This window comes from Ochotona curzoniae, unplaced genomic scaffold, assembly GCF_017591425.1.
Source record: "Ochotona curzoniae isolate NIBS_2020 unplaced genomic scaffold, NIBS_Ocur_1.0 scaffold_4506, whole genome shotgun sequence".
NCBI classification, from domain to species: Eukaryota; Metazoa; Chordata; class Mammalia; order Lagomorpha; family Ochotonidae; genus Ochotona; species Ochotona curzoniae.
Window position 1 is genome coordinate 67,262,758 of NW_024467119.1, and position 72,089 is coordinate 67,334,846.

Here is a 72,089-nt window from a genome sequence, read left to right on the forward strand (position 1 = left end):
AACAACTGCGATCAGGTGATCTTCAGGAAAGTATGAAACTATGGGAAACTTGGCCTGCTCATTGAACTTCAACCTTTAAAGTCAGTTAAATCTACTCATAGCCGTTTTTTAATTCATTTATTTAATTTCTTTTCTTTTTTTTTAAGGCCCTGTACATTGCTCCCATAGGCACATCTCGCATACAAGGCCAAGCAAGCCAGACAGTAATCACCCCTGGAGTTGCCAAATTTAGAAGCTTGGTTGCTGAAAAGGCAGCAGATCTGAGCAAGAGAGAAGGGGTGAGGAGGGGGCTGGGGAGAGAGGCCCCTCCTCTCACCTACCTCGGAGGCTTGCCACTCTGAACTAACCCTTGAGACTCTTTCAAGTGACAGCTTTTGTCTGATGTTTACTTTGCCTTGGTTTTCCATGTGTGACAGACCCTGCTAGAACAACAGCTTTCATGGAGGGAGAATCTGACATCACAATATTTTACAGGTTAATTAAACCGTAAAATCAAAGGAACGAGGCCCAGGGTTGTACCCAGCTCAGACTGGGGCAGTTCAGGGTCAGGTCCACCACCAACCCACATTGCAAAGGGGCCTGTGATGGTTTGCAGGTGTTCCTGGACTCTAAGCTGTGCCCTCTTCTCATCTATGCTGTGCTTTCCTGATTGGTGGCCTTGCCCTTTAGTCACCCTAAGCTCGGTACCCACCCCCATTAATGCCAACACATTCAGGGAGAATCCCTTGAAAGCTTGATACAAAATGTGTGAAGAGTATTTCATAAAACTCATGGAAAATGGAATCAAAAGATAAGCAGGTAGGAGGGCATGTGGTACTCCCATGAGGATGCTGCCAAGGACAACTGCAGCCCATATACAAGGACCTGGGCTCCAACCTCAGCTCTGCCTCCGATCCCAGCTGGGTCTTACATGTGCTGTTGAGAGCTGAAGCCCCGACTGGCATGGCTCACCTCACCTCAGCATTCACCAGTGGGTGCTGTATCCTAGCTTGTCCTGGTCTGCCCCCAGTTCAAGTTCATGCTGGCAGGTGTTACAGCCTAGCCCAGCCCATCCAGCCCACAGTGTCGGTCCTAATCTGAACTGGTTCATGCTATGCCCATTCTGCTTCTCACTGCTAGTAGGTGCTATGAACTTGCCCAGCCTGGCCCGTCCCTAGATCTGACCCACATATATACTGACATGTACTATAATCTGGTTTGTTCTGGACTGTTCCCAGTCTTTGTTACATCACAACAGGAACTGTGGGACTCTACCTGCCGCCCAAGAACAATCTCGAGCCTGCGAGAAATCCTGAGGTGCCCTGCAAGTCCAAAGCTATCACAGACTGCTGTCCCTGAGAGGTGTGAACTGCTCCAGAAAACAGGCATCTTTATCAATGAAAATGATGGCATTGACCCATTGGCTGTAAGGAGCGTACAAGGTTAGCTTTAGAATCAGATGTGGGCTGGACTTTGGGCTCTGCAACTCACCAGCACAGTGGCCTTGGTCAAAACCCCGGATGAGCCTCCATGTCCTCACCTGTAAAATAGGGAGATTTTCATCTGCTTTGCTGGGTTGTCCCGATCATTCATGAGACGTGATCAGCTGTTCGGTGCAGTGCCTGGCTTTGCACTCCATCAACAGTACTAATCAATGTTAAAGGTTATTGATGAAACCTTAGACTTGGAGCTATTTTTTACTTGAAGTACAACGCAGGCAATTAGCAGCTGCTTTCCAAGGTCAGCCTCCAGTGGTAACTCTTGGCACAAAGAAGAGACTTCCCTGACGTTCTTCCTTGCATTTTCTCCGAGAGTGCACCCCTGGCCTGGGCCCTGACTCTACCTGCTTGGCAGCTGGTCACACTGTCTGGGAATCCTGAAAATGGCCTCCTCCTTGGATGCCCCAGTTCCTCAAAGGAAGGCAGTAGGGAGCAAGTGACCTGGAGCCTGTCCCTCCACTGTACCCATTCTCCATTGTCTCTCTATTCTCTTTCCCTCTCAGGCCACCAATGGATATGAATCAGTGTGTCCTGAAAAGGCTGTGGTAACTAAAGGGAAAGAAAACAGTATAGCAGACAGGGTTACACGCTGATAGTGATGTTTCCCCTGGGCTGGGGACAGAGGACCAGAGAAGTCACTGCCTAATTCCGCAGTCCTGGCCATGTGTCTGCCCATTGTTCCTTGACTCTGTAGCAGAGACAATGCAGCAATCACTGAGGCTTGCTTCATTATTCAGAACTGAGCACATGGGAAGACTCCATTTGGAGCCAACCTTCCGGGCATCGTTAATGGCCATGTACTAGGGTCTGGACAATGGGATGTGACTAGAAGTGCTTTTGCTACTCCCAAGCCTGGGCATCCCCTCTCTTCTCAGCTTCAATGACCTTGACGGCAAGGGAGGGCTGGCCTGCCTTCACCAGAGAGAGACCACGTTGTGAGCTGAGAGTAAATCCATACCATGTTGAACCCTGGTGCTTCCTTCCAGGGCTGTGTACTCTCAGAATACCACATTAATCACCACACGCACAGGCTCCCTCTTCACCCACCCTGCAGGAGGGTGCCCTTCTACCCTCAGGTGCTAGGCTTCCTCCCAAACCCATCTCCTTCCTCCCAGCTGTACATTTTACCAAGACTGAATTATTCATTTGCAATAATGCCCCCACAGAAAGAGGAGAGACTGGAGCAGCATAGTAAGTGATGACTTTGGCACTTGAAGCTCCAGAGAGCAGGAGGCCATCGTTGGCATTCTGTGAGCAAACTCCTCCTCTCCCTCGCTGGTGGGGATTGTGGTCGCACTTTATTCTGCCTACAGTCTTGCTGGTAAATCTCACACACGCACGCACGCACACACACACAGGGTTGAGAGCTTCAGATCATCCTCACAGTCTCCCGGGGTCAACAATGGCCAGGCAGGCCATGCAGGGGAGGATGCAGATCTGGTAAGGTGTGTCTTATCTAAAGGAAACAGCTCTACCGTTCACTGCAAGTGTCCCAAAGCAAGTTATGTATGGGGTCAGTGTTAGCAAATTTTCCAATTGCCTAAAGGAAAATATAGAGCTAGGCTGCTATATATGAAGTTTCACAGATGAGCAACAGCCCTAAATTAAAAACAAACATGTTAAATGCAAAACGACACTGAGCTGCAGGGGGAACCGACCCAAGCTCTGACAGATTTCCTTCCACTAAATGTCAGCTCTTGCAGGCATGTGAGGTGGGTTTAACTCGTTCCCTCCAGCTTGCAAGATTTCTCAGTCTCAGGGAAATGAACATGTAATTACACAGAGCAATTCCTTTCTTCCATCACCAATTCTTCCCATGTGCAAACTCCCATGGTGCCCTTGTGGCCAGCTGGGTATCAGAAAGCCACCTGTTCCATGTGCCTTCACTGTGGCTCTAGTTCCCTGGACCAAGACCTGGCTGCAGCTTTTCCATTACCATATTCAAGGACTCCATTACATTCTAAGCCATGCCCTGCCCTTGATACCTTCTCTCCAAGGCAGGAGAGGGGACCATTAGTGAGGATAGCCCCTCGTGACCCCATGTCTCTCCATGAGCAACAATCTACCAGTGTGAAATAATGGTGAAGAATTATAACTTTTTTTTTTTGGAGTCTGTACTACAATTTTTCTGGGAACAAGGCTAGCTAGCTTTTAGAGGGATCAAACAGAATTTGAAAATCACCCTGCTTTATGTGGCAAGAACTCAAAGAATATCAAATATTTCTTACCATTTGCAAGCAAATGGGTCAGAGGTTCCCCTGACACACACATTATCTCCTCCAAAAAAGACCAATATGAAACCAGAGGAAATAGGTGTTCCCCCAAAAGTGAAAACTGTTTTAAGAGAACGAGACATCCTGACACTGAAACAGCCTGACTCTCAGCACAGCTACAGAGATGGAATAACTTTCTCCTGCCACACATATGTGCTCCACACACAAGAGAGCAGACATTTCAAGCAGAAAGCTCTTCTCAAAGCACAAATATTGGAGAAAGAGCCCAAGACATCAGCACATTATAAACACAGCTGTGTTTGTGCACACCTACTGCCTGCCAGCCTGTGGTTGGTTTAACCTGGCAACCCCCAGGGTGAAAGTCTTCCGCATCCAATTATCCAATCTCCCAGCTTCTCTGCTCCCAGCATTATCTTTGTTAATGTTGGGTATGTTAAACTGACCTCCTATTAAATGCTGCAACTGACAGAGAGGTTCTAGGACTTTTTTTTTTAAGTTTTATTTATTTTTATTACAAAGTCAGATGTACAGAGAGGAGGAGAGACAGAGAGGAAGATCTTCCATCCGATGATTCACTCCCCAAGTGACCACAACAGCCACAGCTGCTCCAGGAACCAGGAGCTTATTCTGATTCTTCCACACGGGTACAGGGTCTGAAAGCTTTTGTCCTCCACTGCTGTCCCAGGCCACAAGCAGGGAGCTGGATGGGAAGTGGAGCTGCTGGGATTAGAACCAGCACCCATATGGGATCCCAATGCATTCAAGGCAAGGACTTTAGCCACTAGGCCACGCCACTGGGCCCCAGGTTCTAAGACTCTTTTGGAGCTTTGCCTCAAATGGGTTTTCACAGGCCTGTGTGCAGTGTGAATGAAGGGACTTTGAAAAAGTTCATGGAAAGTACAATTGAAAGAGAAGCTAATTTTTAGTGCAAAAAAACCAAAATACTAAAATGCATACATGATATTCTTCATAACATGCATTATCCATGAGCTTTTGGGAAATATCTTCTTGTATATTTTCCAGGAAGGAAAATGCCCAATCAGTCCCTGTTCCGTTGTCACAAGCCACTCTAGCAAGAGGGCAGAGGGGAGGTGAGTGCTCTGCAAGTCCCACCCCAACAGAATATGCAGATGAGCCACGCCCATCTGCAGCAGTAAGTACTTATTGGTATGGGCAATGAAGGGAGGAAAACAAGATGTTAGATGTGCCAATCAGCCAGGCCCTGCAAACTACAGAGTTCAGCAGGCTATTTTGAGCTTTCCGGGTCACCTGAGAGTGAAGAGACCACAGAAGTTGTCAGGGAAGTAGAAAGCCCCGGGTTGTCATCAGGATAATGAGCCTGCGCTGGCTGGACCCGTTATCTGGGGCTGCATCAGGAGACTGGGGAGGTTTACAAGGGAGCACTGCTGGTGCACTGTCAGCGTGTCCCTAGTTAGGGCCTGAGGGTACAACCGGCTGAGCATCAGCAGCCAATAGATAACAACAAAAGCCATTATCTCGCTCCCTGGCTGGGCTGCCAAGTGCAGGGGCCAGGATTGCCTGGTGTTTGCAGTTTCCATAGCAGCACTGTTTTGTTCTAGCTGGCAAAGTACACGGAGAAGACCAGATAAACATTGCAGGAAATGACACGAACAACCCAAGTACTGAGGCCTGGGATCTCATGGCAGAGTTTGCCCTTTGTGCGGTTGGCTGGCAGGCCTCAGCATCTGCGGAGGTGAAGGAGGGAGCCAGGTCAGCTATGTTTGTGTGTGATTGTAAACACAATGCCAGGCTAAGCGTGGCCCCCTCAACTCCATCTCACGGAGCCTTGTAAAGGCCTCCAATATAGCCCAAACATCCTGAGAAGTGGAGAGCGCACCGGGAGGGGAGGGCTAGGTGAATGCCATATGACCTCAGCCAGGTCTCTGAAGTCCCCATCAAGGATTTGAAGCACTGTGTGGGAAAACAGGATGTCAGCACCTCCACCCTGTGGCCTGAATACTGCCCAGGAAAAATCCGAGGGTCAGCAATGCGTTGAGATCCATAGGAGCTGTACAGCTATTACTTGTTCCTAATCAAGCAGAGCAGAGACCTGGTCTTCTGCATGAATCATATGGTATGCATGTAATAGGTTCAATTCACTTTCATATCAATTTTTATTTATTGGACAGAGGTTGAATCAGTTGTCTTAGAAAAGGAAGCAAAGACAGGGCTGGAGGCAGAACTGATCCAGCAATTGCAATCACCAGCATGATCATAAGCTCATCGGGGTGACAGACTGTGCCAGACCCTGTTTTGACAAGCACACACAAAAATCAGGTCTGGGATCACTTCAGGTGAAGTTCTTTGGGGATCCCTCCAACTGAACTGCTGGACTCAGAACCCCAACCATTAAGAGAATTGCAGGTTCCATGATCTGACCTGGAGTGCATGTGTCAGAGCTGGGCTTCCTCAGTGACATAGACAAAGCAGTGGACAGCATATCCAGGTGCACATGGAGGACATGGCAGTATACTCGAGTCTGCAGAGGACGCCTATATCACAACAGAAGATGAAGGACAGAACAAATCGGTCAACTACCCCAGCCAAACGCCGGCAATGAATACCTGGGCAAACAGAGACTCCAAAGTGGACTATGTCAACCAGTGGATTCTGGAGAGATTTCATGGTGGAGAGATCAGCAGTAATTCAGAATTGTTGAACTATCAAAGCCTCTTGATCAGGACCCCCCAGAGCATGCCCCAGATCAGGGACCCTGGGGTGGTGCTGGGTGGCTGGACCCAGGATATGGAGGCAGTTGGGAGGCTGGGTGTGGCTTCTCTCCTTGTCTCCTCCCTTCCCCCAGATACAGGAAGGGAAAAAAAGGGGGAGAGAATATGGAAATGGTTATTTCACCAACTTTCCTCCAGCCCTTTACCTTTATCACCCTAATCAACTATGTAAAATCAACAAAAATAAAATAATTAATTTTTTAAAAAAGAGAAGAAAATGGAGCCAACAGCATAGCATTCAGCCCCATCTGGGATGACAGCATCCTTTATCAGAGCACCACTCTGAGTGTGGCTACTCGACTTCTGACCCAGCTGCCTAGGGCAACAGCAGAGGCTGTCTCCAGAAGTTGGGTCCCACCTGTCATGTGAGAGACCCAGATCTCTCTCTGTCTCTCTCTGTCTCTCTCACTCCCCACCAGCTCTGTGTATATGGGTGTGTCCATCCATCTGTCTGTGTCATTCTGCCTTTCAAGAAAATAAAATCTTTTTAAAAAGAAAAGCAAAGAAATCTATGCACTTCTTGACATCACAATAGCAAATAATCCAGCCATCCTTTTTAGTGTGAAATAAAATTCTTTAAAAATTCTCAGTGACTTTCCTACTGTCATCTCCCTGTCAGCATCACCATCTGTGTCACCCTGACAGACCAGGGGGAGAGGCAAAAGTACTGTGAGAGTCTGTACTGGCCAAAGCGCATCCATGTCCGATAGAGGCTGAGAGGTCCCACACTCTGAATTCTCACTCAAGCTCCACCCTTGGGTGGGGTGACGCCCCCTTTTTCCCTGCCCTGCCCAGATGCTGCAGGTTGAATGGGAGTGGCTTGCTGCCTTGACCCTGCCAGCCCTGCAATGGAGTCGCTCTAGGTAGCTAGCTGCCTGGTGCATGGATCACACTGAACACATCCCATGTGACCTAAAACTCCTGGAAGCTTCCTCTGTCACTGTACCTTTCAGCTAATGAGCTTGGATGGCTTTCCTTCATGGGAGCCAGGAAATAGGATGGTCTCTGCCGCATCTTGATATCCAGATGAGAAGGGATTAGTGGGGCTGCCGGGAGAGGAGGGGAAGGCTTGGGAGAAGTCCACATGCTGAAACCTGAGAAGAAAGGACAAATGTATTAAGGATGTGCTTCAGCTGGAATCAAAAATTCGATTTCACCAGTCTTCATTGCTCTAAAATCATTAGCTGCTGCCTGACACAGGACAAGCACTCATAACCACTTGCTGAACTAGTGATATTACCTGGGCTCTGGCACCTGCAAGTGTTTCAAAGCAAAATACAAAATCACCAGCACATAAATGTTCAAGCTTCCAGTTAACTATCATTTAAGAAACATTCAATAACTGTTCCATATCATGCTAAGCAGGTTACAGATATCTGATCTACCACGCTTCACTTCTATAACCAGGCAGAACCCAGAGAAGTGAAGTAACTTGCCCTGAGCTGCACAGCTAGAAAGTGATGGAACCAAAATTGGACTTAACTGAGTCCAAATCCTAGACACGCTCCTCACTGCCGCGTTAAGCTATCCCCAGCCGCCTAAGGCAAGAGACAGCACATGTACTGGATAAATGACAAATCAGCCCACAGAAATGTTTCAGCCACCACCTCTGAGACAGGCAGGAGAGAAATGCATTTGAAATGCTCAGAATTTCTTTCAATTTGTTTGAATAACTGAAACACTTACAGGTTTCAAACATCAAACATTCTATAGAGGTTCTGAGTCAGACATCTTATTCCCATCCTGTCCTGGATGAGCTCCTGGAAAGGGTAAATACTTGATGGGATTTTAAAGGTAGTCTTCAGAGCCCTTTTATACAAATACATACCTATATGTATTTTGCTTCTTGTTTTTCACAAATGTGAAGGCACTCTACATATGTTCTGTGCCTCTGGGTTTTCTTTTCCATTCGTCATTTTACTTAACCGCAGGCCTTTCATACCAATACGTAGGGACCTTCTTTTATACTGCAATATGGAATGACTTAGCATTCCATTATGTTGACACACCATAATTTAACAGGCCTGATATTGATGGATGATTGCATTGTTTCTGATCTTTGCCATTAAAAAATAGTTCTGCAATTGGGATGGACCTTATATGCTTCTTGGAATGCCAGCATATGATATGGGCACGAGTTCAAGTCCCAGCTGTTCTACTTTTAATCCACTCCCTGCTAAAATACGTGGGAAAACATTGCAAGATGGTTCCAGTAACTGCTTGGGTGCCAGCACATACGTGAGAGACCGTAAAGGAGTTCTAGGCTCCTGGCTTCGCCTGAGCCAGCCCCAACTGTTGTGGCCATTTGGGGATTGAATCAGCAAATGGGAGACAACTCTGTGTGTGTGTGTGTGTGTGTGTGTGTGTGTCAGTGTGTGTGTGTGTGTGTGTGTGCATGTCTCTCTCTTTTCCTCTGTCTGTAACTCTGCTTTTCAAATAAATTAATCATTTTAAATAATAACAAAGATTCTATAATGACTAACTTTGAACACATGTTACTTCCCATGTGTGGCATTATATCTGAATGATAAGTTACCATAAGTAGATTCCTACATCAAGGAAAATTTTATTTACAATTTACAAGGTACATCCATAGATGGACCAATGGGTATTTTCACAAGTGCTTGTTTCAGTAACTGCTTTGGTGAGAGGGTACAATCTAAGCCTTGAGCTTATTCCATCTGATAGATGAGAAAAATACGGTGCCTCCATTTAGCTCTAATTTTGTCTCAAGATCTTTTAAGATTTACTTATCTACCTGACAGAGAGATTTAACAGGAGAGCTAGAAAAGCAGAGAGATCTTTCATGTGTTGATTCTCTCCCCAAGTATCCATAATGGCCCTGGATGGCCCAGGCCAAAGCTAATGGAGTCTCCCTTGGGATTAACAGGAGCCCAAACTCTTGGACCATCTTCTTCTTTGCCAACTTCATTGGCAAGGAGATGGATTGGAAGTGGAGCAGCCAGGACTTGAACCAATTTATCGGGTACAGACATCCTAAGCGGGTACTTAGCCCACTGTGCCACAACCACAGCCCCCAAGGTTCAAGATCTTTTTGTATATGTTTTTATCAAAATTGAGGTTTTTTTAATCAAATATCTTGAGGTAGTTTTAGCTGACACATAAAATTTATATACATCTATAAAATACCACACCATGTTGCAAGACCTGTGTATGCCATGTAATGTTCAAAAAAAAGATAAGCATAGCAATATTCTCAAACATAGTGGTTCTTTGTAATGAAACACTCAAAACCTGTTCTTCTAGCTTTTCTGAAATGCACAGTGTATTATCATGGTACATCATTACACTCCTGCACAGAAGATACCAGGGCTTCCTGCTCCTATTACTCTATTACTCAGCACTCACTGCCCAACACTCTTACCTTCCCCCTATCTTTCTAGTCAGTCAGCAATCTACTCCGCACTACTCTGAGGTCTACTTGGTCAGGTCTCGCCTGGGAGTGTAATCCCAAAGTATTCATCCTTGTGTGCCTACTTTATTTCCTTCAGTGTAAAGTCCCCCAGTCCAGCCATGTTGTCACAAAATACAGAATCCCATCCTTCTGGCCCAGCATTGTGGTATAGGGAAGTAAGCTGCCTCCTGCAGTGCCAGTACAACCACTCCACCTCCCATCTGGCTCCGGGTTAATGCACCTGGGAAGTCGGCAGAGGCCGACCCAAGTGCTCAAGCCCCACCGCCCGCTTGGGAGACCCGGATGAAGCTCTTGGCTCCTGGCCTCAGCCTGACCCAGCCCTCACCATTGCAGCCATTTGGGGAAGAGAACAGCAGATGAAAGACCTCCCTGTCTCTGTCTCTCTTTCTCTATAATTCTGCCTTTCAAATAAATAAATAAATCCTTTCTTAAAAAAGATTTTCGTTGGGGCCACATGATAGCTCAACTGACTAATCCTCCATCTGCAAGTGCCCACATCTCATTTGGGTGTCAGTTCATACGTTAGCTACTTCACTTCCCATCCAGCTTCCTGCTTGTGGCCTGGGAAAGCAGTGGAGCATGACCCAATGCCTTGGGATCCTGCACCCATGTGGGGGACCCGGAAGAAGCTCCTGGCTGCTGGCTCAGCTCTAGCCATTGCAGCCACTTGGGGAGTGAACCAGTAGATGCAGCAGATGGAAAATCTTTGTCTCTGTCTGCTTCTCTCTGTAAACCTGTCTTTCCAGTAAAAATAGATCTTTGTTTTTGTTTTTGTTTCCTTTTGGGGAACTCTTTTCCTGTGTTTCAAACATTGTCATCTATTACTGTAATCTTCCTTATGTTGCAGATAAGAAAACAGAGGCTCACGTGAAGGGCACAATCAGGCTGGGCTGGGATAGGCTGTAGCACCCACCAGCAGATGCCGGAGTGGGTAGGGAGCAGACTGGACCAGGCCGGGGTGTGCAATAGGATTGCAGACTCTAAGGAGAGGCAAATCATGCCAGCCTGGGCCCAGCTGGGGCCGGGTAAGTGAGTCCCAAGGATGAAGGATCTGGCAGGACTTGGGTAGCTTGGCTCAGGTCCTCAGGCCCACCTACATGGTGGCAGCTGGGTTCCTGGGCCTCAGGGACAGGGGAACGGGTGGGGTTTGGATCACTTGGACCAAATCCTGGGACCTGCTTTCTAGGTGAGTGTTGGTTTCGTGAACCCCAGGGAAGGGAGATCCGGCAATGCTTGGGACGCCACGCCTGGGTACTTGGACTCACCTGCAAAACATGTCCTATTTAGTGAAGAGGGTGGAGCAGTGGATACACGCCCTGTTGTGAAAAGAGAGTATGGCAGCACATTTGGTGCTGTAGCAGGAGAACAGAACAAACTGGACAACTACCCCAAACAAAAGATGACAGCAAAAAAAAAAAAAAAAAAAAAAAAAACCTCGGTGAACAGAGCCAATGGACATTGGGAGGGTGACATCATCCTTGGATCAGTGAAAGCAGCAGCATTTCAGAACTGTATAAACCGCTTGGACAGAACCCTCAGAATTTATACACCCGGAGACTCTGGATTGATATAAGGTGACAGTTCCTCATCCCTTGGTACTGGGACGTGTGGAAGGTCGTGAGTGGCTTCCCCCTTTGTCTCTCACCTTCCCTCAGAAACAACAGGAAGAAATAACAAATTTGGAAGCAATGAGTTCATCCAATTTTCCCTGAACCTCTATCCTTCCTACGCTGGTCAACCATGTAATCTTTATTTTAAAATAAAATTTTAAAAATAAATAAGTAAAGAAAACAAAAATAAATTTTTTTAAAAAGAATAGAAAGAAAAATTCAGATAAGCTTAGATAAGGGAAATTCAAATAAACTGAAACTTGAAGTTTACAGTCACTGTGGAATATTTCACAGGGTTGTTAGCTTGATTTAATCTGAAGGGGGCACAGAGGTTTGGTGGAATAGACAGATGATGAGACTGTGCCAGGGGAGGAGTGAGTTGAACCAAGGCAGGAGTGCCACACAGGACTCTCTCCTGGTTTTCCGGGATTTGTTTTCTGCCTGCCTGCAGGGACTTTTCTATCCAGCCAAATCATCACAGTCCAATTTAACACAAGGCCGAGTTCTAAACGTGTTGCCATTAATTGCATAAGTTTGATTTCATTGTAATTTATTTTCTTTTTATTTAATTTTTGAATTGATTCTGAGTAGAAAGCAAATTCTATTCCAGATGGTCTCGCAAGTTTGTCCCCAAGACTTTAGCTGATATCGTTAGCAGGAAATTTCCTTCAGCTTGCTTTAGAACTAGCTCCATTTTTAAAGAGGATGATAGGAAACGGATGGGAGAGAAGAGGATGTGGCTCCTAATGTTATCTATTACTGTATGGCAATGTTATTATAAACATAATGGCTTTTGCAAAGTACACTTATACAATAGTCACACTGGGTTAGGAGTCTGGACACAGCTTAGCAGGGTCCTCTGCCTAGGGTTTGACAAGGCCACAGCAAGGTGACAGCCAGTCCTTCACTGTCATGTGATGCTCAAGCATGAAAGAACCTGCTTCCAGTTTCCCTAGGGTTGTCAGCAGAACGCAGCTCCTTGTGGTTGTAGGGTTGTGGGGCTTTGACATACTCCTCCAAGACTGGGCTGAGTAATCCCTCAGCTAAAATCAGTTGCATCACTCGCAAGTCATCCTTTCCACAACATGCCAGAACATAATCACAACTCAGGTTCTTCGTCCCTTTACAGAAGCGACCACCTTGGGGCCAGCATAGTGGCGTAGCACGCTAATCCTCCACCTGTGGCACTAGCATCACATATGGGTGCCAGAGCATGTCACAGTTGCTGCCCTTCCGATCCAGCTCCCAAATGTGAGACTTCCTCAGAACCTCTTTTCCATTCATATTCCCGCTGAAGTTTCCGCTCAGCAATATTCACATGCTCTTTGGGAAAAGAGGAACTTGTCCTGTGGCTCTGCTCTCCGCTCTCTGAGCCCACACATGGGTCACTTTCAGCAGCTCCGGGAGGCTGTTTCTACAGTACATCTCCAAATCCCCCACCGCCCTGGCCTCCTCCCCAGTCCCAAGGCCGTTGACCCACTGCTAGCCATCAGTTAAGGCAGCCCCACCAGCTCTGTGCTAGCACCCGTGGCTGTGCAGCAAAGCCCCCCACACAGGGTGACTGGGCAGCCTCGGGGGTGTTTCTGTCTCACAGTTCTGAGGCCTGGGAAGTGCCAGCTCACGGTGCCAGCATGCTGCACTCCTGGAAATGGCCCACCTGCTGGCTTGCAGATACCTGCTCACTCATGTAGGAAAGGGCATGGGCTCTTCCCTTCTTCTAAGGATCTAAATCCCATCACGAGGTCGCCCCCCCTCCTCCACACACACACACATACATCCTTATCCAAACCCAAACACCTTTCAGAGACCCTGCTTTCCAATCGCCACCTCCTAAGGCATTAGGGTTTCAACTCAGGAAATCAGGGAGGACAGGAACATTCACCCTGCAAGCCCATCAGTTGTGGTAGAAGCTCAGGGTTGTGTGTCCCCTCGTGGGAAACCGCGGCTTTTCTCCCCGAGCACACTTTGCAGGCGCGCATTTTTGCCTGCCTGGGTATGCTGGGTGTGGGACTCAGCTCCAAGGTCTGCTAGCAGAGCTGATGCATCCCCGCTGGAAGAAAAATGTCAGCCGATGAAGACAAGCCCATTTGTCACTGGATGCAAAACCTGATGGTGCTTCACCAAAGAGCCCCCATGCTGGGATCGATCACAAACAATATGACACTTCCCCGGAGGCGGCCCTGCACGTTATTATAAATAAATACCCTTTGCTTTAACATCTGCATTAGTGCGGAGGAGAAATGAGAGCTTGAGTTGACAGTAAATATCCCAGGGAAGCCAGTGGCCCTTCTTGGTGGCAACAGGAGCTCCGCCTCCTGGGATCCAGCTCCTCATACAGGGAGTGCCGCGCCACACCGTGAGAAGCCCAGGCGCGTGTGCGATGGGACGGACGCTGCAGGCAATGCCAGGCCGGTGCAGAGCGGTCCGCTCCATCCTGCCGGCGCCCAGCAGCCACATGGCCTCTCCCTGAGTTCTGAGAGAACGATCCGAAAATCACACCACGTCTTTCAAGATGGAAATAAATCTGTCCAATTTTCCGAATAGCTCCTCACCCTCTCCCTGACTTTTCTCCAAATCCGTCTTCCTAGGGCCTTTCGAATAAATACGTGTATTTTAACCAAGCAATACTGAATGGCTGTTTTCTATTTATGCCCTTATCCTCGGCTTCAGTGCAGGGTTGCATTGGATCTGCCTGGGGAAAATACTCTTTTTTTTTTTCACTTCCGTGCCTATCCATTCGTTTTCTCCCTTCCTCTTCACCGCTTTCTCAACCTCGTCCTGGCTTCTGTTTTTCTATAAACAGGGTCCACGCTCCGGGCGATGCTGGCCTTCCCTTTCTCCGGTGTGACACCAGTGCCCTCTGCTGTCCACAAGGAGGAACAGCTCCGTCCTGACCACCAGAGAAGGCAAACACTGTCCACTGGGCAAACACTGGCAGTATTGTTAAAATGAATAATTTATTAAACCACAATTGTCTATTGACTGCCCTTCCATTATTTACTTTTCCGTTATGAAACCCTCTCGCGCAGAGCCTGGGTGTCACTCGCTAACCGCTGTGCGGCTCCTTTGAGAATCCCTGGCACAGCCAGCCCTTCACCTGTCCTCAGCGACATGAGGTCCACCTCTTTCGTCAGGTCAGGGTCAAACTACAGTTGTTCAGGGACTCTGTCAATGTCTCATCGACTCAAAAAAAAAAAGCCTCCTGCCGCCTCCTCCATACTTAAGCAGGAGGAATACGTGTATAACATTCTGTCAGTCCCAGACCATCTGTGACAGGGGCGAGAAGCAGGTGGAATAAGATTTTTTTAAAAAATAAATAGGGCCTGGCACTGTAGCCTAATGGCTAAAAAGTCCTGGCCTTGCATGCACCGGGATCCCATGTGGGCGCCGGTTCTAAACCTGGGACAGCCCAAAGCTTTGGGACCCTGCACCTGTGTGGGAGACCCGGAAGAAGTTCCTGGCTCCTGACTTCGGATTGGCTTAGCTCCAGCTATTGTGGCCGCTTGGGGAGTGAACCATTGGACAGATCTTCCTCTTGATCACTCCTGCTCACTATATATCTGACTTTCCAATAAAAATAAAATAAACCTAAAAAAAAAAATTTAAAGGGTGCTTTAAGGCCTTGTGTGAGTCGGCCTTCTTAGCAACGACATGCATCCGATGTCCATCCCAGGCTGTGTGCCCAAACTGTAATGTCCCAAGCTCCACTCAGAAGAGAGCAGATCTTGCTTCCAGGCCCTGTCCTTGGCGCATGAGAGCAGGCTTTTTTTCAGGAAGATTGCTAATTCCGGATGTGAAGGGAAGTCCCCCGCTTCTCTAGGGCAAACAGGATTTTAGAACATGCATACATACACACATAAGGCTCAAGGTAAATGAGAAAAAAGAAGGGGAGATTTTATTCCAAAATCCAAAATTTTAAAAACAAAAACCTCAGTGGACACTCTCTCTCTCTCTCTCTCTATCTTCCCTTCCCCCTCCCCCCCCCCCCCGCCACACCAAAAAAAAAAAAAAAAAGTGGTTTATTTTCCAAAGAATTCACTAAGGATTTACATTTGAATGCAAAAAGACTTATTGCCAGATGTTGCAAAAAGTCCTACCATCAAATACAGTTAGGAATATCATCAAATTACTCCTGCTTTCAAACCGAACACCACACTCCAGGGAAGCTGGCGCTTTCTCTTTTCTGTTGCAGTGCAGACTCAGCATCCACTGGGACACGGAGTCTGTGGAGGCTGAGGGGCCAGGCTGCATCACCCCAGGCCCTGGGATTGCCTGGAGATGCAGCAGGCAACCATGATACTAAGCCCTGAACTTGACGGGCAATCTGACCTTGTGACCCAGTTGTGACTTTGCCAGCTGTGGGACCTGAATAAATCAAATATCCACAAAGATTCTGTTCCCTTTATCAGTTTATCGTTAAACTGATGTTTCTTCGTTCATGGAATTAAATGTAAGCTCAGTCATGTGATGTGCATAAAGTGTTTAGCATAATTAGGGACACAGGGAACAGGCAATTACACCCAATGGGCTCTCAGCGTTCCACTTTATTCCACTCTTTCCAAGTCAAACACTGCGCTTAAAAAAAGGGTCATCCTGATTTGTTTAAGTGCTTGATTCTTGTCTGTCTTAATGCATTTACTTAGCAAATATTCCTTGAGTATTTACAAGGGTCCAGACACTGTGCTGTTCCTTTAACTACTCCAATATAAAAAGCAGGGTTCGCTGCAGATGAAAGGTCTCTCTCTCTCTGTCTCTCCTCTCTCTGTAACTCTGTTTTTCAAATAAATAATTAATTAATTAGAGAAAAGAAAAGCAATATGCCAAATAAGAATTTCCTTTGTTTTAAAGATTTATTTTTATTTGAAAGGCAGGTATGCAGAAAGGGGAAAAAGAGAACTCTTCCGTCTGCTGGGTCACTCCTCAAATAACTTCAAACAGACAAGGTTGGTCTGATCCAAAGCCAGGAGTCAGGAGCTTCTTCTGGTTTCCCACGTGACTGCAGATGCCCAAGGATCTGGGCCATCTTTCGCTGCTTTCCTAAGCACATTACCAGGGAGCTGGATCAGAAGTGGAGCAGCAACGACTCAAACCGGCTCCTATATGGCATGGTGGCATTTCAGACAAAGGCTTGACCCATTACATCAAGACACCAGCCACTATTTCTGCCTTTTTGTTGGCATTAGAGAAGCTGATGGAAGATTCTTTCTCTCTTGAAAACTCCTCTCCTGATATTGCAGGAGGAAGTTTCCATCTTTAATATGCAAAAAAAAAAAAAGATGCCTATGCAGTCATGAAGCACACACAAGTCCATTCACTCTGGGGAAAAAAGGTGGTTAGGCATGGGTAAGACTCATAATTATTTTTCTTTCCACACAGGTTTGCATAATGCATCAATCCATTTAGAATAGCATTATTTATCAGGAGTTTAAGCATGTGAGTCTAGTTGGAGCTAGTACTCGGACATAGTGGTAATACCACTGCCTACAGCGCCAACGTCACATACAGGTGCCTGGTGGTGTCCTGGCTGCTTCATTTCTGACCCAGCTCCCTGCAATGCACCTGGAAAAGCGAGGAAACCTACATGAAGCGCCTGGTGCTCTGGCCATCTGGAGAGTGAAGATTTCTCTATCTGTCCCTCTATCTATAACTCTTTCAAATAAATAGATAAGGGCCTGCAATGTAGAGTAGCAGTAAAGCCACTGCCTGCAATGCTGGCATCCCATATAGACACCCATTCAGACCCATCCTGCTCTACTTTCAACCTAGTTCTCTGCTAATGTGCCTGGGGGGCACATCAAGAGAAGGCTCAAGGCCTTAGACTCCTGCATCCAAGGGGGGACCTGGAAGAAGCTCTTGACTCCTGACTGCAGAGCAGCCCCATTCCTGCCCTTGCAGCCATTAGAGAGGAAACTAACAGAAGAAAGTTCTCGCAACATCTCCCCTGTTCCCCTCACAACTCTGCCCTAAAACAATAAATAAATTAGGGCCCGGCACAGTGGCACAGTGGTTAAGGTCCTCGCCTTGCACACCCGGGATCCCATATGGGCGCCGGTTCTATCCCAGCAGCCCCGCTTCCCTTCCAGCTCCCTGCCTGTGGCCTGGGAAAGCAGTCGAGGACGGCCCAAAGCTTTGGCACCCTGCACCCGCGTGGGAGACCCGGAAGAGGCTCCTGGCTTTGGATCAGCATAGTATCGGACGGAAGATCTTCCTCTCTGTCTCTCCTCTCTGTATATCCGCCTTTCCAATAAAAAATTAATAAAAATAAATCTTTAAAAAAAACAATAAATAAATTAAAAATAAGTAGATAGATAAATCTTGAAAATAAATAAATAAATGTATGAGTCTAGATATTTTAAATGTGACCACAATTTTATAGAGGGAAGAGAGCAGTCAAAATATTCTTCTTTATTTAGTACAACTGTTCATTTTAATTTTCATGTTTCTCCCTTGTAGATTTGCATTAGAAATCCTGCTAGGGGGCCAGGCGCGATAGTGTAGTGGTTAAGGTCCTTCCCTTGCATGCACCAGGATCCCATGTGGTCGCCAGTTCTGATCCCAGCGGCCCTGCTTCCCATCCAGCTCCCTGCTTGTGGCCTGGGAAAGCAGTCAAGAATGGCCCAGGACCTTGGGACCCTGCACCCCCATGGGAGACCTGGAAGAGCTCCTGACTCCTAGCTTCGGATTGGCTCAGCTCCGGCCATTGCAGTCACTTGGGCAGTGAGCCATCTGACGAAGGATCTTCCTCTCTGTCTCTCCTCCTCTCTGTATATCCGCCTTTCCAATAAAAATAAATAAATCTTAACCAAAAAAAAAAAAAAAAAAAAAAAACAAGAAGAAAGAAATCCTGCTAGGTAAAAATAAATAAATAAATGAAGCATTACCTTGTGAGTTAGCATCATGGTACAATGAGTTAAGTTGCCACTTAAAATGCTGGTTTTTCCTAATGGAACATTGTATGAGTCCTGGTCACTCCAGAACCTTCCAGCTTCCTGTTATATGCCTGAGACAGCAATGGAAGATCACTCAAATGCTCGGAACCCTTCCTGCCCATGTGGGAGACTCGAATGGAGTTCCAGGTTACTGGCTTCAGCCTAGACCCGACGCGGCTATGGTGGCCATCTGGGAAATGAACTAAGGGATAGATGTGCTCTCTCGCTCTCTCACTCACTCTCTCACTCACAGACAGATAAATGAATATTTTTTTAAAATAAATATTTTGAAAATGAATAAATCTTAGTTCTTCATCCACAAGAGCTATAAAACTTTGAGACTGGTGAGAGTTCTAAAGTCCAGGTCTACCAGGTTCCATCCCGCAGTCTAGTCTAGCACAGAGTCTCCAAGAGCTCCACTGACAGGGAAAAGACAACTGCCTGAAGGCAGAACCCAGAACAAGAAGCAGCCATGCCTCCGGGCAACTGCAGGTAAGCCTTGTGGTCCCCACAACAGCAGCAGCAGGGACACAGGGACCCCCAGGGATGGAGTGCCCAGGGAGCATCCAAAGGCACACGAGGTGCACCTGCCACAAAGAAAACCCAATGGACTGAGTTGGATTCGATACTTGTTTAAGATCTGAAATTCATCTCAACTATCCAAGCCTAAAGCCCAAGGAAAAATCTAAAGGCTAGACTGTTCTAAAGACAGTCAGTTCCTCTGGCAGGACACAGTCCCTGCAGGTAAGCGCAAGAAGGGTGATAGGAAACAGTCCAGAACAGGCCATGAAAAGTATCCCACTGGCATACATTTGGCATGGGTCGGGGACAGACCAGACTGAACCAGTTCACATCACCACTGGTGAATCTGAGCACCAGAACAGAGTGTGGGTCGAGCCAGGTTCAGTCATGACAAAAACCATTGCACATTACAAATGCCAAGGAGAGGTGACCTGTACCAGATGTGGCCGCAGCACCCAACCTGCACACATGAGAACCAGGAGGGAGGGGACGGAGCTGGCAGCGGGAATGTGGAGGTGCTCCCTTGCTGGACAGACACTCCCAGTGGAGAGTGTGAGCTGGGATGGGGGCAGACCAGACTAGGCAGGGCTATAACACCTGTGCACCACATGTGGACTAGATCAGGGAAAAGCCAGGCTGTGCTGATTGTTCCTCCTGGTGTAAGCAGAAATTAGAGTGGGTGAGAGTTGTTTGGGCTTAGCCTCAGCATCAGCTGGCAGGGGTTGGCACTGGGGGCTAAATCTGTCCATTTAAACTCCAGAACCACCTGGAGAGTGCATAATTCGGGAGTGGGAGTGGCCTAGAAGTGAAATAGTGAGTTCCTCCTCTTGGGTTGCAACTTCTACTGGAGGGCATGAAATCAGGACAAGGGCAGGGTGGCTAGACAGAAAGGCAACCGACAGCATGTATGCGGACTGGATAGTAGAGCTGGTTGGATTGAGCTCGGCTTCAATGCCCATTGACATGTAATGAGAGCTGAATGGGATGTGGGACAAACTGGACTAGTGTGCTGTACATAGTGGCAAACCAGGAACCAGGGCAGGAAGCAGCTCTCTCGTGGAGTGCTTCAGCAAGAGGATGCATCAGACGATGAACTTGGACTCAAACCAACATACTCAGACTCAGGATACAGCTGTTCCAAGCAGCATCCTTTATTCTTTTTGTACTTATTAATATAAAGGGAATACTTCAAGTATTTCATACATAAAGTTTTAGATAATTATAGATAAAGATAGACAGAGACCAACAAGGAAAGCTTAGAACCAGACAGGAAATGGTCAGCTTGGACTCACATATACCTTACTAGGCAGGACACAAAGATTAGTTACTCCTCACTAAGGTAGTGAAGATTTCTCTGCACACCCCTCCTAAAACTGTTCTGCACCTCAATTGTTGACATATGCTTTACTCAAATTATAAGCCAGTTTGGACTATCCTAAAATCCGCCAAGTTCAGTAAAAATTATGCTTCAATACTATAAACTGCTAAATATAAAAATGAAAATAGACACAAAACAGCTGAATAGTACCCCATAGCCATTTTAAGGTGTATAGCAGCCAGTTGTGTATGAACTAAAATTGAAATGTCAATGAAGTAGTCATAGGATGTGGTTAAGAACTTGCATTTTCTAACATATTGGTTACTCAATACCATGTCAATTAACTCCATAATGTTTTAAATTGTTGTTGAGGTTATATTATTGCTTTTCATTGGAGGGGATGATTCTGCCAGCTCTACTTTTGGACCAGGGATGGTCTCCCAAGGAAACAGTTGAAATTATCTGGACAATGAGAGGCTAGACTCTATGCATGGGTCATGCTCGCGATGAAGGAATCATAACTGGTTATGAACTGTACTACTACAACAATGTGGAGGAATCCAACATGGGGCGAGGGCATGGGGAGGGGTTGGGGGAACCCCAGAACCTATGAAACGATGTCATCAAATGAAATAATAATAATAATAATAAAAGAATATAATGGTACATTAGCCAGTATGCCAGAACCAGGGTTGGCACACATTTGGCATAGCAAGTTAAACTGCTGCCTACTACACCAGCATCATATATGTGTTTTGGTTCAAGTGCCTAAAAGGTTCCTTTACACATTCTCCCCATAAATGTGCCTGCCCACCCAGACCAGAACTATAGGCTGACTATCAACATGAGGCCAAACACTTTGCATCAGTTTTATCAGCAAAATAAAGGCCACTCACACTGGTGGTTTGAAATATCCTGAGCAATGAAATGATGGCTGATACTGGTAAAGATGCCTCCTCACAATTCCCCTGTCATCTTTTCCAAACTGCATTTCCCTTTTCCAGCAGCACAAAGTTTTGATGAGCTGAGAGAGGGTGAGGCAATACAACTGTCTGAAAACAGCCTGCACTTTCTTGCCTAGCCTCTGTAGGGATCTACTAAAGACAGAGGAAATGGAAGGAGAAGCTCTGCGTGTGATGAATGTCAGTTGCTATTACTTTTTATGAAGCTCTTCGGGAAAGGCCTTGGGTATAGGATGAAACAAGGTAAATACATAAATAAGCAATCACCCGCCTGCCAGGGCTGTTTGCTTCAGCCCTCGCTGTGAACTTGTTGAGACTGGGGGAGGTTACAAGAGGGATTCTAGACAGTGTCATACGAACTTGTCACTGTGCCAATATGCTGCACGAAACAAAACAGATTTCTGGCTTCTCTCTGGGAGACACGATGGATTAGGATGTTAGATTCTTTGCTTGTTACAGAAGGGGGAAAAGAATGTCCCAAGCCCTCTCGCCTCGGTGCTGGTTTCACCGCACTTATATGGATGTTTTTGTTCTAATTTGAAAACTTGGTAAGTCTAGGACCCTCTATAGGCCAACAATGGGAACATGAGGAAACACCGGCGGACTTGCTTACAATTAAACCAAGCTGATCTAGGCAGCCCTCGGGAGCAACATTAGCAACAAAGCACAAGCTCCCAGACAAGCAGGGAGAGGGCCTTCTATTCTCACATGGTGTCATTTTTCCTGGAAAATTCCGTAAGTGTTTTACAAACTTGTGCAAGGGGTCCCTCAACAGTCGTTGGAATGCAGTGGTATCCAAGGAGGCATAAATGCAATTTAGTTTGCGATTTGGCTTTCCAAAGGGCAGGCTACTTTGTAAGTGTTCCTACGTAATGTTCTGATTGTCCCCCTTCACAGTGCAAGAGAGGAGAGAGGCAACAAGAGGGCTCAGAGCACACGAGGACATTGGCCACATAACCCTCCCACCTTCACCTCCCCACTGACACAGCTCAAAGAGTGCAAAGAACTCCACTCCATGTCACAACTGGCTAGGAGGGTGTGTGCCCATGTAGGAGAGAGCTGGATGGCAAAGGGGACATCTTCGGGCAATTTCAGTCAGTGTCATGGGATAATTAGAAATGTCTCAAGTGCTTTTCAACACCAGAACCCCATTCTCCACCACAGGGCCCTGACCTATGAACCAGCCCCAGCCACCAGGGAGAGTTAGGGTGAGGTCCCCAGGAATCTATCACCCCAAGCTACAATTCACACAGTCATGCATGCCCTTATTCAGAAATATCTCACAATTAATTTCATGCTTTATTCTTGCTTAAAATTCCTAGGCATTTTCTCTTTGAGATTTACTTTTTCCTATTTATTTATTTATTTCATTTGAAAGACAAAGTGAAAAGAGAGAGAGAGAGATCTTTTATCAGTTGGTTTACTTTCTAAATGGCTACAACAGGGGTTGGGCCACGCCAAAACCAGGAACCAGGAACTCCATCTAGGTCTCTGATATGGTTGGCAGGGACAAAAACACATGGGCCATCCACCACAGCCTTTTCAAGTGCTTAGGAGAGCTGGGTGAGAAACAGAACACCCAGGATTTGAACCCAGTATGAGATACAAGCATCTTGGTGATAGCTTAAGCCATGTCTCTGCTCACTTTTCTAAGTTCCACAGGCCAATACAGAATGAACATGAACAGAGATGTATTATGCTTATACTTCTCCTTAACACCATGCAAACATACCTTTTGCCATGTCCTGTGCACAGAATTCAGTTGGACCCTAGTGAGTGTGAGTTCAGCAGAAATCTATTGTGGGCCCAGCACAATTGCACAGTGGATAAAACCCTTGCCTTGAATGCACCAAGATCCCATATGATTGCCGATTCTAATCCCAGAAGCCCTGCTTCCCATCTAGCTCCCTGCTTGTGGCCTGGGAAAGCAGTTGAGGATGGCCCAGAGCTTTGGGACCTTGCACCCACGTAGGAGATCTGGAAGAAGCTCCTAGCTCCTGGCTTCGGATTGGCTTAGCTCCAGCCATTGCAGCCGCTTGGGGAGTGAACCATCAGACAGAAGATCTTCTTCTCTGTCTCCCCTCCTCTCTGTATATCTGACTTTCCAATAAAAATCAATAAATCTAGAAAGAAAGAAAGAAAGAAAGAAAGAAAGAAAGCCTATTGTGACTCCACACCCCCAAGGGGCCATGCTTTCCTTTAGAATCTGGCTTGAGAGAAATCAGCAGTGTTGTAAATAAAATCAATAACCAAAGAAACCTATCCTATCCTATCTAGCTCACATCACATCCTTGTGTTGGCCAATCATATTGAAAATGGAGACATAAATGGAGAAGGAATATGAGGGCAGCCAGATTTTTTCCTCCTTTTTCATCAAGAAGCACAAAGGACTGGTAAAATGAGTCAAGCTAGTTTCACATCGACTGAGAACACAGCAATCTTCATTGTTGGTTATTAAAAAAAAACTGATAAAGTTAGAGAAAGATCAATAGGGACAAACATCAATAGACAAGTTGGTTGAAATGGGGCAGTGGTTGAGGGGCCAGTTGGGATCCCCACATCCCATTGCAGAGTATTTGGGTCTGAGTTCTGGCCCTGCTCCAGTTTGCTGCTAAAGTGTACCCCTGGAGGCAGCAGGTGGTGGCTCAAAAACTTGCATCCCTGTTTCCCACACAGGAGACCTGGATTAGGTTTCTGGCTCCTGGCTTTGGGCTGCCACAGCCCTGGCCATTACAGGCATGCAGGGGTGGGAGCGGGAGGAATCAGTCAGAAGCCCTGGGTGTCCCTCTACCTTACAAATACATTAATTAATTTAGTAATATTTTAAATATCTTAAACAAGAGTGTGTCTACAGTAACATTGCTGGGAATTCACTACAGGGATCATAGGATGTTTACAAACATGAATTTGCAAAACCTACCACAACACTGTTTTCATCCAAAAATTAGTTACCTAAATACACATCTGTAAGTTGTACAGTTTCTGAGGGGCTTCAAAAACCTCATGGAAAATTCAAATAAGCAATAAATTTATTTGAGTGCAAAAACTTTTGAAATCCATGGATGGGAGTATTTCTAATCTGAAGGTTTTTGAAAAAGCATTCAAACAAAGAGAAGACTAAGGAAGTTCCACATGTGAATAAAAGGAAATTTCCTGATTCCCAGTAACATCCCTAAAGTCACAGGGAATAAAGGTTATAACCTGGAACCTGTATCTTTTCAGACTTGAATATTCTTGCTCCTGTTTTGCTAATTCCACTAAGAACAGCATATCAAAACCCATCTTTGCAAAAATTACAGATTCATCCCTTATCTGTCTATTCAGTAACAGCATTTTCTTCCCAAACTAACCTGTTCCCAACTTTTTCACTTATCTCTTAGCTGCTGTATTTTTTGCAAGAAAGAAAGTACAGAGTTAGCCTAACCATTGTGCTATATTATTGTGCAATTTTATTTTCGCGATTTTGCCCTGATAGTAGTAATTATTTTAGAACCTCGCTAAATCCCACTTCCTTATCAGCTTTTCAGTAATTCCCACCAAGAAAAAGAGTAGCTTTATCTTTCTTTCCAATAAAGATTTGGAGGCCAAGAACTGTGGTGAATTCTCACCTGACAAAGAGTTTATTGCATTTTTCAAAATATACTGCAAGACGTTTATTAGTAGACTATGAAGTGTTTATAACCAGTAATTAAAACTAAACCATTCCTGTTGTGATAAATGCAGTCAGAGATGCAATACTGCTACTTTATATGGTTTATTTGTTCTCCCTTTAATCTAATGTAAGACCTCCTGTACTAATGTGCTAAGGCATTTATCTTAGAGCTGAGCTGATGTTAAACAAATCTGATGTTTTTTTACAAGGTCACTGAGAAAGCCTTCAAAGTCATTACACGAGGATTTATAAGGCCACAGTGCAGACTCACAAATGTTTGTATACTTCTGGCAGGAATAAATGTAAATTGCTTTTTAGTTGATTAGAAGGTAACTTTTCAATGGGAGGGATTATGAAATTATTCACACTCCTGTAACTCTAAATTTTTAGAGCTTTTATTCTAAAGGACTAATCATGAACATATATGAAGTGATAGCTACAAGATTGTCCAACTACGGGGGATTAGCTGTCTAAACTGTTCAAATACCAAAGCACTTTGCAGCCAATCAAGCTGTGTTGTAAAAGAATGTTTCTTACAGGGAAACATGGGAAATAAGCCATTTACAAAGTAACACACATCATATGAGTCTAATCTATAGATCAGATAAAGGGAAAGAGGCAGGAGGGAGGGATAAATGGATAGATGGATGGATGGTAGGAAGGATAGCTGGATGAACAGTGGATGATTGAATGGTGGATGAAGGGATGGTGGATGAATGGAGGGATGGATGGATGGATGGATGAATGGATGGATGGATGGATGAGACAGATAATAGGTAGATAATTGATAGACAGCTGATGTGTATAGGGATATCAAAACTGAAAATATATCAACTAAATATTGATAAATCACCAAAGTATGAATGCTGAAATCCCTAAATGCTTGAACTTACAGGTAATAGGTAAACTCTTAGGCTCACCTCTCTATTTTCAATATTCCACCAATGTACACAAACTCTTTTTGTAATGAGAAACTTCTTTATTAAGGAACAGCCAAATGCTCTCTAAATCCTTGAGGAATTGAATGAAGTCAATGTTTTTCATGGTATATCTCCCACTACTGAAGATTTTTCCTCTATGTAAAGTTCTAATTTGGGAAGGAAAACCCTTTAGATGTAATCTAGTTCTAACCTAGTCTCATTAAGACCTGAACAAGTAAACCAGGAATTGTTTCAAAATATCACCACACCTTTATGTACAACCACAAAAGCAGCATATCACAGTTTAACCCAAATTAAATGAGCAAGTTATGTTTTAAAAATGCAGGCTTTAGAACACCTACAAGTGACTCAGTCTCACAAAAAAGCTAAGACACATTTGAGTATTTGCCTAAATTTAAATCACCTCAACAATCCAAAATTTTACACATGTCATTTCTTATGAAACCTTACATGTGTACGTGCACAAGCATGTGGCTCCAAAGCAGCCCACAAGGCTTTCTGAACTCCTCTTTGCCGGATGACTTCTTGTGAGGAACATAACTGACCAACAGATTCCTAAGAAGTCGAGAACAATTCAGTTTGCCTCTGAAACTGTAGGAACAGGCATTTGTGGTGGTGATAAAGTCACTATTTTGGTTGCCCACGCCCTAGTTCAAAGTGCCTGGCTTGGAGTCTCAGCTCCTGGGCTTCTGGTCTGGTTTCCTGTGAATGTGCATCCCAGGATGAAGCAGGTGATGGCTCCCCCACATGGCAGACACAGATGGAGTTCAGACTCCTGGCTTTAGTCTGGCCCAGCCCAGCTCTTTCAGGAATACAAGGAGTAAACTGATGGATGGGAATTCTCTCAAGTAAGTAAATTTATATTTTTTTTAAAAAAACACTTTTTAAATCATTTTTTGAGAATACTGTTATTTAGGTAATGCTAGAAATATGAATTTGTGTTAAATTGGTTTCTAAAGGATTTAAGTTACCAATAGTGAAAAACAGTTCAGCAATTCCTGGCCAAATCATAAGATGCGAAGCCACAGTGAGCCACCAAGGAGCTACTTGTTTCCCTGTAAAGGTTTGGTATTGTAAGCAATGTTTACCACTGAGGAGGCATCTGTGGTGTTTATTCCATGATGGGAATGTAAGCTAAGGGATACCACATCCACCTGCCTTGTTCTCCATTCTGAGAGAACTGCTCTCCAGTCCACCTTCTGGAAGCAGCAAGGTCTCTCTAATCAGCCCAGGGAACATGCTCATTGTTTTCAACCTAAACAAGCTGACGCTAAAAAACTTGCATCTGCACTGAGAATTTTGTTAGTTTCTTTCACCTAGACAATCCAATTAGAAGGTTCCCACATTCATTTCACTTCTGAAAATGCCAGTTAAGTCAAGAAAGCAAAATGAAGTCCCTGCTGCTTCCTTCACAATCAAAGAATGCTGTAGTGGGGAGGAGAGCTGGGTGTGGAAAGCCCCTGGCAGCACCTTCCCACCGTTCTGCCTTCACTACTGACCTTAGCAGGGGCAGCCCCCACCCTGCACAGCCAGGCACCTGTCTGAATCCTCACACCACAGGGCTGGGAAGAGAAAAGACAGCCATGACTTCCGTCCTCTTTACTTTAATGAGTTTTGAAGGGTTTCCTTTTACCAAAGATATAACAAATGCCTCTTGCAGACTGTTGGGGAAAATGTCCTATTTGGAAGTAATTGAAAAGATGTTTTGCCGCCACTTACAAACTCTTTCCCAAATAGCTTTCTTTTCTAATTAGTTCACAGTACATAGCTCTGAAATGTACTGGGTAGAGAGTGACATCTAGTGTGTAAAGAAAAAGAATGTGAAAGCCAAAAAGAAAAAGGTTTATAACCAGAATATTTTACATAACTCCATGCAAGCCCAGTAACTGCCAGATGGAAAGGTGGGGTTGAGATCATGGAAACCATGAGCATTTTAAATGATGAGAAAGGTAGTTTTCTCTTGAGTAATTTCCACCATCAAGTTGAAGTGGAAATGAACAGCAATAACTGGCTGCCCTTGAATCCGAGCAGCTGTCATGAGCACAGTTCCCAACTTTGCAGGCAGCTCAAACCAATTGGAGGGCAACAGCAGCAGTCACTGCCAATCTAACGTTTGCAGATGCCTCATGTGACAAAGGTCCATGCTGGGGTACCTACTTGTGGAGCAAGGCATGGCATGACCCTACATCAGAATACAGGCGAGACAGAGTTGTGGTGGCTCAACAGGCTAATCCTCTACTTTAAAGTGCCAGGATCCCATATGGGTGCCAATTCATGTCCTGACTGTTCTACTTCCAATCCAGCTCTCTGTTTATGGCCCGAGAAAGCAGAAGATGATCCAAGGCCTTGGAACCCTGCACTCATATGGGAGACCTGGAAGAGGCTCCTGGCTTCAGGTCAGCTTAACTCCAGCCATTGCAGTCATTTGGAAAGTGAGTCAACAGATGCAAGTTCTTTATCTCTGTGTCTCCTTCTCTCTAAAAATCTGCATTCCAAGTATAAATAAACAAATAAATAAAATTTTTAAAGAAAAAGAAAATAAATACAAGCAAAATGCTCAATAGTCACCCCAAAGAGGTAGTGATCCTAGAGAAGAATCAGATGACTCAATTTGTCCACACAATTTTTTTTTTAAGAAAGACAGAGAGCAAAGGAGAAAAGAGCTAACCCTCCCGCTGGCTTCCTCACCAGATGCCTGCAACAGTGTGGGCTGTGCTTGCTAAGCAGCAGCCAGCAGTCTGGAACTCCATCCATGTCTCCCATGTGGCTAGCAGGAATTCCAGCATGCTGCCTCCCAGGATGTGCATTAGTCAGAGGCAGAGCTGGAATTCAAACCCAGGCACTTTAATTCAAGATGCAGGCAGTGTAACCAGTGCATCAAATACCCACCCTGGGAGAATATGTACAAATAGGACCAAAAGGGCCTTCCAGAGAAGGAAATGGCCTGGGTATAAGCACAGGTTTTGAAAAGGTCATCAGCTGCTGCTGTGCATCTGTTGGGCAGCAAGTAGTGCTTTCTGAGTCAATGGTGAAGCAATTGCAGGCGAGAGCTGAAGATCACGGTGCAAGGTGCCTTCCGCACAGATCCTCAAGGCCAACACAGGAATGCCTGCAGGAACCTGAGTGTCGGTGTCACACCTGCGTTCCCTGAGCCTCGGAGCACACAGAGGGAGTGGCAAGCCAAGTGGAAATGCTGGTGCAGTCACTGGTGACACTGAGAGACGTAAGATCACTTGTGTTCCTGCCAAGGTCACAGCAGAACTAGATGTCCCCCTGTTAACATCCACCACTGAGAGAGCAACACATAGGGGAGCTTCTCCCCCATTCCACTCGCACATTTAAAGGAAAAGGAAGGGTCAATACTGTGAACTAGCAGATAAAGCAACCACCTGCAGCCCTAGCATCCCATATGGGCACCCAGTCATGTCCCAGCTACTCTGCTTCTGATCCAGCTCCCTGCTCATGCACTTGGAAAAGCAATGAAAGACGATCCAAGTATTTGAACCCCCACTACCCAAGTGAGAGACCCAGAAGCAGCTTCTGGTTCCTGGCTTTGCATTGGCTCAGCTCTGGCCTTTGCAGCCATTTGGGGAGTGAACCAGCAGATGGAAGATCTCTCTATTTCTCTCTTTTTCTTTCTCTCTTCTCTCCACATCACCCCATAACTATGCCTTTCAAACAAATAAATAAAGCCTTTTAAAAATAAGTAAATAAGTACAAGAAGGTATATTCACCTCAGGAGGTACCTGAGCCTTTCGCCATGGGAGACATTTTACCTTCTTTGGCCTTATCAGTTTTGTCTGTGAGGCAGCAATCTTCCTAGAGAGATGTATGTCAGTGGCCAGTCCTATCTGCCTGCTGAAGTCAGGATTACAACATTGAAGATAGTTCCCTGTTCTCAGGGGGTAATCTCTCAACGCTGTAAGGGAGCCAAGAATTACGGACCAACTGAAAGAAATGACAGGGCCCTGTAGGGCGTATTTGACTTGTATTTCCAGTTCCAAAGGCAGGAAGTCCCTATCCAGACTTCTTGAATTTTAGCACCCAATCACAACACAAAGGCTTTGGGGAAGATCCTGAAGTTAGCACTCAGCTACTTTTTCAAATGAGATCAGACTCAGTGAGGACAAAGGCTTATGCTAAATTCTTGGCATTTGCTAATTTAATTTTTGAGGTTCAACTTATGCCCAATCAGCTCCAAAGAGTCATGATATATAATCACTTCTCAGTTTCCTGAGACAAATCTGAATTAAGCCTGCTGGGAGCTTCGACCTTCTGTCTCGCTACATGTCATTATCCCTCTGAAACCCCCAGAAACTAATCTCTTCTTGTTGGAACAAAAAAAAAAAAAAAAGGCAACAAATCAAAGAAAAATGATTAGTGAAACTTGCAATCTAGGTGTGGGAGCCTCGGGCTCGTACAGTATAGGATTTTCTGTAAGACAAAGGGATTTTTAAATAGGCAGATATCTATTGGGAACCAAAAAGAAATCCACAGAAACTATGAAGTTTTGAAAAGCATTGAATATCATAAAGATCACAAAAAGTGAAAAGCAAATGATGTTGGGTTTTGTCTGTCTTTTTTGCCACATTGTGGGATGCATGGCCTTTGTCTGTTCATCATAGCATGAGGTTTTGTAAAATATGCTTCTAAAATACAGAAAGAGAATTCAGTCCTCACTCCATCATGATGGATCAAAGTATGTTTCTGTGGCTTTAGAATGGTTTCTTCTAGGTTCACATCTCATGATTGATGCCAACCAAAATGTTAAAGATTGTTAAAAAAAATTTGAAAATATCTATAATGAATTTATTTCGTAAATAAAATATAAAGCATTGGGACGTTTCAGTGTTCTTCAACACTGACTGTTTGAAATACTAATAGACTAATGGCCACCTTATTAGTAATTTTCACTAACATCCTCACAGTAGTGCTACATTATGAGTTTTTTAATATTTTCATCAATATTAATAGTTTATAATAAGAATTCCAAGACTTTCCTAATACATTTATGTGAAGCACTCTTTCTCAGACATATTATCAAACAATGAATGCATTGCTTATTCTTCCAGTTCAAAATTGAGTTTCACCTCCCAATGAACTTTAGGCATGATCTGAAAAAAATTTGGTTGCAATTCACTTCTTTGTATTGGAAATATTTCTATTCATTTGTGTCATTCATCTCAATCACTTTGGCTTAACATCCCAGTACATTTTTCTCCTATCTTCCTCCTTTCTTTTCTTTTTTTAATTTTTATTTTAATTTTTGAATTGTGTTATACAATTCTGTATAGTCTAGGATCCTCCTCCCCCAATTTCCACTCCCTGATTGATGTTTTTTCATATTGTCACAACGGTACATTTCTTTATAAGGAGTTACAATTCCATCAGTAGTGTGCCCTGACATTGCTGGTACAGACAATGTCAGACAGTCCAGCATCCCATTATCCAACTATGTCCAGCACTTTCATCGAGAGTCTACCTTATGTTTGGAAGTAGAGTTGCATGTTGCATTGTGTCTTCACATCTGAATATGGTGGTCTCCATTATTCCATCAATATACATTCAAATTTGCATGATGGTTTCCTTATATTAGTGAGAACATGTGGTATTTGTGTTTTGGGGATTGACTAATTTCACAGAGCATAATGGTCTTTAGTTGGGACCACCTGGTTGTAAATAGAATAATTTCAATTTTTTTAATGGCTGAATAATATACAATAGAGTAGATATACCACAGTTTCTTTTTTTTCCTATTTTTTAAATTGTATTTTTGACAATCTTTACATTGTTAATTAGGGTAAAAAGGTTCAAGGGCTATAGGAAAGTGGGTAAGACTATTATTTTCATATTGTTTCCTTCATGTGTCTGCAGTAAAGGGGGATATTGTGGGAGAAGCCCCACCCAGTTTCCACCCTCCCCATGTCCCAGATGTGGGGCATGCTCCAAGGGTCTTGCTCAAGTGGTTTTGATAGTTCACCAGTTATGAATCTCTGCCAATCTTGCCACTCCAAGCATTATGAGGTCTTTGAAGAATCCACTGGTTGACACAGTAAATCACAGAATGTCCATTTGCCCTGTATTTCACTGCCAACATATAGCAAAGATGGTTGATTGACCTGTTCTGTCCTCTGTCTTTTCTTGGTTAGGGTTCTGAGACCAGCATTTCGATTGGGGAATGCTCCAAAGAAACTTTGTCTGAGATGTTCCCAGACCAGATTCTTGTATGTACAAGCAAGCACAGGGCCTGGCACAGTCCATCGCCCTGATCAGCTGGTGGTTGCGATCGCTGGGTTGGTTCTGCTTCCAGCCCTGACTTCCACTGGAACCAATGAGTGTTGCAGTCCAGCCTGGTTCTACCCAGCACATACTTGGCCCTCGCATAAGCCAGTGGGAGCTGCAGCCTAGTTGGAGCGTCCCACAATAACTCCCACCAGGCCCGCCTCCTGCCCTGGTCCCTGGTTTGCCAGTATGTGTAGCAGTAGTCCAGTCTGTCCCACACCCCATTCCACCCCAGCCCCTGTCCTGGTTTTTGTGCCCTCCCATGCAAGTGTATACCACAGTTTCTTTAGCCACTCCTCTTTGAATAGGCTTCTGGGTTGCTTCTATGTCTTTGCTATTGTAGATTGTGCTGCTGTAAATATAAGATTACAGATCCCCTTCTGATATGCAGTTTTCATTTCCTTTGGGTATATTTCTAGGAGTGGGATAGCTGGGTTATATAGCAGGTTTATTTGCAATTCTCTAAGCATTCTCTATACTGATTTCCATAGGGTTGTACTAGCCTGCACTCTCACCAGCAATGAAGAAGCGTACCTTTCTCCCCACATCCACACCAGCAGGTGTTGTTAGTTGAGTTCTGAATGTAAGCCAATCTGACTGGTGATAGGTGGTACCTCAATGTGGTTTTCATTTGTGTCTCTCTGATGGCTAGAGAACCTGAGCATCTTTTCATATGTCTGTTAGTCATTTGAATCTGTTCTTTTGAAAAATGTCTGCTCATTTCCTTTGCCCATTTTTTTAACAAGGTTTTTTGTTTGGTTGGCTGGTTAGGTTTTTTGTTTGTTTGTTTGTTTGTTTGTTTCTAATTGTCCCTGAGTTTCTGAAGCTCTTTGTAAATCCTGGATATTAGTCCCCTATCACTTGTGCAGTATGCAAAAATTTTCTCTCATTCTGTTGGTTGCTTCTTCACTTTGTTAATTCTTTCCTTTACTATACAGAAGCTTTTCAGTTTGATGTGATCACATTTGTTTACCTTGTCTTTGACTGCCTGTGCTTTTAGCGCCTTTTCTAAGAAGTCTTTCTCCATTCCTATTTCTTCAATAGTTTGATGGCTTCTGGGTGTGGATTTAGGTCCTTGATCCATTTAGAGCTGATTTTTTTTGTGACAGGTGTGGGTCTTGCTTCTTAATTCTACAAGCTGCTATCCAGTAGTCCCAACAGTATTTGTTAAAGAGAAAGCTTGTTTTCAGTTTTCTTGTCAAAGATTAGTTAACTATACATGTGTGGGTTCCTTTTGGTGTTTCTATTCTGTTCCATTAATCTTCTTTGTTTCTGTACCAGTACCAGACTGTTTTGATGACAACTGCTCTGTAGTATGTCTTGAGATCTGGAATTGTGATTTTTTCAAACTTAATTATTATTTTTCAGGATAGCTTTGGCTATTAGCGGTCTCTTGTGTTTCCATATGAACTTTTTTTCTATTTTTTTTACAATCTTTGCATAGTTAATTAGTGCACAAAACTTCAAAGGTTACAGGAAAGTGGGTAAGACTATTATTTCTACATTTTTTTTTCCTGTATCTGGGGGAAAAGGAGGAGGTAAAGGAAGAAGCCCCATCCAGTCTCCCACCCATCCCAAGGTCCCCAATGTGGGGCATGCTCTGAGGGTCTTGCTCAATGGTTTTGATAGTTCAACAGTTATGAATTGCTGCCAATCTCGCCATTCCAAGCATGATGAGGTCACTGAGGAATCCACTGATTGACATAGTGCATCTTAGACTCTCCATTTGCCCAGTTTTTCACTGCCAACATATGCTGGGGCAGTTGATTGATTTGTTCTGTCCTCTGTCTTTTCATGGTTAGGGATTTGAGTCCTGCACTTTGATTGGGGGGATCCCTAAAGAAACTTTGTCTGAGGTGATTCCAGAACAGATTCATGTGTGTACTTGCAAGTATTGACCCGGTACAGTCCACCACCCCATCAGCTGATGGTTGTAATTGCTGGGTCAGTTCTGTTACCAGCTCTGTCTTCCAAGTGAACCAATGGGTATTGCAGACCAACCACATTTTTCCCAGCACACACTCGGCCCTCTCCGAAATCGGTGGGAGCTGCAGCCTAGTCATAGCAGAGCGACCCACAATAACCCTCACCAGGCCCGCCTCCTGCCCTGGTTCCTGGTTTGCCAGTATATGCAGCAGACTAGTCCAGTTTGTCCCACATCCCATTCAGCTCTCATTACATGTCAGGGGGCATTGAAGCCTAATTCAACCCAACAGGGCCCACTATCTAGCCCACACACATGCTGTTGGTTGCCTTTCTGTCTAGCCACCCTGCCCTTGTCCTGATTTCGTGCCCTCCAGTAGAAGTTGCAATCCAAGAGGAGGAACCCACTATTTCACTTCTAGGCCACTCCCACTCCTGGATTATGCACTCTCCAGGTGGTTCTGGAGTTTGAATGGACAGATTTAGCTTCCAATGCCAACCCCTGCCAGCTGATGCTGAGGCTAAGCCCAAAACAACTCTCACCCACTCTAATTTCTGCTTACACCAGGAGGAACAATCAGCACAGCCTGACTTTTCCCTATCTAGTCCACATGTGGTGCACAGGTGCTATAGCCCTGATTAATCTGGTCTGCCCCCATCCCAGCTCACACTCTCCACTGGGAGTGGCTGTCCAGCAAGGGAGCACCTCCGCATTCCCCCTGCCAGCTCCGTCCCCTCCCTCCTGGTTCTCACGTGTGCTGGTTGCGCGCTGTGGCCACATCTGGTATGGGTCACCTCTCCTTGGCATTTCCATAATGTGCAATGGTTTTTGTCACGACCCACACTCTGTTCTGGTGCTCAGATTCACCAGCGGGTGATGTGAACTGGTTCAGTCTGGTCTGCCCCCGACCCATGCCAAATGTATGCCAGTGGGATACTTTCCATGGCCTGTTCTGGGCTGTTTCCTATCATGCTTCTTGCGCTTACCTGCAGGGACTGTGTCCTGCCAGAGGAGTTGCCCAGGCTCCTCCATCAGAACCTCTCCAAATGCCAGATTTCATGCAAACCAGTGGGTCCATGAGCCAGCCCTACTCAGTTCACCTCCATTCCCAGCAGGAACAGTAGCCTTTCCTGACTGGCCTACAACCCAATCTGGTTCTTGCTATTGGATTTTTTCAGCCCAGCCAAGGCTCGTCCATACACACATACAGCTCACACATGGCTCAGTAGGGACTGAGGCCTAGCCTAGACTATCTCACAACTACCCTGGTCCTCCAGAGCACAAGATGGTGTTGGAGTCTAGCCTGGTTTGGTACATCCAGTCCCAGTGTGCCAAGGGAGACTAAAACCTTATCCTGATTAGAATGCATCCCCCATTCCAGGCCACGCGCTCCTGGTGGGAACCTCAACTCAGTTAGGGTGTCCCCTTAGCTCCCCATCTGGGCCATTCCCAGCCATAGATCGCATGTATGCCAGTGGTTACTCTGACTCAGCTTGGCATAGCCCCTCACCTATCCCAGCACCTGCCTTAGACACTGTGGCTTAGCGTCCCTGGCTCATGCAGGCCAGTAGGTGCAAGAGCCTAGCTCAGCATGACCAGCACTCCATCCAGATTTCTAATTTTCTTGTGAACTAAGGTTTACTCAGACCTGCCTGGTCCATCCTGTTCCATAACCAACCCACACATTAACCAGCCATTGGAGCTACTTTGCCCAGCTTGTTCGACCCCCAGGTCTGGATCATGTGTTCACCAGCAGGAGCTATGAACCACCAGAGGAGTTTCCCAAGTTCCTCCACTTGACCCACTCTCAGACCCAGTTCTCATATATGCCATTGGGTTTTAGACCAGTGCCCGGCAAAGTCTGGCCTTTCATTTGGCCTTCTATGAGCTGGTGAATGTTGCAGCCCGACCCACCCCACACCCTATTCAGGATGCACATTCAGGTGCTGCTGCCTTGACCAGTCCAGACTGTTGTCGGTTCCTTTACCTGTGAGTGATGGCAGGCTCCTTGGTCACACCTAACTTAGTCCATCACCACCCAAACTGTTGAGCTAATCAGTGGGGCCAGTATTTCCACAGGGTCTGGCCCATACATCCCCCACAGAATCTTTTCCCCGGATATGGTTCTTTTGTGTGCTAGTTAATGTCATGGGCCTACCTAATGTGACCCTTCTTCTGATACAGCATCATGTCACGTAATAGGATATGATCCTGCTAAACCCTGAGCCTTAGGTTTGCATTGACTGGTGTTCAGTGCTCAGCATTGTTAAGTGATTACAAGTTCTACACAGGATGTAAAGGAGTTTGGTGTATCAGTCTTATCCATAAAGATCATCTCGTCCCTCTTCTCCAACCTACCAGGTCTCATTACCCTCGCTTATCTTTAAAGGAAAAGTTACTTAGTTGTTGGGACTCTTTAGGATTGGTTCACATCCTAGAAGCACAGCGGGCTCAACATGGAGTTATCTAAGCAGCAATTCAAAGCTCCCAAACCCCAGAGCTGGCCTCCAGGTGGCCAGTAGGCCGAGCCTGGCACCAAATGGCACACTGGCCTCCCTGGGACATTCACCACGTATATGCGGTGGCTGGAATCAGGGCTCTGAGCATGGAGATGGTCCCAGCCTGGCACCCAGCTGCTGGAAGTTTTAAGCCACAGACCCCAAGGTCACACTCTCCCCAACCCATCCAACTAGCAATGATGGTGGCGGGTGGAGCCAGGGCCCTCCCTGTTCTACAGACTTCCCCCTTCAGTGTACTCACCATGAAGGGAACAGTCTCTGGAGCTCAGGCAGGCCCAGGGACAGCTCATCATGTGTATGTGGTGGCTGGAATCAGGGCTCCGAGCATGAAGATGGCCCTAGCCTCGCACCCACCAGTAGCTAGCTGGCTGCTGGAATTTTTAACACCCAGACCCCAAGGTCGTACCCTCCCCAATCCCCCAGATGAACTTTTGTATTATCTTTTCTATTTCTGAGAAGAATGTTGGGATTTTGATTGGGATTGCATTGAATCTGCATATTGTTTTTGGTAATACGGTCATTATGATAATGTTGATCCTACCAATCCAGGAACATGGTAAGGTTCTCCATTTTTCAATATCTTCTTCTATTTCCTTTTTAATGCTTTATAGTTTTCATCATAGAGGTCTTCTACATATTTACTTAGCTTAATTTCTAGGTATTTAAGATTCCTCTCCACTATTTTAAGAGGGACTGTACTTGTAATTTCTTTCTCAGCCATGGAATTATTTGTGTACACAACTGCCATCAATTTGTGTTCATTAATTTTGTATCCTGCTACTCTGCCAATGTCTCTTATGACTTCCAATAGTCTCTTGACTGAGTCTTTTGGTTCTCCTATGTAGAGAATCATGTCATCTGCAAATAGAGATCATTTCAGTTCCTCGTTTCCAACTTGGATTCCTTTAATTGCTTTTTCTTGCCTAATAGCTCCGGCAAGGACTTCCAACACTATATTGAAGAGCAGTGGTGAGAGTGGACATCCCTTTCCAGTTCCATCTCTTCTAGGTCTTCTGATTTTTTCGGAAGTTGCTTGTAATAGTTCCTAATAATTCTCTGTATGTCTGAAGTATCTGTTGTTATGTTTTCTTTCTCATCTCTGATGCTATTGATGCATATCTTCTCTCCTTTTTTTTTTTTTTGATTAGTTGAGCTAGTGGGGAGTCTTATTGTTGATTTTCTCAAAAGCCCAGCTCTTCAATTCATTGATCTTATATGCAGTTCTCTTGGTCTCTATTTGATTTATTTTCTCCTTTATTGTGATTATTTCTTCTTCCTCATTTTTTTAATAAAAATGTTACAGATGCTGAGAGAAGATACCCTTTGTGGATATGTAAACCAAACTTACAATTTCTCCAAAGTGTTAAAATGTTTCAGAATTCCTTCCCTTCCTACAATAATAAAATAATAAATAATAAAAAAATAACAAATTCATGAAAGTGAATGGCCATGTTTACATTGCCAAGCTTGCAAGGGTGTGACCAGCACTTGTGCATTCATTTCCTGGTAAGTCCATTTCTGTTAAGTGACAAGCAGTTTTGGAGTTGAGAAGACCTTTCCGGAGTCATGCAGCATGTATGACACAGGGGAAAACTTGGAGCTTGAATAAATGTGATCCTATTGGAATCTTCAGGAATTTTGAAAAGTTCTTGTATGTATCTAGAAGGAGGTCAAGCATGGGCTTGACACTCAAGGAACAAGGATACTGATAGCTGACAGATCAACCTGTTACTGAGTACCACAAAACTCTTCAGAGAGGGTTCTGCTACAAAAATGGAACCAGCAAAGGAAGAGAAGGTTTGGGTTGCCTACAGAAGACATACCTCCAACAAAGATCAGCAGAAACTGTATCTCATGGATTTTGATTTTTTTTAAGTTTAATCTCTTCAAATATACAGTAGCATCATTTTCTTCAAGAAGGTTCTTGATTTTCTTTTTCATTTCTTCAGTGACACATTAGTCACTCAGCAGCATGTTATTTAACTTCATGGCATTGTTAATTTCTTTTTTCTTCCTGTTGTTGATTTTGTTTCATAGCTTTTCATTTAAGGGGATGTATAGGAACTGTGTAATGGATACTATCATATCTAGTAGCATGTTATTTAACTTCATGGCACTGTAAATTTCGATTTTTCTTCCTGTTGCTGATTTTGTATTGTGATTTTTCATTTAAGGGGATAGTATCGTAACTGCATAATGGAAACTGTCATGTCCACATGTGAGAATACAATGCATTTTTACTTCCAGACCAAAGATGGATGTTCAATGAAACTGTTTACTATATCTTGACACTAGGAAAGCTGGACTCTGCAATTGTCCATGCCCACGATGGACATGACTATGAAGAACTATGTATAGTAATAATATAGGGGAACTCAGTGAGGAGGGAAGGGAATTAGAGAAAGGGTGGGAAATCTCAGGGCCTATGAAACTGTATCATAAAATAATAATAATAATAATAATAAAGGCTATGAAATAAAAATAAAATAAAATAAAAAAGAGCCCATCATTGCTACTAACTCCCAAGTCCCTATGGTAACCATGACAGCCAAGAGAATACTTTTAATGATTATGCTTAGTCCACAGACATAGCCAAGACTGCCTTGGGGAAACCAGACATTTGGTTATATCTGGTAGAAGTGGGTCTAGGAAAGGTTTTAACTCTCTTGCCTCCAATAAAGAGAAACAGACTGAGAGGGGTTCCGCTGGGTGTGGAGTGAGCTAATCCACATGATCTGCTCCATGCTTTAAAACATAGGGAGAGACAGGTATTTAGACTAGTGCATAAAATGCTAAGTAAGTCACCCACTGGATTGAGTTTCCAACTTGTGGCTTCAGCCTGGCTCAATCCCAGAAGTTGCAGCATTTGGGAAACAGACCAGTGAATGGAAGTACTTGATCTCTCTCACTCTCTCTCTCCTCCTCTCCCATCTTTCTCTCTCTTGCCTTCTCTGGCTATGCATCTCTCAAAAAAAATACATATAATTACACATAAGAAATGAATGGAAAAATATTTCCCAAGTAGATTATTAAATCTGTATCATAACAATCTTGTGATACAAGTACGGACAGCCAAGTGGGATGGCCACTTGGAGAGGGGAGACTCGGTAGGCCTTCAGTTTTGCCCCAACCTGGAAGCTTTTTAACTACCACAGGTGTGTTCAACTAGGCCACGTGGCCCACTGGGAGAGGGCATGGGCTTCCTAGTTGCCAAAGGTGCTGGGTGAAACCCTCAGGCCACCTGGTGGTGCACTCCAGGAGTTTGGGTATGTGGGTTTGCAAGGGGGAAGGGTGATCACACATATAATGGTGATTGATGACCTGTGGGTTTATGCCCAGGTGAAGATTTACTGCTGAAGGTCTTCCATGGACAAAGTCACTGCACATGTATGTAAAAGAGGAGTTGAGACCAAATGGTTTGGAAGGGGGAACAGGAGGGTCTTTAATGGTCAGGTCAAAATACAAGCACATGTGGGAGACCTGAGCTAGGGTAATTTACATCAACCATCACCAAGCACCACTCATTGGCACATGCTAAAGTTAAGGCTGGGACCTACCAGTGAGAGTTAGAACAGGGGATGGATGATGTTAGGATGGGCCATAATAATAGCTAGCACATTAGAGAACTGGGTCTGGTAGCAGAATCTGGTATGCAGATGTGGGCTCACCCCTGTGGAGCTACAATCTCCACTGGCATATCTAAGAGCTATGGGTGGGAACAGGCCTGGCTAGTGAGCTAAGGGGATTTTCCAGCTTGGTTTGGATTCCCACAAGTGAGGATGAGAGCCAGACTGAGGGCATCAGGCTGGGCTGGACATGACTACGGCTTCCACTGGTGCAAATGTGAGCTGGCTCTGAAAACGGGCAGATTAGGCTAGACTCCAGCACTAACTGGTACTTGTGAGAGTCATGATAAGTGTAGAACAGGCTGGGCTAGGTCTTGACTCCTGCTAAACCATGTGAAAGCTGTGTCTGGGTACAAACCAGGTATTGGTGGGTTGCACTACCCAATACTAAGAAACAGAATTGGTGTGGGCTGGTTGAGCAAGACCACTGTTCCTGCCAGGACAAGAGGTAGATAAAGTCAACCTGGGCCAAAGACTCACTGGTGTGTGTGAGAACTGCCATTGGGAGGAGACCCTCTAGATGAGCTTGGGAAATTCCTTCATTGGGACAAAGTCCCTGGAGGTGAGTGCAAGAATCAAGGCATGGAGTAGGCCAGACCATGCCAGGTTACAGTACATGCCTTCATACATGTGGGTCAGGTCTGCAGACAGACCAGGTTGAGCCAATTCATAACATCCATTGGCAGATCTGAGGACCAGATCAGGGTGCAAGAGGAGCCAGGTCAGGCCACAGCAGCCAGTTCACATTAGGGCTGGACAATGATCAGGCTAGCCTGGATAAGCTACAGCACCCACCAGCAGGAGCTGGAACTGGGGACAGACTAGGCTGAGCCAGCCTGCGCAGTACAATAGTAGATGCTGAGGTGACATGAGCCATGCCAGCTTGGGGTCAGTGGATGCTGGACTCATGAGCCTTGGGGGCTGAGGAGCCAGTGGGGCTTGGGTCACCTGGCCCAGGTCCTGGAACCCGCCTACTAGGTAGGTGGTGGGTTCATGAGCCTCAGGGGCAGGGGAACTGGCAGGGCTCCGATCAACTGACCCAGGTCCCTGTACCTGCCTGAGAGGGGGGTACCAGGTTTGTGAGCCCCAGGGGTGGGGGATCCAGCAGGGTTCGGGTCAACTGGCCAGGATCCCTGTTCTTACATGAAAGGTGGGTGCCGGATACATTAATCTGGGGGTGGGGATACAGTGAGGCTTGGATTGCCTGGCATGGACCCTTGGACCCACCCAAAAGGTGGGTGCCAAGTTTGTGAGCCCCAGGGGTAGAGGATCCAGCAGGGCTCAGATCACTTGGCTAAGGTCCTTGGACTCGCCTGCAAGAATATGCCCTTCTCTGTGAAAAGGATGGAGCAATGGACACAGATTTTGATGCACATGGAGAGTATGGCAGCCCATTTGATAGAGAACAGAGCAAATTGGATGAGTATCCCAGCCAAACAATGACAGCAAAAACCTGGATTAATGGAGACTTGTGGTTGACCACGTCAGCCAATGGACATTGAGAGGGCTGCATCATCCTTGGATCAGTGAAATCAACAGCATTTCAGAATTATCCAACCACTTGGCAGAACCCTAGGAACATGCACACATCAGGACCCTAGGTGAATACTCGGTGGCTGTTCCCCACCACTGGGTACTGGGGCATTTGGGAAGCTGGGTGTGGTTTCCCCCTTTATCTCTCCCCTTCCCCAAGAATCAAGAAGAAGAAATAGCAAATTTGGAAATAATTATTTCACCCATTTATCCCTAGCCCTCGATCCTTTCCATCCTGATCAACTATGTGATTACCATGAAAAAAAATTTTTTAAGAATATTTAAGAAAATGGAAAACAGAAAAAAAATAAAAGAATCTTGTGATAAGCAAAGAAAGACCTCCTATGTAAATGCTGGCTTTCTTGTCTGTTGCTGTAGTCCATATGAGTATGCTTCTATATATTCCCTAACTTGTGGTCCTTTAAATTTGGTAGAGCCACAAGTCAGCCCACAACACCCACCTCCCTGAGCTGGACTCTCTTCTGCTCACAACTTCAGAATCAGAGGGTTCATCTTCCTTGGAGATTTCAGAGCTTAGTAGAAAGCCATTCGGTGGAACTCACAGATGGGACAACTGTCTCCAGCTGCTATTAGCTGTTGGTGGGTGTCAGTCGTTCAAAACAAGCTCTCTTCAAGATCAGCTTAAAACAGTAATTCTCGGGCCCAATGCAGTGACTGAGTGACTAAATCCTCACCTTGCATTCACTGGGATGCCATATGATTGCAAGTTTGTGTCCCAGCTGCTCCAATTCCCTTCCAGCTTCGTGCTTGTGGCCTGGGAAAGCAATAGAGGATGGCCCAAAGCCTTGGGAACCTGCACCCACGTGGACACCCAGAGGAAGCTCCTGGCTCCTGGCTTTGGATCATCTCAGCTGTAGCCATTGTCTGTTTTAGCCATTTGGGAATAAACCAACAGATGAAGATGTCTCTCTGTCTCCCTATTTTTCCTTCACTCTAACTCTGCCTTTCACATAGAAACAAATAAATGTCAGGATACATTTAAATAGCAGAATGATGGACTTATGACTATATTTGGAGGACTATACTATTGTAATAATATGGGGAAAATCAGGGGGGAAGGGAAATCCTAGAGCCTATGGAAATACAAAATTAACAAATAAATAAATAATCACAAAAAAGGAAAGAAAATCAAATAAAAACTACCCACAGGGAGACCCTTGCGTGCACGTCTTCATCTTCCCGTGATTTCTGCACTGCAGCTCCTTCCAGTGCATGCCAACCAGGAGGCCGGTGGGATTTGCCGTCCCACTCCCCCTCAACCAAAAGCAGGGATACAGAACAAGACGCAGCTTTGAAGAGCTGTACCTGCAGATACGTCCCCCGCCTGGAGTCCTGAGCTAGAGAGCACATGGCAAGCACCAACATGAATCGACATGAAACCAAGGCTGACTGCCTCTGGGCTGTGTCCTCCTCAATGAGGTCACTGCCTCCCAGTTTTCCCACAGGTGAGTCAGCAACTCCCTTATTAGGTAAATAAGTAAGTCTACATCCATTATAATTAAGCTTAGCTAAATATATAAGTATTACAACAAATTTATCAGTGACTTAAACATGATGAGACTGTATTTCTTTTCCATGTAAAAGAAACTGAGGGCCCTAGTTGTAGCAACTCTAGGTTACACTGTACCTAGGCAAGTATTGTACTGCTGGGACAAAAGCGGCCAATAGCTGCCAGGTATTCTGGACCTGGTTAATGCCAACTTTCTGTTAGCTAGCTATACCAGTGTGCCAGCATAGTTGGCTATTCTTGATTCTTTTCTTTTCCTTTTTTAACTGCCAGTGCAGTAGCCTAGCAGTTAAAGTCCTCATCTTGAACATGCCAGGATCCCACATGGGCACCAGTTTTGATCCCAGTAGCCCTGCTTCCCATCCAGCTCCCTGCTTGTGGCCTGGGAAAGCAGACCAGGATGACCCAAAGCCTTGGGACCCTGCATCCACGTCGAAGACCTGGAAGAGGCTCCTGGCTTCTGGCTTTTGATTGACTCAGCTCCAGCTGTTGCAGCCACTTGGGGAGTAAATCAACGGACAGAAGATCTTCCTCTTCGTATCTCTTCATTTCTGTATATCTGACTTTTCAACAACAAAAAAATTTTTTAAATAAAAATGTTTTTAAAAAAAGGTAAGTGGGGAAGGTGGGGAACTCCTGGCCAGGACACACCACCCCAGGCCCCAGATGGGAGGCTGTAGATTGCCTGGAGAAGGGGGTCTGGGGATGTATTAGAGTGGGAAAGGCCGAAATGAGAGCAAGTTTGATGAGGAGGAATGACTTCTGGGACCTTTATGGCCCAGACAAGTGTACTTGCAGGTAAGCAATGAAGCTGATATGGAGTGGTTTAGAGGTGGAAACACAAGGGCATGTCTGGGTCAGGCCAAGACACTCACCCAAGAGGAAAACCTGTGCAGGGCTAAGTCGCATTACCTGCTGCTTTCTGCTGCTCACACATGCCAGACTGAGGGTCATGTCTGGCTAGGCTAGGCCACAATACTTGCTCATAAGTGTCTGAGCAGGGCTGGGCCACATCAGACTGGGCTGCAGTGCCCACCAGAACACAAAAGAACTGGATCTGAGGAGCAGATTCTGCAAGGGAATTGTGGGCTCACCTCTCTATAACTGCAGCATCCCCCACTTTATGCAGAGATCTGGGAGTGGTGACTGGCCTAGCTAGGCTGGACAACAGAAGTCACCTGACAGGAACTCACCAGACACTCATGGGAGCTGGAGCTGGGAGAAGGTCAGGCATGACCAGGGGCCAGCTGGCACATGCAAAGGCCAGAACTGAGGGTAGTCCATGCCAAGTAGGATTGCTGTCCTGATGACACACAAGATCTGGGACTGGACATAGGCCCTGATGGGGCAACTTGGAGAACTCCCCTGCTAGGCCAAAGTTCTCACTGAAGGGCCAGTACAGCTAGTATGGGGAGCACTAGAGCCAGGGTTAGGGGCAGAACAGGCCAGGTAAGTTTGCAGCACTTATCAGCATTTGTGTGGGCTGGGTCTTGGGGCAAGCCAGGCCTAAGCACCCACTGGCACATGTGAGAGCCAGGACAGGGTATAGACTGTGCCTAGCTGGTCTGCAACACCCAACATCAAAAGCTGAGACTGCCAATGGGCCATTCCAGGCAGGGTTGAACCACCTGCTGGGCAAGGCTGCAACATCCCTCAGCATGCCTATGGCCTGGATCTTAGAGGGCATGGCAGACTAGAGTAGGCTCTAGCACCCACTGCCACTTATGAGAGCCAAAATGGGTGTGGGACAGGCCAGGGAAGAACATGGCACCTGCTAGATCATATGCAAGTCAGGTTTGGGGAACAGCCAGTTTGGGTTATGCTGTATCACCTTTTGGTGAGAGCTAGTACTGATGCAGCCCAGTCAGGCAAGGCCACAGTACACATTAGTAAGTGCCAGGACTGGAGGCTGGCCATGTTGGGCTGGTAGCAGCACCCACCTGCACACATGAGATCCATTGCCGGGGTGAGGCTGATAGGGGAACTTGGGGAACTCCCTTGTTAGGCACAGTTCCCACTGCTGAGACTAGGAGCAGACCATCTCAGACTGGGCCACAGGACTTGTTGGTACACACTGTACTTGGAGCTTGGAGCAGGCCTGGTGGGGGACCTTTAGGGACTCTCTTGCTGGGCTGCTATTTTCACTGGTAAATATGAGAGTTAGTATTGGGAGTGGGCCGGTCTGGGCTAGGCTTCTTCCCTGCTGGCGTGCATGAGAATTAGAATAGGTGCAGGCCAGTCAGACCAGGCTGCAGCTCTCACTGGCAAGTGCCAAGACAGGAGAGTCATATCAGGCTAGACTGCAGTAGCCCATGGCAGGCATAAGATCCATAACATCCATGGGATGTTCCATGGGAACATTCCTTGCAGGGGAACTGAGGACACTCCCTGCTAGGCTTTACCTATCACTGATAAGCACATGAACCAGATGAGTGGTGGGCCAGGTTGGTCAAGGCAACAACAACTGTCGTCATATGTGAGGGCCAGCTCTAGGGGCGAGTCAGGCTGAGCTAAGCCACAGCACCTATGGGTGTGCAAGAGCACTGAATGGGAAATGGACTAGGTCAGGCCAGGCTGCAGTAAAGGCTGTCACATGTAAACACCAAGAGCTGGGGACAGGCCTGGTGGGGTTTATTGAGTGTCACCTCAACTAGACCACAGTACCTGCTGCTATGTGTAAGAAACAGGTCTGTGGTGGGCTAGCTGGGTAACACGCATAAATTCACATGAGAGCAGAGAGCAGAGCCAACCAGGCAGTCACATCCTCCATTCTGGGTGCTGGCTGCTGCAAGTGACAGACCACATCAAACCCTACACTGGCTGGCACACATTAGAGTCAAGTTTGGAGGCTGGTGTAGTGGCTCAACTGGCAAATTCTCCACCTCCAAGTGCCAGCATCCCATATGAACACCAGTTTGTGTTCCAGCTGTTCCACTTCCCATCCATCTCCTTGCTTATAGCCTGGGAAGGCAGTGGAGGATAGCCCAAGTCCTTGGGAACCTGCACCATGTAGGAGACCTGGAGGAAGCTCCTGGCTCCTGGCCTCAGATTGATTCGGTTCTGGCTATTGCAACCATTTGAGGAGTTAACCAGCAGATAGAAGATCTTTTTCTCTGTATCTCCTCTCTGTAAATATGCCTTTCCAGTAAAAATAAATAAATCTTTTTTAAAAATCAAATCTGAGATCACTGCAGGTGAACTTTCTTCAGACTCCCTGACTGGACCCCTAGACTCAGACCCTGGCCACAGGGAAAATCACAGAATTTGTGGTCTGGCCTTGGAGTGCATGTGTTGGGAATGGGTCTCCATTGCTGGTGCTGTGAGGTGAACAAAATACCCGGATGCACGGGGGGTGGGGGGGGTGGGGAGGGGGGAAACATGACAACCCACCCATCTGGACCAACAGGAAAAGCCAATTGCCTTGTCAGAGGATGGAAAGCAGAACAAGTTGGACCACTCTTCTGGTCAAGCTCTGCACCAAGTGCCTGGGTCTGCGGATGCACTCAGGTGGACTTTGTCAACCAATAGACCTTGGAAAGATTTTCTCAACCCTTGGAGCAATGAAATCAATACTTTTTCAGAACTATCAAAGCTATTCAAGTAGTACCCTTGGGACACTCTATCCCAAGTCAGGGTGTCTGATGAGTCATCCTGCCCGGGTGCTGACGCAGTTTGACAGTAAGTAGCAATCCCTTCCCCTCCTCCCCTGCAGATGCAGACACCACCCACCTTCTTCTGTACCTGACCCTCCCCACCCTCATCAGGGGTCCACATGAACATGTATCCCTCTCAACTATGTAAACAATAGTAAAAAGAAAAAGTTAATTAAAAAATAATTTTTTTAAAAAAAATTCAGGGATGAACATCACAAGACTAGTATGGTTGCTTTACAAAATTTGAGGAAACCAGGATCCTGCCAGCACACAGTCACCCTTTCCTGGTTTGTAGGACTCATCCTTTCAGTCCTAAATGGGTGCTGAACTCCCACCATTGCAATTATATTCCAGCCGGGAGAAATGGAAGAACAATTCCCAGGAGCTGTGTGTACATCTGTTTATATCTCAATGGCCAAAATTAAGTCAGATATTTACCTACAAAGGAAACTAGGAATGCATTATTGCAGTTGGGTGGCAATTTGTCAAAACAATCAAGAGGAGACTGGTTTATTGGGAGGCACTAAATCCATTTGGCCACATATCATCAATTAGGAACTCTTCTTCCACATGAAATTGTGACATGAACACTTGGCAACTATGTGACTCACCAGCCTGCTGACTCACCCTGCCCAGCTAGTCAACAGAACCGTGCTTCTACATGTCACAGGCCTGCTGGATCACTAAAAATATTCACCCCTCTACATGTTATATAGTTGAATGTAAACAGTCTACTGTTCAGCATATTCTCTAAATTTTCAAGTTACATGCTTGTCTGTAAAAATTATCTGTGTCAGACCTTAAAGGTAGATATACTTAAGCTTGAAAGCTTACAGAGACTATTTCTGAATAACAGAGTCACAGAATGTTTTATTTTCTGCCTTTTCCATAGATAAAAATGTGGCTCCCAACATATACACATTGCCTCTAAAAGGAGTTAAGGGTTGACAATGGGGTTGACAGAGGGTTAAGTCACCACTTGTGATAGCTGCATTTCACATGGGAATACTGGGATCAAATCTCATTGCCCCATCCCATTTAGCTTCCTGCTAACCTTTACTCAGGGAGGTAACAAGTAATGGTTCAAGTATTTGGCACTTGCCACTCATGTGGGAGACCTGGATTAAGTTTAGGCTTCTGGCTTCACATTGGCACAGCCCTGGCTTTTGTGGGCATACGAGGAGTGAATCAGCAAATGCATGGTCTTGTGAGTGTGTGTATGCATGTGTGTGTGTGTTTCTCTGCCTCTGTTTTTCAAATAATTTAAAATAATCACAGGGACTAGTGCAGGCTCAACTGGCTAATCATCCACTTTCAAGCACCGGCATCCATTATTAACATAAGTTTATATCCCAACTGCTCTACTTCTGATCCAGGTCTCTGCTTGTGGCTTGATAAAGCAATAGAGTGTGGCCCAAATTATGAGGACTACGTACCCATGTGGGAGACCCAAGGAGGCTCCTGGCTTCAGATCAGCTCAGCTCTGGTCATTGCAGCCATTTGGGGAGTGAACTAATGAATAAAAGAGCCTTGTCTTTCCTTCTATCTGTAAATCTGCCTTTCCAATGAAAATAAATAAATGTTTAAAATAAATAAAATAAACTTAGAATAAGATTGGATCTGCCATGTGTTTTAGTGGATTAAACCAGCACCTGCTGTACTGGCATCCCATATGGGCAATAGTCCATATTCTGGTTGCCCCGCTTCTAATTCAGCTCTCTGCTAATGTGCCTGAGAAAGCAGCAAGTTGAAGTGCTTGAGCCCCTGGCCTCACATGAGAGACCTGAAACAAGCTCCTGGCTTCACAGTGTCAGACCACTATGGATGGAATGATCAATGGATAGAAAAACTCTGTGTGTGTGTGTGTGTGTGTGTGTGTGTGTGTGTGTGTGTGTACATGTGCATGTGTGTCTCCTCTCTGTAACTCTATTAACTCTGTCCCTAAATTGATCTTTTCAAAAAATGGAATGAGGCATAGAGTACAGACACGTTTGATAAGACACAGAATCTTTAGACAGAGTGAAGTACAATAAGCAGATTACAGGGGGAAAATAGGGTTCAGGCAGTAAGCAGGGGGTACCTGGAGACCCCCTGGACACAGGGAAGCTGCAGCGATGGGAAAGCAGTGCTACAGTGGACCAAAAAATCCACCAGCAGTCGGCGAGCAGCAACTCAGACCCCAGCGATCCAGGCTCCAGTGATCCAAGCTCTGGCAATCCATTTCCAGAGCCAGCCAGACATCCAGCAGTGGCCTCCACACAACTCTTGTGACCATCAGGTGAGAGCCTGGGCCCACATGGGAAGCTTGAGAGGCAAGTACACTCTGGGACCTGACAATTGAGCTGGGTGACTGAGACCAGTCACAGGCGGAGAAAGAGTAGAAGACTCAGGGCACCATCTTGTGTGGAGAGATGGAACGTGGAGTTGACAGAATGGCACAGAGGAGGCTCATTTCTGGCTGATCACATGGAACTGATCCAAATGGGGAGGGTAGCATCAGTTTCACTCCCTGCAGGGTCAGTGTGGTCCCTGGTGCTAAAAGCCAGCAGCCACAATTCTACAGCAGCATCCCATCTGGCACCATCTGAAGGTCCACACTTGCTGCCCTGACAGCCAAAAGTCCCCTGATCTTTGTTGGTGCCCCCATGGGCACTATGTTGAACACTGAGGCAAGTGCAAGGAACACTGATAAACTGCAAGAGGAGGAATGGTAAACTGCGCATGTGCTAATTCAGCAGCTCTCAGATAACTGTCACGGGACCAGACACTGTTACACTAAAGGGAGGACAGCTGAGCTGCCCAAAAACTAAGCTGGGAACAAAATCACTACCATCTTAGAGCACTGAATAGGCTCCGCAGAAAAAAAACAGCGCATACAAGGCACGCCACCAACTCCACCCAAAATAACCCCAGGAGGTACTCAGACTTATCGGCCAGCAGGGGGTGACAAAATCAGTGCTGCCGACAAAGCAATTATTCAGGTCAGCTGTGTTTTCCAAATCCAGGGCACTGATTGAACATAAAAAATCAACTTGTAGACCTGTAGGTAATACACCTTAGAGATGATTTCTTCAACCAGATTGGCAACTACAAAAGGTAAAAGAAAAGACAAAGACACTATGAATGTTACTGAAGACTCTCCAACAAAGTAGCAAAAGCTTCGCCCACTCTCAGAGTTAACTAAGGAAGACATTGAAAAAATGGGAGACAAAGAACTCAGAAAACCCATTATAAAGCTGCTGATCAACAATGAGAAGCACAAACAAGAGTTCAAAGAAGAAATAGCAGTAATAAATCACATTAAGGCTGATATATCAGAAATTAAGAACACAGTAGAGCAAATTAAAAATAGAGTGGAGAGTCTCAACAATAGAATGGATGAGGCAGAAGAATTTCAGAATTAGAACATATTTCCTGTCTCCATGAAGAAACAAACAAAAATCTGGAAGAAGACATGGGTTAAGCTAAAAAAAAAAAAAAAAAAAAAAAGGCATCCAAGAATTAAAACATATGATTAAAAGGTCCAACATAAGAGTTATGGGAGTTCCAGACGGTGCAGAAAGAGAAGTTGGGATTAAAGGTGTTTTCAATGAAATAATAAAAGAAAACTTCCTTAATCTGAGCAAAGAATTAGAAAATAATATAAAGCAGGGCTACAGAACTCCCAACAGAGTTGACCAAAAATGAACTTCACCACGACACATAATAATCAAGCTCTCTTCAGTTGAACAAAAAGAAAAAATCCTTAAATGTGCACATGAAAAAAATCAAGCGATACATAGAGGAATCCCAATCAAACTCACAGCCAACTTTTCAGAGGAAATACTACAGGCAAGAAGAGAATGGAGTAACATATTCCAGATTCTAAAAGAGAAAAGTTATCAGCCCAGAATAACTTACCCGGCAAAGCTCTCCTTTGTCTTTGAAAATGAAATAAAATTCTTCCACAATAAAGAAAAACTTCAAGATTTTGTCTCATCTAAACCTGCCCTACAAATGATACTCTAGGCTATTCCCACGAAAGAAACAAATAGCAACCACCAGAAACAAAGGCAAATGTAGAGAACATCCCACTACAAGGCTAACAGAAGACTCAGTCATAAACCAACACATCGCCAAAATGACAGTACCTAACTGCCCCTTTTCCATAATAATGCTGAATGTAAACGGCTTAAACACATCAGTCAAACGCCATAGATTAGAGGACTGGATCAAAAAACAAAACCCAGCTATCTGCTGCTTACAGGAAACACATCTCACCAACAAAGATCAGAGAATATTGAAAGTGAAAGGATGGAAAGAGTTATTTCAAGCAAAAGCTAAGAAAAGACGAGCAGGTGTAGCCATTCTTATATCAGATGACATAGACTTTGATGTAAAGAGCATAAAAAGATCAAAGGATGCATTCAACAAGAAGAGATCAGCATAATAAATGGTTACGTGCCAAACACCAAAGCATCTAGCTACATGAAACAAATATTAACGGGTTTACAGGGAGAAATAGACTCCAATACAACCGTAGTGGGAGACCTTAGTACCCCATTAACACAAATGAACAGATCAAAAACCAGAAACTCAGCAAAGAAACAACAGAACTCACCCAAACGCTAGAGCAAATGGACTTAGTTGACATCTATCAAACCTTTCACCCTACTGACAGAGAATACACTTGTTTTTCATCAGTACAAGGAACATTCTCCAGAACTGATCATGCTATAGGTCATAAAAAAAGCCTCAGCAAATTTTAAAAAGTTGAAATCATACCATGCATCTTCTCAAGTTCTCAAGACCATCAAAGAGTGAAGCTAGAGACCAAGAAATCGAAACACCAAGGAAGATTTACAAATGTATGGAGACTGAATAATATGTTACTAAATGAGCAATGGGCTAAAGGGAAAACAAAGGGGAAATTTTAAAAATTGCTTGAAACAAATGAAGGCATCAACACAACATATCAAAACTTATGGGACACAATCAAGGCAGTGCTAAGAGGAAAGTTCATCTCAATCAGTGCTTATGTCAAGAAACTAGAAAAGCACCAAGTAAATCAGCTAATCTTACAGCTGAAGGAACTAGAAATACAACAACAAAGCAATCCCAAGATTAGTAGGAAAAAAGAAATCATCAAAATAATGGAGGAAATAAACTAAATAGAGACCAAGTGAACTATACATAAATCAATCAATCAAAAATTGCTGGTTCTCTGAGCAAAATCAACAAAATAGACTCCCCATAAGCTCAGCTAATCAAAAAAGGAGGGAGAAAATACACATCAATAGTATCAGACAAGAAAGGAGATATAACAACAAATACCTCAGAAATACAAAGAATCATCAGGAACTATTACAAGCAACTATATCTGAAAAAAATCAGAAGACCTAGAAGAGATGGATAGATTTTGGGACACATACAATCCACCAAAATTGAATCAAAAAGCAATTACCAATCTAAACAGACCTATAACATGCCCTGAGATTGAATCAGTAATTAAAGCCCTCTCAACCAGGACAAGTCCTGGACCAGATGGCTTAACTGCTGAATTCTATCAAACATTTCAAGAGGAACTTACCCCAATCCTCCACAAGTTTTTCCAAACAATAGAAAGAGAGGCAATTGTTCCAAACTCTTTCTATGATACTAATATCACCTTGATACCAAAGGCAGATAGAGAAACAACTAAAAAAGAGAACTACAGACCAATATTCTTGATGAACATAGATGCAAAGATCCTCAACAAAATACTAGCCAACAGGATCCAACAACACATCAGGCAGATCATTCACTCAGACCAGGTGGCATTCATCCCAGGCATGCAGGGATGGTTCAACATCCGTAAAACAGTAAATGTGATACATCACATCAACAAATTGAAAAATAAAAACCATATGATCCTCTCAGTAGATGCAGAGAAGTCATTTGATAAAACCCAACACCACTTCATGTTAAAAACCCTAAATAAGATAGGCATAGGAGGAACATTCTACAACACAATCAAAGCAATTTACGGAAAACCCAATCATTCTAAATGAGGAAAGATTGGAAGCCTTCCCCCTAACATCTAGAACTGGAAAGGGATGTCCACTCTCACCACTGCTCTTCAATATAGTGTTGGAAGTCCTTGCCGGAGCTATTAGGCAAGAAAAAGCAATTAAAGGAATCCAAGTTGGAAACGAGGAACTGAAATGATCTCTATTTGCAGATGACATGATTCTCTACATAGGAGAACCAAAAGACTCAGTCAAGAGACTATTGGAAGTCATAAGAGACATTGGCAGAGTAGCAGGATACAAAATTAATGAACACAAATTGATGGCAGTTGTGTACACAAATAATTCCATGGCTGAGAAAGAAATTACAAGTACAGTCCCTCTTAAAATAGTGGAGAGGAATATGTAAATAAATAAGTAAATATGTAGAAGACCTCTATGATGAAAACTATAAAGCATTAAAAAGGAAATAGAAGAAGATATTGAAAAATGGAGAACCTTACCATGTTCCTGGATTGGTAGGATCAACATTATCATAATGACCATATTACCAAAAACAATATGCAGATTCAATGCAATCCCAATCAAAATCCCAACATTCTTCTCAGAAATAGAAAAGATAATACAAAACTTTATCTAGAAAGACCATGAAAGACCATGAATAGCTAAAGCTATCCTGAAAAATAGAAATCAAGCTGGAGGAATCACAATTTCAGACTTCAAGACATACTACAGAGCAGTTGTCATCAAAACAGTCTGGTACTGGTACAGAAACAGAGAAGAAGATCAGTGGAACAGAATCGAAACACCAGAAGGGAACCCACACATGTATAGCCAACTAATCTTTCACAAGAAAACTGAAAACAATCCAGGCAAAAATCCCGATCTATTCAACAAATGCTGTTGGGACAACTGGATAACAGCTTGCAGAATTAAGAAGCAAGACCCACACCTGTCACATTATATGAACATCAGCTCTAAATGGATCAAGGAACTAAATCTACACACAGAAGCCATCAAACTATTAAAGGAAAACATAAGAAGCACACGCCAAGATAAAGGAACGGAGAAAGACTTCTTAGAAAACACGCCAAAAGCAAAGGCAATCAAATCCAAAATGAACAAATGGGACTACATTAAACTCAAAAATTTCTGTATAGCATAGGAAACTATTAACAAAGTGAAGAAGCAACCAACAGAATGAGAGAAAATTTTTGCAGACTACACAAGTGATAGGGGACTAATATGCAGGGTTTACAGAGAGCTTCAGAAACCCAGGGACAGAAAACAAAAACAAAAAAACTGTAACAAAATGGGCAAAAGAAATGAACAGATATTTCTCAAAAGAATAGATTTAAATGGCTAACAGACATATGAAAAGATGCTCAGGCTCCCTAGCCATCAGAGAGATACAAATGAAAACCACATTGAGGGACCATCTAACTCCAGTAAGACTGGCCTACATTCAGAACTCAACGAGGAAGGGGTGGAGCTAGGGCCAGGGAGATGGCCCCTCCGTGGCAGCCATGCCGCCAGGGATCCCAGGGCCCCTAGCTAAGCCCCACACCTAGATCGCACACAACGGATGCCGCACGCAAGTGGTGAGCTGCCACTCGGGTTGGCCAGCGCGCCATTTCCGTTAGGCTCCGCCTGCTGGCCACCCGGCTGGGGAGCTCTGGGAATCTGGCTCTTTGATTACTGCTTAGATAGCTCCATTTCGAACCCTCAGTCTTTGTGAACCTGAATCAATCCTAATGATCTCCAATGACAGTTAATCTTCCTCAGATGAACCTGTAATTAATACTGTTTCTAACCATGTGCTTTGAAATATTGCAATGCCTAATATACTGTCAAAACCTTGTGCTACTCATAAATGGAGCAGGAGAGCAGGGAAGTCTTCCATTCCCCTTGAAGGTGTGAGGAAGACATATAGAGTAACCTATCAGGAACATGGCAGGTAACCTATTGACAATAAACTCAATACAGAATTAGACAATAGTAAAATCACAAAGACATACAGGGGGAATCAAAAGAGATCCTAGCAACCTATTAACAGGTGGTCACATGCACAGAGCAGGGGAGGCACCCAGAAAGGAGCAGGTGAACAGGAGGAGGCTTGTGTCCCAACCCTGGAGACTCCCGGATCCTCACCAAGGACTGACAATACAGTCACCAAGGACTGCATCCCAACTGCCAAAGAGACCACGGGGAACCGGAATGCCTTCGGAGGCTGAGAACTCAGAAGACATTCCCCGCCACCCCCCGGACCTACCATACGGGATGGAAGAAGCCCAAGCCCTTCATCATGGGACCGAGGGCCATCGGAACAACAGACAGGAACCCTGAGTGGTCCTCAGAACCAGAAGAACAGTAAACCTTCGGAATTAGGGAGAGGAGCCTTCTCTAGTCCTTGCTTGGTTCCAACTTTGGGTCCTCACTCTCTCTGCAATGGGGTTGCTCCAGAGCCCCCGCTCCAAACACACACACACAAGTTAGAATAGATAGAGAACAAAAAGGAAAGCCTGATCAGCATAAACTCATACACACTTCACTAGGGAGGGAGGACACGAAGATTAAGTACTCCTCAGCAAGGTATTGAGAATTCCACTGCATACCCCTCCTAAACTGTTTCACACCTCAATTATTGAAATGTCATCTAAGTAGTCACAGGATGTGGTTAAGAACTTGCTTACTCAATACTGTGTCAGTTCCACAAAATTGTATATTGTTGCTGATGTTATATTTGGGCTTGTAACTGACCGGGATTTTGCTCTGTTGGCTCCAACTTTGGACCAGAGAGGGTCTCCCCAAGAAGCTGTTGAACTTGTCTGGATGATGAGATGCTGGACTCTATGCTAGGTATAGGCTCACAGGGAAGGAATCTCAACTGAACTTGAACTGTGGATACGCAACAAAGTGGAGGAATCCACCATGGGGGGAGGATTGGGGGAGGAGAGGGGGAATACCAGTACCTAAAAAGCTGTATCACATAATGCAACATAATAAATTGGAAAAAAAACTCAACTAACACCACCTGCTGGCATGGATGTGATGAGAAAGGCACCCTCCTTCACTGCTGGTGGGAGTGCAGGCTAGTACAACCATTGTGGAAATCAGTATGGAGAGTGCCTGGAGAATTGCAAGCAAATCTGCCAATGACCCAGCTATCCCACTCCTAGGAATAGTCCCAAAAGAAGTGAAAACTGCATATCAGAAGGGAATCTGTAATCCTATATTTACAGCAGCACAATCTACAATAGCAAAGACATGGAAACAATCTAGATGTGTGTCCAAGGAAGAATGGTTAAAGACACTATGGTACATCTACTCCATGGAATATTATTCAGCTATTAAGAAGAATAAACTTATTCTATTTATAACCAGGTGGTCCCAACTAGACCATTATGCTCAGTGAAATGAGTCAATCATAAAAGAACAAATACCATATCTTCTCTCTCATATAAGGAAGCCAACATGTAAAGTGTAACCCCAATAGTTCAATCCATACTATTTTTTGATTGTTTGTTTGCTTTTTGGCTGTATCTCATGTGCTTTGATGTTTTTAGTTCTGTTTGGTTCCTTCCAAATAATCTATTTTCTCTAGTCGAATTCATCACTTGCTCATGAATTATACGATGGCATCATTTTTCCCAAGAGACTTCTGTGTTTCCTTTTTGTCATTCATGTGTTGGTTACTCAGTGGCATGTTATTTTTTCAAGGTGCCATAATTTGTTGTTGATGCAGCTGTTCTAATTCATACCGGTTGTTGGCCTTGTTTCATGGATTCTCACTTATGGTAATGTATAGTGATGGAGTACTGGGGTCTATCATATACAGACGTGAGGATACAATGGAACATGCATCCCTGCATCCAGACGAAAGATGGATTCCCAATGAAACTGTTGGACATGTGTAGATAATGGGATGCTGGACGTGTTTGACATTGTCTGTACCAACAATGTTGGGGTACACTTAAATAAGAGACTGATAGAATTATGATTCTTTTGAAGGACTACACTGTTATAACAAAATGGGAAAAATCTGAGTTTGGGGGAGGAATCCCAGGCTATACAAAAATGTACCACATAATTCAAAACTCAAAATAAAAATATTAAAAAATAAAATTTTAAAAAATGGAATGAAATAAAACAGTAATTTCTTTTCTTCTTTTCTTCTTCTCATACAGCTCCCTGCTTGTAGCCTGGGAAAGCAATCCAAGATGGCCCAAAGCCTTGGGACCCTGCACCTGTGTGGGAGGCCCAGAAAAGGCTCCTGGCTCCCAGCTTCAGATCAGCTCAGCTCTAGTCATTGTGACCACTTGGAGAGTGAATTAGCAGACAAAGATTTCATTGTCTCTCCTTCTGTCAGTTAAATCTGCCCTTCCAATAAAAATAAATAAATCTTTTTAAAAAAAAGTTGCAGCATGATCTTTCTTAATATTTCAAAACAAGGCTTTGTGGGTTAGGCAAAACCTCAAAATAAATGTGACGTTGCAAACAGCACTTTTGAGGAAGTCATCAAATTGGGACCCTCTGACACAGTTCTGGGTGAGTCAGAGAATGAGGCATTCAGACTTCAAAAGGAAAGGAAACGCTTTTCTTCCCAGAAAAAAAAGGGGGGGGGGAGTTCCTCCTGTGTCATTTTTGCAGGGAAGCCTTTGCAAGTGAAAATTAATCCAGCGGATTTGGAAACAGCTGCTTCCCTAGGGCCTAAGCTGCTTTGCACCCGCCTCAAGCAGCCAGCCCTTAACTGGGCAGGCAGCCGTGGTGGGCCAGGACCAGCCTCCGCAGCCACCTGCCCCAAAGGCACACGGCATACGCCCCTGGCTTCCGGAGGGGGCTTGTTCATTGTGCTATGCGCTACACTGTTGTTTTATTTCTTTTTCCAGAAAACAATTAGTAAAAAATGGAAAGGCAAATGTTCTTGATTTTTTTCCATTTGTGCTTGTTATTCTATTCTACAGCTAAAAGACCAACAACCAATGTAAACATGCAGCCTTTGCCAGGAAAACAGCCACAGACACCTGCGTAAAAGCCCTTCACACACCAAAGCCTGAAGTGGTACATCGGAATCAGACGAAAACAGGGGGAGATGGGACAGCAGGAAAATAAAGCAGCGGCAGGTCATGGTTTCGGTTAAGGCTAATCCACATCTAGCCATTGACTGGCACAGGGATAGGGCACCGTACAACCCAGTTTGCCACACACGTGCTGACAGCCTTCCCCAGGGCTGCCATGGCTGTCATACAGGCAAAGCACACAGTAGCAGCTGAAGAAAATATAAAACTCATGATGAGCAGCAGCAGGAGGCAATCTGGGGAGCTAAGGAAGTATCCAGTCAAGACATCTCACTCATACTATCCCTTCCCTTCCTATTAGAAAATAAGCTTCCTCACCTCATTTTGCACCTATTATGCTTTTATTTTAAAAAAAGGGGGGGGTTAGGGAGGGGCCCAGTGCTGTGGCCTAGCAGCTAAAGTCCTCACCTTGCACTCACCAGAATCCCATATAGTCACCAGTTATGATACTGGTGGCCCCACTTCCCATCCAGCTCCCTGCTTGTGGCCTGGAAAAGCAGCCGAGGACAGTCCAAGGCCTTGGGACCCTGCACGCGCATGGGAAACCCAGATGAAGCTCCTGGCTCCTGGCTTTGGATCGGCTCAGCACCAGCTATTGCAGCCATTCGTGGAGTGCATCAATGCATGAAAGATCTTCCTCTCTGCCTCTCCTCTTCTCTGTATATCCGACTTTCTGAGAAAAACTAAATAAATCTTAAAAAAAAAAAAAATGGAGCAGCCTATTCCACCCTAATGCTGGCTCTGGTTGAATTTGTTTTAACAAGGACCACCAGTTGCCACCTGGGAAAGCAATGGAGGATGGCTCAAAACCTTGGGACCCTGCACCCTCGTGAGAGACCTGGAGGAAGCTTCTGGCTACTGGTTTCAGATTGGCTCAGCTCCAGGGAGTGAGTCAGCAGACAGAAGATCTTCCTTTCTGTCTCTCCTCTTCTCTGTATATCTGATTTTCCAATAAAAATAAATAAATGTTTTTTAAAAGTCACTAATCCTACAAGTCTTCACAAAATCTGGATTCACCCACATAGCAAATAAAATAGTGGGTCACATGCTACTATGTTCTCGTTGTTTTAATTGCTGTTGGAGCAGACACTGCAGTGGTTAAGTCCCCACTTGGGCCACGTGCACCCCATATTGGAGTGCCCGGGTAGGAATTCCAGCTCCACTTCAGAGTCTTCACAAACATTTCTCTCTGACTCTCTCTCTCTCCTTCCTCCTTTCAAATCAAAAAATCATTTTTTTAATATTTTATTTATTTTAATTGGAAAGGCAGACTTACAGAAAGGAGATACAGATAAAAAGATCTTCAATCTACTGGTTCACGCCCCAAATGGCCACAAAGGCCAGAGCTGAATCAATCCAAATCTAAGAACTAGGAGCCTTTTCTAGGCTTTGGGTCACTCTCCATTGTTTTCGCAAGCCATAAGCAGAGACAGAACACAAACCAGGGCCCATATGGGATGCTGGTGCCTGGAAGTGGAGGATTCACCAGTGGAGCCATTGCATCAGCTCCAACCAATAAATTTTTTAAAAAGATTTATTTATTTATTTGGAAAGTCAGATATACAGAGAGGAGGAGAGACAGAGAGGAAGATCTTCCATCTGTTGATTCAGTCCCCAAGTGAGCGCAACGGCCAATCCTATGCCATTCCGAAGCCAGGATCCAGGAACTTCTTCCAGGCATCCCACACAGGTGCAGGGTCCCAAGGCTATGGGCCATCCTCACCTGCTTTCCCAGGCCACAAGCAGGGAGCTGGATGGGAGGTGGAGCTGCCGGGATTAGAACCGGCACCCATTTGGGATCCCAGGAAGTTCAAGGCGAGGACTTTAGCCACTAGGCCATTGTGCCACCGAGCCCCAACCAATAAATTTTTAATTGTGAAATATGTAACATTGGTCTGGCATTTTGGAGCAGCCAGAGAAGCTGCCTCTTATAATGCTAACATCCTACATCAAAGTAGCTATTCCAGGCCAGCTACTCTGCTTCCAGTCTAGCTCCCTGCTAATGCACCTTGGCAAGCAGCAGAAGATAGCCCAAGTGTTTGAGCCCTACCACCCACACGTGACGCCTGGATGAAGTTCCAGGCTCCCACCTTTGGCCTGGCCCAACTCCAACTACTGTGCTCATTGGGAAGAAAGTAAGACTATAGAGTGTCTTTCAAAACCCAGATCACTCATCCCTAATGAAGCTCCCAGAATAGGGTCCCAAAACAAAAGATTTTCTCATACTTCATTAGACCCATTAATAAATTCATTAATGGGTACATGTAATGAAAGGGTAGGCAGGAGTATTCATACAAGAAAATGTGTGTTGCCATTTCATGGCGTATGGGGTAAAGCCAGTACCTGCAATGCCAGCATCCCATGTGGACATTAGTTTAAGTCCCCACCGCCCCACTTCCAGTGCAGCCCCCTGCTAATCTGCTAATGCTCATAGGAAAGCCACCAAGTACTTGGGTGCCTGCACTCACAATGGATTCCTGGAAGGAACTCCAGGCTCTTGACTTTGGACCAGCCCAAGCTCTGCCATTATAGCCATTTGACAAGTAAATTAGTGAACTGAACATCTCTCTCTCACTCTCTCTCTTTCTCACTCCCTCTCCTCTCTTTAACTCTGCCTTCCAAATAAATAAAAGTGTTAAAAAAAAATAGAAGAGTGAGCCAGTGAGTGTAATTTTCTATATGCCTTTCAAATAAAGTAAAAAAGAAATATTTTTGCTTGTCTAGCAGTTCTGCTGATAGCTATTTATATTTTTTCTTTTATCACCCATTTTTATTTAATTATTGATTATAACTTACAGTTTTAAAAGAGAACATAGACATGCATTTGGCAGAAGGTTAGGAATGCAAGCAACTTGGAACTGGACTGAAAAGAAGGATGTGAGATAGAGATCCTCAAGGCAGTGCAGCACAACGATGCGATTAAGAGTCTGATACAGCAAACACAGTGCTTTCACAAGATTAGCTTGCAAACGCCAGGAAGGAAATGAGGCTGGAAGTGCAGCTTCCTGATTGCCTCACAGGAATACGTAAATGTCCATCACCAACACTCCGTGCTCACTGACTTAACTTATTACGAAAGTGAGGGAATTACAGACCCATGTGGGCCTCCAGTTCTGATTAAGATGGGTGGAGGATAAAGCTGGGTAAGATAAATGTTTTGATGTTCTCTCCTATGTCCAGAGTTAGGGAGAGAAGGGAGAAAGGACTGTTCCACTGCTTGCTGTCACCCTAAAGGCTGATTCCTTATAAACTGTTGTTTTCTTTCCTTTTTCTTTTTTAACATAATACATTTATTTTATTTTTGGTGATGTTTACATAGTTAAGAAAGATGCATGCCTATCTGTACCACCGATCAAAGTGGGAAGGGTTGAGAAATTGGGGAAAGTGGATGATACAACTGTTTCCAATCACCTTTTTTCTTCCTGTTTCTGGAAAGAAAGTGAGGACGAACCAGGAAGAGTCTCTGCCAGCAGCCTAACCACACCAGTACCAGGGATGGAGATTGGCACTCAATATCATCCCAGAGTGCCCCATGTGGAGCATGTTCTGAACATACCGCTTAAGTAGCTTCGATAGTTCTGAGATGCTGTTGATTTCATTGCTCCAAGGATGAGGAAATCTTCCAAGGTCCATTGCCTGACATAGATCACTTTAGAATCTCCATTTGTCCAGATATTCATTGCAAAAGCCTGGCCAGGAGAGCTGTCCAATTTATTCTGCCCTCTATAGTACTAGATACCTCCTTCAGACCTCAGTGAACTGTCATGTCCCCCATGTGCATCTGGGAATGCCTTTTATTGCACAAGCTTCAGCAACTGAGAAGGCCCAGTTCTGATACATGCACTCCATAGTCAGGCCACAGACCCTGCAATTCTTCCCATGGCTGGAGTTCTGAGTCCAGTGATCCAGTTGGAGGAGTTCCAAAAGAAACCTCACCAGAGGTGACCCCAGACCTGACTCTTCTGTATGCCAGCCAGTACAGGGTCCAGCTCAGTCTATCACACACATAAGCCTATACAACACACTGGTGGGTGCAGTCGCCCTGTCAGTTCTGTCCCTGGACCCATCTCATACAAACAAAGGGATGCTGTGGCCCAGATCAACCCTGCCCTCACGCACACCAGCAAGAATTGCAACCCAGTCACAGCAATCCCCAGGAGCCCCCAACAGGCCCACCCCCTGCCCCAGTTCTTGCACATTCTGGTATGTGCACTAGACTTGTTCAGTCCACATCCTGTTCACCTCTCATACATATCAATGGGTGTTGAAGCCTAGCTCAACCTGATCAACTCCATTATGCAGTCCACATTCATGCTTGTGGGTGCCACCACTTGTCCAGCTAGGCCACCCTACAGCTGGTTCCCATATCCACTGCTGAGAGTTGCAGCCCATCAGAGGAATGCCCACAATTTCGTTATTAGGTCCACTCCCAATCTCAGATCTTGCACTTTACAGGTAGTTCTGTGGTCTATCCTGACTGGACTTGCCCCAGTCCCAATGCCTGCTCACCGATGCTACAGCAAAGTCCGCCCAACCTGCACTTACTCTGGCTTATGCATGCACCAGTGGATATGATTGTTTAGTCCAGCCTGCTCTCTTTATAACTCAGCTCACACGCAGGCCACTGGTTTTGTAGCCTCACCTAAGTTGGTCTTCCCCAAGTCCCAGTTCTCACACTTACCAGAGGTAGCAACAGCCCAGCAGGGAAGTCTTCACAGCTCCCCTAGAAGGCTCACCTGCCCAACCCCCCAAGGGTCTTACATGTGCTGGCGGATGCTGATCCACCCAGTCTGGCATGTCTCATCTCTCCTCAGCATTCACCAGTGAGTGTGGCAGCCTAGCTCGGTTCAGTCTGCCCCCAGTCCCAGCTCATGTTGGTGGGTGCTACTGCCTAGTGCAGCCTCCAGTCTGCCCCTAGTCCTGGCCCTAATCTGAAAATGTTAGTGTTGCAACTCACCCCAGCTTGTCTTGCATCTCATCCTGGTTCTCACATCTGCAATGGATGTTACAAACTGGCCCAAACTGGCCCACTCCCAGACCTGACCCCAGTGTATGTTGTGATGCTATAACATCGTTTGTCCTAGACTGCTCTCAGTCTTGGTTCTTACACTCACCTGCAAGAACTGTATCCTGACAGATGAGTTCTCCAAGCTTTTCTATCAGGTCATCTCCCAGTGGCAGATCTCACATACACTGGTGGGTTCTTGGCCTAGCCTGACTTGGCCCACACCCAGCCCATCCTATACCCACCCTGGCTCATGCAAGCACCCGGGAGCACTGCAGCATAGCTCAGTCAGGCATACCCCCTCAGTCCACACCCATGCTGCGGGATCCTGCAGCCATGTCCAGCCCAGTTCACTATTCCCATTACAGCTCTTGCACTCACCAATGGAAACCAAAGCCCTGCCAAGGTGTCCCCTTAGCTCCCCAATTGGGCCTGCTCCAAGCCACAAATCTTGAGCATGCTGGTAGTTGCTCTAACCCAGCCCAGCATAACCCATCATTCAGCATGCCCTTTGCCATTGGATGCTGCAGCTTAGCCTGGCCTAGCCAGCCCCTTGTCCCATCTTGCACTGGTGTGTTCTATAGCCTAGCCATGCCCAGCCTGCCCCGAGGCCTGGCTTTCATATACATCAGTGGGTATGATAGCCTAGGCCTGCATGGTCCATACTCCATCTTGGCTCCTGTACATGCCAGTGTGCTATAGTTTGATCTAGCTTGACCTGTCATTACTCCTGCCCCCAAGCAAGCCAGCTGGTTTGGCTGTCCCAAAGGGGTGAGCCCAGAAATCCCCACTGAATCTGTTCCCAGACCTGCCTCTGTCACATGCTGGTTAGTGTCATGGCCCAAGGTGATGCAGTCCACACCGTGCTCCAACACTCACTGGCGGGTATTGTGATTTACCCTGCGAGGCAGACCCTCAGCCCCAGCTTTTGTGTGCACCAATAGATGGTGGTTGATATCAACAAGCTCAGCTCAGGTATCTCACTTGGGTAGGTTTATTGGTTTGGCCCTGCAAGGTCCTCCAGTTTCCTTCCTCCAAACCACCCAGTCTCAGCCCCTTCATCTACTTGCAAGTGCAATAGCCTGGTTGTTGGAAATCTCCCAGAAGTCACTCCTCACCTGTCATGCTCTCCCTCAGCAATCCTCCCTCTCACAAGTCCCCAGAGCCCCTTCACTGAGCAATCCATAGCCCCCCATGCCCACAAGCATGCAGTTCCCCAAGTGTAGTCCTCCAGTGCTGTGTCATGCCACCAAGGGCCCCTACTCAGGTCCTACACACACTCAGGCATGGGTCCCCAGATTCTGTCTCCCAGTGTGCTGGCATCTGCCCCCTACATATATTTTTAAAAGAAAATAGACATCTATACTGGCAAACTGGTATAGTTAACACAAATTTGGCATTAACCAGGCCCAGAATGCCTACTAACTATTTGCTGCTTTTCTCCCAAGAGTGTAACACTTGCCCAGGCACAATGCAACCTATGCAATTGCCTACAGCTAGACTGGTGCTTTTTTAAAAGTTATTTATCATGTGAAAAGCAGTGTATCAAAGACACAAGAACAGAGAAAAAGACCTATTCACTGGTTCACTCCCCAAATAACCACAACAGTCAGGACTGAATCATGCCAGAGCCAGGAGCCAAGTGCTTGTCCAGGTGCCCCTTGTAGGTGAGGGACTCAAGCATTTAAGCCATCTTTACTGCTTTCTCAGGCGCATTAACAGGGAGCTGAACTGGAAGTGGAGCAACCGGGACTCAAATGGTTGCTCACATTGGGTTTCTGACATCACATTGATGTCATGTCACATATCAATACTTCAATCAGGCATGTCATATTTCGTTTATCCATCTGTCATGTGATGGATGTCTGGATTATTTCTATTTTTGAGCTACTATAAATTATGGTATTATGAACATCTTCGTGTGTGACTATAGTCTTTCATTTCTTATGGGTAATTACCTAGAAGTGGAGTTAGGAATTACTATATCATATGTTAATTAGACTGAATGCCTCTAATTCATTCCTTTGTATTCTTTCCGATCAATAGATTTGCTCCTTCTTTTTTGAAATTAGCTTTATTCCTTACTCAGTATAAGTCTGAGTTTCATCCAACCTGTGAAGTCTCCATTCTATGTTTTTTAAAAATATTGACTTTGATTTTATTTGAAAGAGTTACAGAGAAAGAGAGAGAGAGAGAAAATTCCTCCATCTGCTGGTTTACTACCCAGGTAGTTACAATGCACAAAAACCAGGAGCCAGGAGCTTCATTAGGGTCTGCCATGTGAGTTATAAGGGTCCAAGACTTGAGCCATCTTCTGCTTCTCTTCCCAAGCCATTAGAAGGGAGCTGGATTGGAGGCAGAAGATCCAGGATCACATCCTCTAATGACTGCAATGGCTGGAGCTGAGCCAATCTGAAGCCAAGAGCCTGGAGCCTCTTCCAGGTCTCCCACACAGGTGAAGGATCCCAAAGCTTTGGGCTGTCCTCGACCACTTTCCCAGGCCACAAGCAGGGAGCTGGATGGGAAGCAGAGGTTCCAAGATCAGAACCAGCATTCGCATGGGATCCCAATGCATTTAAGATGAGGACTTTAGCCTCTAGGTCACCATGCCAGGCCTTCCTATTCTATCTTAACTCAGCCTTTTGGGAAATTTTTCAAAGGGAGGTAGGTGATGTAACAGAGCTATCTGTGCCGCTTGAGAATGCAGGTTTGGTCACGAAGCAAATGACAGCAACCCAACATCAGGTTGCCCTAGCACCTCCTACACTTTCATGTTTAAATAAATCAAACCCAAGTCAGTCAGTTTCACCTGCCTTTCCACCAGTCTCTTTAAAGCAAGAGATGGTGGATTTATCAAGGCTCTTCTGCGAGAATTTCCCTCCCCAACAACTGAGACAACGACTCCTTAAAAAGGAATCCCAAAATTTCAGAACTGGGAACTGCTGGAACAAAAGTAGGTGTCCTGTGCTTTGGAAATGCATACAAAATGAGAACTGTCAAGATATCTGTGGTTGTTGTTGTTGCTTTATTCCTTTAAGATTTAGTCATTTTTATTTGAAAGGCAGAGTTACATAGAGAGAAAGAGACAGAGACAAAGATCTGCCATCCACTGATTCACTCCCCAAATGGCTGCAATGATCACAGCTGAACCAGTCCAAACCTAGCACCCTCCTCCCGGTCTCCCACGTGGGTGCAGGGGCCAAAGGGCTTGAGGCAGTCAAAGAGGGGTGGGCAGAAGGGCTGGCACAAAAACTCAATTGGTTAATCCTCTCCTCGCAAGAACCAGAATCCCTTAAGGGTGCCAGTTCGTGTTCCAGCTGCTCCAATCTGACCCAGCTCCCTGCTGTAGCCTGGGAAGGCAGTGGAGGATGGCCCAAAGCCTTGGGACCCTGCACGCACGTGGGAGGTCCAGGAGAATCTCCTGGCTGCTGATTTCAGATCAGCACAGCTCCAGCCACTGCAGCAATTTTTCTCTGTCTCTCCTTCTCCCTGTAAATTTGTATTCTCAATAAAAATAAAATAACTCTTAATAAAAAAAGAAATATAGCAGAGGGAATTCGAACTGGTGACCACATGAGATAGCACCCAAGCGAAAGCTTAATCTACTACACCACAGCCCCAGCCACTACTGGTTTTTTGTTTGTTTGTTTGTTTTTAAAGATTTATCTATTTTTATTACAAAGTCAGATATACGTAGAGGAGGAGAGACAGAGAGGAAGATCTTCTGTCCGATGATTCACTCCCCAAGTGAGCGCCTCAGCTGGTGCTATGCTGATCCAAAGCCAGGAACCAGGAACCTCTTCCGGGTCTCCCATGTGGGTGCAGAGTCCCAAAGCTTTTGGCCGTCCTCAACTGCTTTCCCAGGCCACAAGCAGGGAGCTGGATGGGAAGTGGAGCTGCCGGGATTAGAACTGGCACCCATATGGGATCCTAGCACATTCAAGGTGAGGACCTTAGCCACTAGACCATGCCGCCGAGCCCAACCAGTCACTACTGTTAAGGAGGGACTGAAGCAAGAAAATCTTGCTTAAAAGACAATCAAAAAGGCCTGGTGTGGTGGCCTAGCGGCTAAAGCCCTCGCCTTGAACGTGCCAGGATCCCATATGGGTGCTAGTTTTAATCCCAGTAGCCCTACTTCCCATCCAGCTCCCTGCTTGTCACCTGGGAAAGCAGTCACAGACAGCCTAAAGCCTTGGGACCCTGCACCTGCATGGGGGAACCAGAAAAGGTTCCTAGCTCCTGGCTTCAGGTAGACTCAGCTCCAGCCATTGTAGTCACTTGGAGAGTAAATCAATGGACAGAAGATCTTCCTCAATGTCTTTTCTCTCTGTATATCTGATTTTGCAATTTAATAAATAAATAAATAAGTCTTTTTTAAAAGAGACAATCAAAAAGAAAGAAAAAACTGTTCAACAAAACAAAACATATTAAACAAAATATATTTTAAATGCAGCCACAAGTGAAGTAAGAAAGAATTAGGAACACACCTGTGCTAACAGGGACCAGAACACCTCCTCCTGCAAGAGCCAATGTGATGGCAGCCAAAGTCACATACAACGCTAAAAACGCAGCAACAGCCAACACCAGCTAATTGACCTGTGATCAATACCAAAAGCCATCAATGTGTAGTTGAGCAAGAGCAGATGATTGACCTGTACTGAAAAAGTTGACCATGCAGCAAGTAAAGATTTATACCTCAATATTGTTCCAACCATATTTTAACACCCTTGCCAGCTCTGTGTGATTATAGATGGATCCTGTGAAGAGTAATAACCTTACTTTCAGAATCCTATATATGTGGAAAATAGGGTGCCAGGGCAACAGACACACTGAGAGACAGAGAGGTGTTATAAAGCTTGAGTTAGGAGAGAGATTAATGTTACAGAGTGATAGAACAAAACATCCTGAGGAACACAGATGCTGGCCTGTTGGCTTGTTATTGGGAGCTTGTAACCTGCAAAGAAACATCAGACGTTAACAGGTATCTCAAAGTTAGAGACTGCAAGCTCCCACCTCAAAAAAGCCAGGGTTTAGCTCTAGCGGCACCAAGCGTTGTATAGTCTGAATCCCTGTTCATCTAGAAAAGAATTCTGTTCAACCAGAAGAGATAGCATTTTCAGTTAATTAATGCATGTCTGGAGAAATCATTCAAAGCAACTGCTGCCCAATTTTCTCAGAAAGGAGCCTTGCAGGGAGGTGGATACAGGCATGGAGCTTGATCTGTGCCCTGGCGAGGACTGCAGGGCTGCAGGCGAGTGAACTCAGGCACAGCTAGGGGCAGGAAGCACCTCTCACTGCTCAGTCCTCAGTGTACTTAGTAAAGTCTCCAACAGCAAACACCTGTTTCAGCTTCTCCCAGGGCCGATTTCGCTTAAAATAGGTCTTTAAAAGGGTCTTGCCTCCGTTTCCACGTGGAAACTCAGTTCTTCTGTATTAGTACTCGATCAATATTTGATTATTCTGCCAATCTGCATATCCCTGCCTCCCATGAGTCCCTGGAACTTGGTGCTATTCAGCGAGGGTTTTATCAAAGCTGCATGGATGGGATCTAGCTCTGCAGCTCCCAGCTGTCAACGTACTTACTTAGTCCTGTGGCCTGTGCTGGCTCCACCTGGCCTCCCCATTCTGAATCTAGTCCTTTGTTCCTTGACACCCCACCCCCTCTTTTAGCCCCGGGTTTCCTCTGCCCTTTGTCCAAGCTTCTTCCCTCTTCCCTGTTGGCTGTCTGCCCGGATGTTGACTGAGGTTATCACGGTGCACCTAAGGACATTAGAAATTCAAGGATCGTGAGTACACTGTGAGAGTGGCCTCTGACCTTGGAAGTGTGGCTGTCAGTTGCATCACTGTACTTTCCGTGACATGTTTCCTTCCTGGCCAACTCATGACCAAAACCGTTGAAAAGAGAAAAAAGAAATGTGCTTGTCAGGGTTCTCCAGAGACGCTGAGTCAATAGGATCTATATAGATACAACAGTACCCCAAAAGCTTTATGGAAAAATACATTAAAAGACAAGTTTACTTAGATGCCAAAAAATAAATGAATAATTTCTCCATTCATGCTTACATCCAGGCCGTTCTGCACTGCTTTCCCAGTTTACAAGCAGGGAGCTGGATGGGAAGTGGAACAGCTATTCCACTTAAACTAGTGCCCATATGCAATTGTGGTGGCATTTGCAGGTAGAGGATTAGCCAATTGAGCCACCATGCTGCCTTCACCTTCCCCCAACCCCCAACAATTTAGATTAAGCAAACTGGAAGCTCAGGGAAGCCACTGGCTTGCCATAGGAAAGTGACTGATGATTCCCAGATATGCTTCTGATGCCAGCTTTATGCAGCCATGCACCACAGGAGGCATCAGATTCAAGTAGTTAGAACCCTGTCTACCGAGAGACCAAGATTGAGTCCCCAGCTCCTGCCTTGATCCAGTCCAGACCTGACTGCTGCAGGTATTTGGAAATTGAACCAGCAGATGAAAGATGTGTCTGTGTGTGCGAGTCTGTGTGTGTGTGTATGTGTGTCTTATTTTTTTCTCAACCTCAGTGCCTTTCAAATGGATTAAATAAAGTTTTTGTGGAAACAATAAAAAATATCTTTCAAAAAGAAAAACAATTTTTTTTTCTAATACTTTAACTTCATAGTATCTGCTGATGAGAAACAGCTGCAAGGACCGGCATGGTGGCCACGCAGGCTAATCCTCTACCTACAGGGCTGACATTCGATACTGGTGCCAATTCCATCCCCAGCTGCTCTACTTCCCACCCAGCAACCCTGCTTATGGCCTGAGAAAGTAGTGGAAGATGTCTCAAGTTCTTGAGTCCCTGCACCCATGTGGGAGATCTGGCAGAAGTCCTGGCTCCTGGCTTCAGATTAGCTCAGCTCTGGCCTTTGCAGCTTTTTGTGGAATGAACCAGCAAATGGAACATCTCTTTCTCCTTTCTCTGTATAATCTACCTACCAAACAAACAAAAAACAAGGGGGCCTGGTGCAATAGCCTACAGCTAAAGTCCTCGCCTTGAACATGCTGGGATCCCATACGAACGCTAGTTCTAATCTCAGAACCTCTGCTTCCCATCCAGCTCCCTGGGAAAGTAGTCGAGGATGGCCCAAAGCCTTGGAACCCTACACCCATGTATGAGATCTTCCATCTGTTGGTTCACTCCCCAAATGACCACAATGGCCAGAGCCGAGTTGATCTAAAGCCAGCAGCCAGGAGCTTCTTCCAGATCTCATACATGGGTGTGGGGTCCCAAGGCTTTGGGCCATCCTCAACTACTTTCCCAGAGAGCTGTCTCTCCTTTTCTCTGTAAACCCGCCTTTCCAAAAAAAAAAAAAAAAAATGTTTTCTGAAAAAGGTTTATTTCTTCAGAGTTTACAGAGAAAGAGGTAGAGAGAAGGCAGGGAGGTATTTTCCAACCCCTGAGTCACTCCCCAAATGACTGCAAAGGCCTGGCACCAGACCAAATTCAGAACCCAGAACTCCATCTGAGTCTTTCAGCTGGATGAAGCATCATCAGTGCCTTCCTGGCCAGGTGTATTAGCACTGCTCCAATGTAGAGCAAAGGTACCACAAGTAACAGGTAAGTTCAACCCACCTTGCCACAGATCAGCCCCCTACCCACAAACTTGATGGAGTAGCCTTGTTGTGAATGTCATTTTGTTAATGTTTGTATCATATATGTACATGTGCTACTGAAATTTATCACTAAATCAAAAACATCTATGTCAGCACAAGTAGTTGGCAGCAAAAAGAGTTATCACTATATTGTGAAGTGTTCAACTTTATCTCATTTTGGCTGCAGCAAGCAACGCTACAATCAGTGTCCAGGTACTTCATGCATTTATTGCTGAGCCAATGCATACATGCATTAGAAATCTGTAGACACTGCCAAACACTCGCATAAAAGATTGCAACAATGAATGCTCCCATCCACTGAATATGAGATACTTTCATCTTAATTTTGATATTGGGAGATGAAAACAACATAGTACTGTTGTAGATATCTGTATTTTTCCCATTTGTATGGAAATATCAGATTCTCCTCTTTTGACCTACGGAGAGAAGGCAAGGCTGAGCTAATGCACAAGAGGCATCAGGCCCCATGTTTCAGCAACAGCTGTAATTCGTGCTCATCTGATTCTCGTGGTATCTTCTGAGAGCACCACCATGACTATATGAACAATAAATTCTATTTACATTAAGCTGATGAAGTTATTGTTAAAAAAAATAATAAAATAACAAAACTGTCAGGCACATAGATCAATGTACTACCATTTATGTGCTTAAGGTCAGCTAGACCAGCCCTGTGGTCCCACCAGTGACGTACGAACTGTTTCGAAAAATGTCAGTGACCTTTCAACCTGAACTTAGCTCTTGTAAAAACTCAGGAGAAGCACATAAGTATTTTTTTTCCAGCCAAGTATTCAAATAAATTAAGTTCTTACATTTCAACCTGTCATTAACTGGTGTTAAAACATCCCATTTTGAGTGAAAACATATCCTAATGATTTATACTGAGATATCATTTTTTAAGTGCAAGTATTTGTGAAAATTTTTAATTTTTGTTCAAGAAGAATAAATCAAAAAAGGGTGATCTTGGGGCTGGTTCGAGATGTGTCTGTTCTACTACCAATCCAGCTCTCAGGAATGCACAGTAGAAAATGGCCCGGTCCCAGCACTGTGCCTCAATGGCTAAAACCTCATCTCAGCGCAGCCATTCGGGAGTAAATCAGGGCATGGAGGATCTTTCTCTCTGTCTCTCTCCTCCATAAATCTTATCAGTCTTTCCAATAAAAACAAATAAATATTTTAAAAGAAAATAAGAAAACACAAACAAAAAAAAGGAAATAAGAAAATGGCTTAAGTGTTTGGGCCCCATGCACTTTCATGGAAAGCCCAGAAGCTTCTGGCTCCTGGTTTTACCTTGGTCAAGTCCTAGACCCTTGCAGCATGTGGAGAGTGAACCAGCAGATAGAGGATTCTCTTTTTCTCTATCTATCTGTTATCTATCTTTCCTTTTCCCTATGCAACTCTGTCTTTCAAATAAATAAACAACTTTTTGAAAGTTCATGCAAAATAAATCTAAAATGCAAATTTATTTAGGTATAAAACAAAATGTTTTTAAA